Source organism: Rhipicephalus sanguineus, chromosome 8, assembly GCF_013339695.2.
Source record: "Rhipicephalus sanguineus isolate Rsan-2018 chromosome 8, BIME_Rsan_1.4, whole genome shotgun sequence".
NCBI classification, from domain to species: Eukaryota; Metazoa; Arthropoda; class Arachnida; order Ixodida; family Ixodidae; genus Rhipicephalus; species Rhipicephalus sanguineus.
This window is the reverse complement of record NC_051183.1, coordinates 1,415,341-1,478,426: the sequence shown is the minus strand read 5'-3', so window position 1 is coordinate 1,478,426 and position 63,086 is coordinate 1,415,341. Positions and strand designations below refer to the sequence as shown.

The 63,086-nt window shown below is 47.3% G+C and overlaps 1 protein-coding gene, 1 long non-coding RNA gene and 1 other non-coding gene across 3 annotated transcripts; all 3 read right to left on the bottom strand.

Moving 5' to 3' along the window:
• Window positions 1–13,949: 13,949 nt before the first annotated feature.
• On the bottom strand, window positions 13,950–15,172 carry LOC119402570 (uncharacterized). Its single transcript, XR_005185824.2, has 2 exons — window positions 15,130–15,172; window positions 13,950–14,209 (listed from the first exon to the last, which is right to left on the bottom strand). It is a non-coding gene; the product is annotated as an uncharacterized LOC119402570 (long non-coding RNA).
• Window positions 15,173–16,436: 1,264 nt separating this feature from the next.
• LOC119402489 (uncharacterized) lies at window positions 16,437–54,937 on the bottom strand. Its single transcript, XM_037669638.1, has 4 exons — window positions 54,733–54,937; window positions 53,247–53,419; window positions 20,134–20,210; window positions 16,437–16,513 (listed from the first exon to the last, which is right to left on the bottom strand). The coding sequence occupies exons 1-4, from the start codon at window positions 54,763–54,765 to the stop codon at window positions 16,437–16,439; spliced, it is 360 nt and encodes a 119-aa protein (XP_037525566.1). The 5' UTR covers window positions 54,766–54,937.
• Window positions 54,938–59,227: 4,290 nt separating this feature from the next.
• Trnat-cgu (transfer RNA threonine (anticodon CGU)) lies at window positions 59,228–59,299 on the bottom strand. The gene has a single exon. It is a non-coding gene; the product is annotated as a tRNA-Thr (tRNA).
• Between the last annotated feature and the right edge of the window lie 3,787 nt (window positions 59,300–63,086).

Below are 63,086 nucleotides of genomic sequence, written 5' to 3'. Positions count from 1 at the left end.
TGTGCATTTCTCCACGTTCCGCGTGGTTGTAGCGGTTGCCGTGCATTAATAGACAGTTTCAGTTCAGCGCCAACTACATATGTGTGGACGCAGCCCTGTCATTGGGAATGGCTGCGTCCGCAGAGCTGCTGCGGATGCCCAAATAAAACTGTGTAACGCGTTAACAGACAACGTGTATGCCGTTCGCTTCGACTAACTTCCAATGAATATCGTACCGGCTGTTTCAGGAGGTTTGAACCAACCTTACACACGTAATTGTACCCGCGATGAGAATAATTTCATTCTAATTTTAAGTAACTTGCATGCGGCGAGTGCGTGAGATCGAACAGTGGACCATACGCTGGGGATGGTAATTTTCGTCCTTATTATTTGCAGGTGAACACATTAGAAGAAAGGAAAATTAAAGCGCTTTCGGGTGAGGACGTACAACTGCGGTGTCTAAGCGGCGTCTGTAGTGAACTGGAATCGTTATAATTTATTATCATACTCTTATGTTTTTCTTTATATTTCACTACAGCTGCTTCGACTAAGGCGCAGCTACCATATTGCAGACGCCAGTGATACACCAGCTCACGGCGTCTCACCGTTCTTCACCGGCGGCGCTAAGCAGTGCTGTCAGCACTAGACCCTTGCAAAAAAAACTAATAATAACTGCCGAGTGGCAACAAAAAGAGCAACGCATAGTGAGTCCACTATAGGCGAACGCATCGGAGCGCTAGAAAAAAGTGCAGCAGCGATCCTTGCGGCGAGGAGACGCGTTCGGTTTCAGCCGCTGCATTGCCAGGCTCCTCCGTAGAAAACATTCGCAACCTCAGCGTCTGCCACTTGCGAACCGTCGTCGGACTCGTTAGACGATGAGTAGGGCCACGAATCTGCGCCTGACAGCGATGACATCGTCTACCACGTGCTCGACGAGCAGACGAACTTCTCCAACTGGCAGCTCAACAAGCGCGCGGCTGACGTCACCCAATACTGAGCGTACGTCATCACGCGTGCACCGAGGCGCGACTGCCGCAGCGCGGCGCTAGTTTCTTATCCTCTTTCGGCGCGCGTTTTGAACCTACACTAAAAATGACCATAATTAACGCTGCTAGGTTTAATTAGACATCACGTAGGAGAATTTGCGGTGTCATTCCGTGATAACAAGACATAGACCTACTTATTTCAACATAAATGTCACAAACCAAAAATCGGCTGTCAGGGGCCCTTTAATTATCAAAAAGCGACTTCGTGAACAGCACTTCGTGCACTAATATATAAGCGAGATGAAGAGGGTAAACGCGGTGATACTCGTCAGTTCCTAATATCTCCAGAACTCTTCCTCTGCTACTGAAAACAAACTGGGAAGAATTAAGATAAAGGAAGCAAGACAAGTAACGAAAATATTGCAGAAAATACAAATGTACCATTATATGGATGATAGTGACAAAGAGCAACAGTATACTAATACAAAGAAAGTTTCCTAAACCACACATGTCAAAAATAAACAAAAAAAAAGTCCACACGCACTACAGCAAGGCTCAAAGACACAAACAATCGCACCGCCGCGCAGCACTATAACCCATATGCCACGGAGATATGCTGCGTGGGTTGATCGAGCACCGCTGATAGTTTTTCAAGTGTAATCTATGCGCTCGACGTGTCTTCATTTCCCTAGGATGTGCCCACAACTGTCTCGACGACACGCCTGCGACTGCGTCTCGAGCTGCAAATCGCATGTCTTTGTTTAGGCATTCCAACTTACTTAGAGACTTAAAGTGGTTTTCACTGCGCTAAAAGCACGGCAAAAGAAAGATGAGAAGACAACACGGGCGCGGAATCACAACTAAACTTTATTGAGGGAAAGATGGCACATGAACGGTGAACATAAAAGACAAGATGCGCTCATTGGTCACACAAGGTCACATGACCTCTTCAATGGCAATTAACTGCATAGATGTCACCTTTCACTGAATAAAATTGACTCGCGAGTCTGCAGACGTGTTGTCTCCTCATATTCTGTTGTCCGTGTTTCTAGCACAATTACAATTAAAACTATTTCAAGACGTACTTACACCAAATAGCCCAATTCGGTGCTTTGCTTAGCGACCACCAAGTATAAGCATTACACACTCAAACTCCACATCATTACTGATAAACACATTTAGCAAAACAAGACAGAACTTTAGTTTTGCCTGACGATCACGTTTGTTTCATCCTTTATAATAATGTTGAAAACGGCAACGCCAAAATCAGTGATCGATGTCTAAAATCTATTTTTCCGTCAAGCGTTTGTTATTGCCGCAATATTATACGTATTATTGAATAAAAGCTTTCCTGTACTTAAATAGAAATTCTTGTCTGATGAATTTCATGAAATTAATTTGTATTATATGGCTTGATTACATGGTTACTGTATGAATACCGTGCCGTATACCAAGAGAAATAAATAGAAATGTGCCACAGAACTGAAACTAAAAAGCACATGCAAATGAACGCGTAAGTGTACTATAATTCCTGAAATAGAGACTTCGATAAAATATAAAACAAAACTTACGGTATTACATTGAAGTAAAACAAGAAAAGGATAGTCTGAAATACGAGATTATTTTCTGAGTTTCAGATATCTACAGCACGTCGGCATCGTTGCTCAATCTCATCAGGGCGTGGCGCTCACTCGCTATGAGTGTTCAAAACAATAAATGTGAAGACCTCACCAGTGACATCTTCTGGTTGTGTGAATGGAACCGTAGCTGAAAGTTTCAAGACCATAACTATTAAAGACATGTTGGCCACCATCTACAGAACGCTATGGCAGCAGCCGCTCCAGTGCGTTTACTGGAGAGTTCTCAGATGACTAGATGTCAACCAGCTTGCGTAGTGACTCCATCTAAAGTCGATGCGCATGTTTCGTTAGCTAAGACCTACTGCTTTCCTTTGTAGCTTAGGGTTTATTAAATGAAAACACCATCAATAAGCGTTGAGGATTTCACTACCGTAAAATAAAAGTTGCTAGTACATAATGCTAAACTACAGAGACGAAAGGGAAAATGTGGTCACGTGTACGATGACGATCCAGGAATATTAGCTGGGCGGACTTTGCTTGTGTCATTTCCGTCTGAAACTGAAGTGTGTATGGTTAATAAATGCAAAACAAATAAATCCAAAACTGTATGTTTTCTTGTTAAGTGTCTGTGATTCTTAGAATATGAACACATAGGCCCTAAACGAAAGATGAAAAAAGAAACACCCGCGGAGTAATCTTGCATATTAGTGCTTGCAGAAACGTATTTGACGATGGCGTGAACGTCATTCGTGTGATAAAAACGACGTCGCAAGTAATGTCTATTGCAGAGAAGACATCGTACTGTATTCAGCTCGCACTCGCGATTCCTCTTCGAAAGAGAAGAGCTCTTATCTCACCACCTAATTATCTTTGTAGCTCCCGAAAAGGCCCTCAAGAGCAAGTTTTTTAAAAACAGCATCTCGTATATACGTGGAGCCTTCGAGTACCGAAAGCGATGGCATTAGGTAATTAGCATTTACCAGTTAGAACTGAACCCTTATTGGCCAGGCAGGTGTCGTGCTAGACTGCGTGAGTTGCCACATAATTACGGTTGCGCCGTAATTGCGCTGTTTAATAGCTAACAAGAAAAGTTGAATCACGCGATGAGTAGCATATAGGCGGGTGGCAGAACAGCACGGTGCAGACTTTTGTGAATTAATATTGATCTCCTCAATTAAACTTTGAAGCTGGTTAGGTGGCACTGTTAGTGTTTTTACATCGATTACAGAGCTTTGTATCCATTCGCGCGTGTGGTTGCGAGGCACTACGGGTTGTCGCTTTTCATGGTCACTTCATACAGGGGTTTTTTTTTAGACAGTACAGATTTTTAATAAAAATAGTGACAGTGAGGCTCCTGTCGTTTGCCCTCACAATGTCAACGTCCAGGCGTAGATGCTTTGCCGCAGCTAAAATATCGGCGCGACTAATTAACAAAAACTCGTTAATCAGCTTTCTAATTATTTACTTGGGGGCAGTTGTTTACATTTGAAAGTTGCCCTTAATTTGAGAGATTCATAATCGAATTTCAACGGGGATATCGAAAGTGATCGCTCCCGGCGCGCAGGGAACGCGGCGTCTCTGTTACGTCATACAGCAACTACTCGCTATAAGGAAGCGACGACGCTTAAATCAAGGCGTTCTGAAGCATCATCACGTCATGAAAATCGGCAAGCATTCTGAAATACAGAAGAGACAGCTCATTGCTTGTGTGCGATGTGTGGTGCTCATAGAGTTTCTTACTATAATACCTAGAGGGGAATCTGGCGCTAGTGTCTATGCGTGCTCAAGGAACGGCGCATCAACCACCATGGGAATGATTGGAAGTACAGGCTTCGGATCTGTTTCGGATGGATTACATTCTTGAGATTCGCGGCGCTTCTTTGCCGAGTGTAAAACAAAGTAATACGAAGTTATTTCCAATTAAAACTTGCTTCAGTCTTTTGTGCGTAAAGTTTGGTGAGATAAAAGTGAAACCTGGGCAATTTCAACCACCATGGTATGCACTGCTCTGCAATCGTATTGCATATTTGGCATCACGATATTATGAATTGTTTTTTACAACCCTTAAAAAAAACATGATTTTTTTCCCCTCAAAAGTACGCATTGTCTATTTGTGCAAATAATAGTACTGTACTGAGTGAGAAACGCTTACCGTGTCATCCCCTGCGTTACCAGGCGCGTCTGTCCAAGTGGTCTGCCCCCAACGCATCTCTCCTTTTTTTGTAAAGTCGAGTCAGAGGAGCGTGACGGTGCGTCTCCATAGCTTCGCCGTCGTTTTGCCGCCGATGTGAACCAGTTTTGAGAAGACGCGCTTCTAAAAAAACGTGAACTCTATGCGATTTCCTACACTGGCATGGGACACTATACATCTATGCGCAGCTGTGAGTGAACGACGCTTTGCTAAACCTGTCAAATGCAAGCTGCAAAGCTGCAACGTCGCAGCAAAACAAGAGACCTTGCAGTCTGCAACCTCTTTGAACAACATAGGCATTGCTTGAGTGTTTTTCAAAACACCGCACTACCCATGCTCCGCGAAGAACGAAACTGAAACTATAGAAAAAGATTCGTAGAAGTTGGCTAGCTAACGCTATCTAATTTGAAGCCTGTACCACCCGTGATTTCCATGATGGTTCAACGATCGCAGCGCCAGTTTCCTCTCTAGGTTATTTTATGAAAGTCTATGGTGGTGCTTATCTGCCTCGTTCAGAAACCATTAGCAGGAGCGAAAAACTATTTCGTTTGTATGCAAGAGGAAGCGCCGCAGTGGCTGCCCCTGAATATTATGCTTCGCAGAGAAAGAAAAGGTTGATATTGCGGTTTTCGCGCCTACAGCTCGAAAGAAACAGATAAGCGCCGAACGCCACACGCAAAGGTAATGAAAGCGATACGTAGGCGCAAGCGAGATGAATGGCCGCTTATCACGAAAAGATACGGCAGCGACGCGCCTTCGTTCAAATTTCGTCCCTTTCGTCACAGGCAGTTCCGGTTGGACGTAACAGAGTGGTCGCGTTTCCTGCGCACAGGGAGAGATGAGTTTCGATATCTCCCTTAAAATTCGATGATGAATACCTTGGATTACGTGCAACTTTAGCGATCTCTAAGAAAATGGCTGTGCCATCAGTTTCTATGCACTACAACTTTCTAATATAAAGCACTGCCCTCAAGTAAATAATTAAGAAGTCAATTAAGGAGTTCTTGTTAATTATTCGCGTCAATGTCAATTTCGCTGCCGCAAAACAATTCCGCCTGGATGAAGAGTTCGTGTAAGAAAACGACAGGAGCCTTGCTGTCATGGAATTATATAAAAATTTGAATTGTCTAAAAAAATGGCGAAGCTTACTGTCAGTCGCGCCAGGCTTCAAATAGCGATGTGGACGATTCTAATCTGGTGGCGTCTAGATCGTTGCCAGGCTTTAGATAGGTGACGCTGGGTTGTTTCTAGGTCGCTTCTCAGCGCAGAGAGGATCGAGGTAAACCGCAGACACTTACAGAGAAGACGAGGATGCCCAAATTCCAGAGAAAGAAACTGGCGCTGAAACCGGGCGTTCGAACCTGCCATAGATCTAAGGGAACGTCGTCGTTCACGTAGGCTTTCCATCGCTTCGGAGTCTTCTCGCAACCACCGTTGGCTTTCCTGTTCTCTAGTAATCTCTCGTTATACGTACCCCTGAAGCACTCTGCACAAATGCTTCAGCGAAGCTTGAAACGTGCGGCCACGGTGTTCATCGTTGGGTTAATTCCGACGGTTTAGTAAAGCTTTTTTTAATTGCTGGTTACGTCTGTCTGGAAATCTTGATTTGTGTTTGTTTGGCCCCGTCTCTTTCCTTCTTCATATTTAGTGGACCAGTGATGAGTAGTGGGATTTGCCCAGTTTATGTGGCACACACCCGTTCATGATGATGATAGCTTTTTGTACACACCGAAGTTTTCACGGCCAGCTTAAACAGCGTCAACATACCATTAACAGTAATCGTCTTGATGCTTTCACCTACAGTTCCAGTCACACAATCGGAAGACCTCATTAGTAAGGTATTCACAGCTATCGTTTTGCTAAAACTCCCCCACCGAGTAAGGGCGACACCCTGATGAGATTGAAAAATGGTGCCGACGTGCTGTAGGTATCTTAAATTCAGAAAATAATGGCATCTTTCATGCTATCTTTTTCCTTTTAAACGTTGTAGCGTGAGGTTTGCTCCATATTGCGTCTAAGTTTCTATTTTACGAATTAATGGATGCTCAGGCGTGTCCTTGCACGAGCGTTTAAATTTTAGTTCTGTGGGACACTTATATTGATTTCTTTTGATATACGGCATTGCATTAAAACAACAATCGTGTAATCAGGTCATATATTAAAAACATTGTTTACCAAATCCACCGAGAAGGTTTTTGTAGTGTAGTAAAGCTTTTCTTTTATAACAGGCAGAATAATTGTCGCCGTAACAGTGGCTTGACGGAAAAAAATCAATTTTCAACATGGATCACTGAATTTTGCGTGGCCGTTTTGAACGATAATGTCATCGATGCGCTAAAGTTCATCTCAGGTAGAACCAAACTTGTACACGTTACAGGAAATAACTAACCGATTACAATTTCGATTGCTTCCTTTAATATGCAATTGATTACAGTGGTCAATTACGGCCCCAGTAAGGTAACTGAGCAATTACAGAAATGTAATCGATTACTCTTGCGTTGCTTTCTCCCACAGTTTTATTGCCGTAACACAGTAGCACAAGGTTGCTCAAACTACAACGAACTAAGGACATAATTTGGCCGCGAATTAGAACACACACAAACGGAGGAGCACGATCACAGGACGAGCGGTTCGAGTTCTTCCCTTTGTGCGTGTGTTCTCATTCGGGGCCAAATTATGTACTTAAGTAAGTACCAACTAGGCCAACAAAGAGTCTTGTTACAACGAACCACAGTGGCTTGCATGGTAAAGAGAAGGCTGGGTGACTTGCTGTGGCTTCTGTTACCTTACATTTATTACTAAAAACATCCCCTATACTTTCCTTGGCATTATTGTCTGTTAGTTCTCATTAATATTGTGTATAACAAAGAAAAACGAGCCCTTGAAATTAACACTTCTTTCCTTCATTCATAGCGAGGGTCTCGTTCTGGCAGACTTGATGCCTTCAGGTAGTATGCGAGGGATTATTGGTCAGCTGCCAGCTCGTAATAAGTTCACGTGCTACGTGACGCCAACAGGCAGAAAAAGAGTGTTCCACAGTCGCCGTCATGGCTACTGGCGGCGCTGACTGACGCTCCCACGTTTAAATGCACACACATACCCTATAAAGTGGACGGGGGGATGGCCGCCGCGGTAGCTCAGTTGGTAGAGCATCGGACGCGTTATTCGAAGGTCGCAGGTTCGGTCCCTGCCCGCGGCAAGCTATCTTTTCGTCCACTTTTCTTTCTTCACAATTACCTTACATTTATTACTAAAAACATCCCCTATACTTTCCTTGGCATTATTGTATGTTAGTTCTCATTAATATTGTGTATAACAAAGAAAAACGAGCCCTTGAAATTAACACTTCTTTCCTTCTGTGACAAAGTATTACACGTGGTTAAGTACCAACAGGAGTTTTTTTTTAAAGTTTTGGTCGCCGATTCTTTCGCGTTTCGTCTTTAAGAGGCCAGCTACTGCACTGAACACTCTCTCAATGCATGTGCTGGAGGGAAGGGCGGTATTATGACGTAACGCACCAACTCGCAGTTGCGCAGTGTTTAGATGCTAGTGTGCATGTCCTCTATGAAGCGTCGCGCATCGCTGTTGCTGGCACTAGGGCAAGGCGTTGGAGGTGGCAAAGGAAAAGGTAAATAATAGTCAGTATGTGATTCCTTCAGAACATCAAATGCGTCCTCTGGTATAGAACCATAGCAGGGGCGGTTAAATTCGTTGATCAACAGCTGGTCATGCTCCTCGCATCGGCCTTTACTAGTCAATTTACGTAATTGACGGATATCGACTCTCCGGTCTCTCTACTCCCGCCCCCATCTGAAAGTGCGGGGGTGCCTTCAGAACGGTTGCATAATTTTCGGGAAGAGGACTGCCGTAGAAGACGGGCTACAACTTGATTTCTGAAAAACAAAGTAATTATTTACCGGTAGCCAATAACACAAAATGTAGTTTAATTGCTCAGAACGTTACAGTTTCCAAAATGCAACCGATTGTGTTACAAAATTACAAAAAATGTAATTGATTACAAGTAATCGATTACTTGTAAAGCGTTACATAAAAATTTGGGTAGAACTAACGCGCTGGGCTGTGTTGTGCTATTCGATATGTTTATCAGCAAAGGATGAGGAGTTTGAGTGAGTAATGCTTACGTGGCTGACGCAAAGTAAAGCACCGCATTGGGCTAGTTTGTGTCAGTTAATCTTAAAACAGGTTTGAATGCGCTAGACACACGGAAAACACAAGGCGAGAAGACAACACATGTGCAGACTCACTACCAAATATTATTGAGTGAAAGAGAGCATATATACTGTGGACTGTTATTGAAGCTTTCGTGTGACCTTGTTTGACCAATGAACCAAAGTTGCCTTTTATGAACAGCGAAGTTGTTTAAGCTCGCCCCATTGTGTCTGTCAGAAACAGAAATAATAATCATCATGAGCCGGCACGCGCATTCTTTTCTTCCCCTTCTTCCAGATGGCTTCGTTCCAAGAACACGCGCGCCGATTTCTCCATCGTGGACTGTAAAAATCTTGATGTCTGAGAGAACGAGCATAGAGAGACAGAAAGAGAAAGGAAGAGATATAAAGAAATAGAGGAGTTCTTGTCGAACAAAAATTATTCAAGAAGGGGGACTCGAACACTCGTACCCTCGATCTGAAGTTCAGCGTCCTAACTACTCGGCTATCCAGGCATACAGCAGATCGTAGCACAGCCTTGTAAAGTACAGTAGCAAGGGGGTGGTAAAAGGAAGTTAACTTGAGGAGGAGGGAAAGGAGGAAGGGAGAGAGTAAAGCATAGCGTAGCATCAAAAGAATGAGAGAAATCGAGAGAAAGAAATAGAGCGAGAGCTAGAGAGAGAGAAAAGGATTGAAAGAAGGAGGAAGCAAATGAGAAATAGAATAAGAGAAATAAATAAATAGAAATAAACAGAGAAGGAAGGACATAGAACAGAGAGAAGAGCGAAGAAGAAAGAGAAAATTTGCAAAACTTAGAAAACATCAAAAGCCATGACTACCTAAGTGCGCATTAGCTGCGCTGTCTCTCTAGCATTGCGCCTTCAGTGCAAGCTACGTTATTTTTTTCCTTTTTCCTTGTATATATGGCATATCTTACTCCTTCCGAACGCGGGATCCAAGCTGTACAACGAGCCTTGGCGAATTCCGTCAATTCCACTGTGCAAGTGTGATCTCACACACTGGCACATACTGAGAAATTCTCAACGGATTTCTCAGAAAGTAAAGCTGCTTATTGACGAAAAATTCGTCCTTCTCCGGTGATCGAACCTGCGAGGGCGCCTTAATAATTGAATAATTGTTGGGGGTTTACGTCTTAAAACCGCGATATGATGATGAGGAACGCCGTAGTGGACCTCAATCTAAGTACACGGGCCTCTAGCATTTTGCCGCCCTTGAAATGCGGCCGTCATGACCGGGATTCGATGCCGGTTCCTCTGGGTGAGCAGTCGGGGACCGTAACCACAACACCACACTGAGGGCGAACTTATGAACAACTCGCGCCACATGTGTTATGATTCTCGCAAATGAATTCTGCATAACCAGGCAAGGTGCGGAAGGGCTATGAGAGTGAAAATTGGCGTCTACCTGTTTGTAGCACAAAGGTACAAGCATTCCTCGTGACTTCGTGCTAAAAAAAGGTTGGACGCCAAGGCAAGCTTTGAGAACAAAGCTACAACGTTTCATTGTAGCCTCGAGCTACAATATGGCGGATACCAGTTTCCGCGAATTAGCGGTTGGAGCGCAGCGCGTACAAAGGTAGTAGCCGTCTACCGACCTCTGTTAATATAGTGCGCGCGACAGGGCCCTTTTGATCAACGTTCGCAGTAGCTGCCCGACCGACCCCCACTTACCTCCTCCCCACCCCAACCCTAAAGGCGCCCCTTCATGTTCCTTCGCCTCACGAAAGACGGGCAAGGCGTTTCCTCTCTGCTTGAGGAATCATCGACGGCAGGCCTCGCGCGCGGGCCGAGCTTATCGCATGCGCCCTTCGTGCGACGGAGATGGCCGGCTCGTTTCATACCTGCTTTAGGTGCCTCCGTCTGCAGCGCTAGCGCGATTTCGCGCTTTTACTCCTACGTCGAACGTACGAGGCGCAGGGCGATATTATCGATTTGCACTTTTTGCGGAACATGACAGCGACGAGGAAAACCAGTAATGTCCAAATAATTGCTGTCGCCATAAAAAAAGACGCAGGTTCGCTAACCCAAGGTGGAAGAATGGGAAATAGAAGACGGGAGAGAGGGTTCAAGAAATGTGCAGCTTATTCGCGCAAGCGTGTGGGACTGCACCACTTAGTCACTGGCATTTGAACAGGCTAGTCACCCTCAATAGTTCACAAAGAACTCGCTATTTTATGGGTCGACAAGCGATGGAAGTGGTATTCTAGCAGCACTACGAGAGAAAGCGGCCGTACCTGCAGTCGCCTCAGTGTGTTACAAAGTGTACTTGTCTTTTTGCAGCCTATCGACAGCAGTGGCAGAGTGAATAGTCGATGGCTTCTTCGGTGCCGCAGGCCCCGCACTGCGCCTGGCATTACAATGAGTGCCGCTGCGGGCGTCAGAGACCTCTATAGGACTACCAGTATGAGTTGTTGTGAAGGTTTGCACTTGGCAATTAAGCAAATCATATCACAAAAAAACTGTGGTATGAACCTTTGGCAGGCTTCTCTGCGTTCTCGCTAACCGCGTTCGCGCGCCCTTTCGGCATTTGCTTTTGACACTGAAAAAGAAACGATCACTTAGTGCTCTCGAAAGCCGTCGCGTGCTCCATTCATTTATCGAACGATCTTGAGACACAACGCCGCTCTCTTTTTTAGCAATATACTAATGATTGTCACAGAAAAGCTTTCTTGGTGGTAGAATGATATATACTTGGTACAGAAACCCGGCAGACGCAAAGTGGTGCTCTAGAGCTTTGCGCAAATTTTCTTGGGCTAATGCGAAAACTAGAGTAGTGGAAACGCCGATATTGCCTTAGTAGCCCCTGCTCCTGCATTCCCCCCTGTACTCTCCTTGAAACTGTGGCGGCTACACGTGACAAGTATTTGCGCATAGCCAATCCACGGAGTCCCTTCGTTGTCCATTTGCTGCGGCTTGCAACGATGCCATCATTCGAAGCTGTCAGGCGGAAACTGCGTCCATCCTGCCATTTCGTGCTACTCTGTTGTCCGCGTGTATTTCTTTCAAGGGCCCTTGCGTCTTCCGTAGTGATTCACAGCTTCTGAAAGTTGTGCATGTGTACACGTAAATATTATTTACATGTATTTGATTGTGTCTGAGTCAGTCTATCATGCGTGTGGTGCTTGAAAAATGGAAGAGTACACAGAGTTGACTGTGCACTATGGTTCCTCATGGATACATGTGCTCATCAGGTATCTTCGCTGTGGTGTCATGGGTCCCGAACCCACAAAAGAGAAGGGGACGGTCATTGGTGCGACTCGCTACCAAAACACTATTCAGATGTCATAAATAAATAGGTCAAAACAGCTATCATACATTCTGAAAAACACGGACAAAAAGAGACCCATCTGTGTGCGGTACAAAGCAACTAATGAAAAGCTGATAACTTTTAAGGGCTCGTTTCTCGATTAGACACAATAATAATTAGAACTAACTGACAATAATGCCAAAGAAAGCTTAGGGGATGTTATTCGTTGTAATTAGGATAAAGTGTGAAGAATGTAACGTGTATAAAAAGATAACTTTCCGCCGGCAGGGACCAAACCTGCGACCTTCGAATAACGCGTCCGATGCTCTACCACTGAGCTACGGCGGCAGTCATCCTCTCCTCCACATTATGGGGCATATATGTGCATTTAAACCTAGGAGTGTTAGTCAGCGCCAGTCGCAGCCATGGCGGCGAGTGTGGGACACTCTTCTTCTGCCTGTTGGCGTCAAGTGCCACGTTATGTTTTTACGATCTTCCAGCTGACCAATAATCGCTTGCATACTATGTGAAGGCATCAAGACTGCAGAACGAGACCCTCGCTATGAATGAAGGAAACAAGATGGCTTTTAAGGGCTTGCTTGCTTCTTTGGTGTGCTTGAGTTTGGCGGCGACGCCTACATTCTCTTCTCCCCCCACGCTCCGTAGCATGGCGTGAAGAGCCGTCGGAGGGTTAATTCCGATTCTTCACAACTATGACCAGCCGAAATGAAAGTCTGCTTGATATGTGATATGATGCATGCAAAAGCAAGCAGAATCGCACGCTGTCACTAGTGCATTGCGTTCCAAAGCCAATACGCAAATAGATAATGGCGTGTGTGTAGCAGGTCGTTTGTGATGTGTGATAAGATTTGCGAGCGAACTTTTTAAGGAGCAGAACGGCAATATTTCGAAAAAAGAGCTATCGTTCCTTCATCTGGCTGTAACGCTGGGGACTAACCTTCAGTCGCAGAAACAAAGTATTGAAGTGCTTCTCACAATGAAACGGCAAACAAATAAACCTATATGTGTTATTTCGAAAATCAGATGGTCGATAATTAGATATCCAAAACTGATAATGTATTATTCCTGTAGTTTGCCAAATATTCACTAACAAAGTTAAAAATTGTTGCGTGCAGGCGGTAAAAGAGCACGCTGAAGTAAAATGATTTTCAGGTTTTTCAAAAATGAATTACCACGAAGTACGGCAGACACCCGCTATATTTTAGTGTAAAGCTGAAGAAAAGATGAAGTGGTATTGATGCAGGAGGACATATTCCTGCGCTTGGCTATCCGGATGCATAGCAAATGGACAGTGGAGCGGAAAGAGCCAGTTAGGAAGGCTATCGTGCTCTGGCGTATATCCCAGGAGTTTGCTGTATCTATGAGAGACTCTGATGGCGGCTGTTTACGCAGCATTTTACGGGGAAACGAAATCATGCTCTACGTAAGATGTTCCATGTCATATCGCTACATTACCACCAATGGAAAATAGTTTAAAACAGCGTCTTTGGACTTGACGACGCCTTAAATTAGGTTTTAATTATCTATTTTTTATACTCACGTTATGGAGGGGCCGCCGCTGGGAGGCGGCACTCACTAGCGACGAGATGGCCCACCAGGTATGGGCGGTCCGGCAAGCCAAAGATGCTGCGTCGGACCAAAATCTTCGAGCCGTCACCTAATGCACCTCCGCCGTCATCATCATCGACGGAGAGCGGGTTGGGACAGGACTTAATTCCCTTTTACTCCCTTTCGCCCCAAGGTAACACTACCCGACCGGTTTTCAATAAAGTTTATTGTCCTCTCTGCTATATTCGTGCACGAGTCATTACAGCTCTGAATCTTCATCATATGTGGGCACCGGGCATTTTTTTAGAGAGTATTCATATGCTTTATTTTTCGGCTTGCAGTTTTCTCTGAAAAATCGCTCGCAGCAGGTTTGTGTTGCATCCGTGTTTCCATCTTTTTCCCACATCATGCAGTGAGGACTTTTATCACTTGCTTCATCTGTAGTGCGCTCCTGAACCGCAATTTCTTCTGGAAGGCATTATGACAGAACAGTGAGACGCGTGGTTAATACATGCAACCTTACCTGGATTGGGCCGTTGATCATGTTAATAAATAATGCTGGCGTGCAATATAGGAACGCAATTGAATGTCCGGTATTACTGTCCCGCTTGTCCCGCTTTCTTGTTTGTGTTTAATGTCATGTTGTGTGAAGTGTTTGAAAAAATGAAGGTAGCCACTGCTGCGAAATTGGACAAAGTTATGAAAAGGCAAATCGAGGTTTGCAGCTCAATGACTGTATTGGTCATCTGCTCAGCATAGTTGTTTGGATAATGACAGTTTCAACTTCTTCCTGACACCGCCAAATATATGGCACTTTCACATACAGATCTGCACTGGAAGCCACTGATTCTTTTAGAGAGGCAAATATTACTGGTACAATTCAGTCGCGTAGCCAGGGGGTGGCACTAGTGGTGCAGAACTATCGGTAAATTGACGATCGATAGCATCGATAGTTTCTTTGAAACTATCGATAGTGTAAACAAACTATTAATAGTTCTACCATCGATAAACTGTCGGAAGTCTTTCGATAAACTATCGCAAATCTATCCCCACCCCCCTCCCCGCGCCGCCGCTGATCCGATGAACCCTGCGCCGTTCACGCACCGCCGACGGCGATTCAGGGACCGGCGCGCAGGTCTAGTTAGAAGTATCTGTCCGTTGTCTCGTGAAGCTGCTAAACAAATGTATACGCAATACATAATGCTCTTTGGAAGCGGTACTTCCTCACACTAAATAATACAAGAATGTGTACCTGAGCTTAACTGCGTACGTCTCCTGGTTCACGCCTCCAATCCTAAATATTTAGAAAACCCCACTGCCGTAATTTCAATTCCTGGGGAAGCCTCTGTGGCCAACATAATTACCTTAATAAATGCTGTGGAACTTACCGGATTGCACGTCCTCGCGCAGTGTGTAGTTTTAACACGAAAGTGTTTTATGCCGGGGTCCACCAAGTACATCCGTCACGGATATGACGTTGATAAAATGTACGCCAACGGATGAGAAAGAAAAAAACCATACCCCGCTGGGAATCGAACCCACGACGTTGCGGCCGCGACGGCAAGCGCCCGACGCTCTACCGACTAAGCCAACTCGGGAGATGCCAAGCACGGCGCGAACGCGCCTTATATCTTTCACACCTTCTCTTTCGCGGCGGGCGGAGCGGGGCGGTGCCGCCGTCTGTGAGAGGTGAAAAGAAGTAATGCTTCACGATCGACACTTACTAGCGCTTACTCCGAGATTGCACGTGATATCGGAGGTCATGGTTAAAGCGTCTCGATACCAGAGAGGTAGACTGGCCGCGCTGGCGTCGCCGAGGCACCCTTGACGCAGTTACGTTCTTTGCCTTTGGATTCGTGTTAGCGTGCGTCGGCTCATCGGAGTAGTGCAGTTTCCACGTGCACGAACGGGATTTCTCTGCCGCCGACTGCTTCAATTGCGAGAGCACCGACTAAAAAAACTGCTGCAATATGCGTTGCAGAAAGGACGCGATTTCGACGGGCGAATGTCGTGCCTTGGTGGAGCGAGAGCAGCGCCTGCGAGACAGAGGCCAGCGGGACGCACGCGTTTGCGGCTCAGACTACGAACCTCTACCTCCCGCGTTGCTGAAGTGCAGTGTGTGTTATGTATGCATGAGCACAGGCGTCGGCTACCCATTACTAGAAAGCGCAGACCGTGCCGTTTCTCTCCTTAATTGACGACGCTTTGAAGAAGTGCATACCGGGTACCAATGTTGATTATGAGCTTGTTGATATCATCCTTACGCGGGATTCACGATTCGCTGTGTCCAAATATATGTTCGCACCGTCAGGTACCACAATGGTTTAATCATGATCATGGGCGTTAGTCAGGGGCGTAGCCAGAAATTTTTTTCGGGGGGGGTTCAACCATACTTTATGTATGTTCGTGCGTGCGTTTGTATGTGTGCGTGCCTATATACGCAAGCCAAATTGAAAAATTTCGGGGAGGGGGGGGGTTTGAACCCCCCCAACCCCCCCCCCCCCCCCCCTTGGCTACGCCCCTGGCGTTAGTCGTCGCAATAGAGACATGCTTTCAACATAGGTGCATCCACGTCAAACGGTGCTATAGCTGCCAAACACGAATAGACATTGTACATGCTCTCATATATCATAAGCACTACTTCCGTGAAGACACGTTTCACTTTCGTGTTATACCGATTCCTATGACGGAGGGATCAGCCATGTTTTTTCACCTCCACAACGGCGCACCCGACTGTGGTCAGCAAGAATTTGTAAATTCCTTCAGGTCCTCCTAATTAGAGCGAAAAAAACATGGCTGATCCCTCCGTCATAGGAATCGGTATAACACGAAAGTGAAACGTGTCTTCACGGAAGTAGTGCTTATGATATATGAGAGCATGTACAATGTCTATTCGTGTTTGGCAGCTATAGCACCGTTTGACGTGGATGCACCTATGTTGAAAGCATGTCTCTATTGCGACGACTAACGCCAGGGGCGTAGCCAAGGGGGGGGGGGGGGGTTGGGGGGGTTCAAACCCCCCCTCCCCGAAATTTTTCAATTTGGCTTGCGTATATAGGCACGCACACATACAAACGCACGCACGAACATACATAAAGTATGGTTGAACCCCCCCGAAAAAAAATTTCTGGCTACGCCCCTGACTAACGCCCATGATCATGATTAAACCATTGTGGAACCTGACGGTGCGAACATATATTTGGACACAGCGAATCGTGAATCCCGCGTAAGGATGATATCAACAAGCTCATAATCAACATTGGTACCCGGTATGCACTTCTTCAAAGCGTCGTCAATTAAGGAGAGAAACGGCACGGTCTGCGCTTTCTAGTAATGGGTAGCCGACGCCTGTGCTCATGCGTACATAACACACACTGCACTTCAGCAACGCGGGAGGTAGAGGTTCGTAGTCTGAGCCGCAAACGCGTGCGTCCCGCTGGCCTCTGTCTCGCAGGCGCTGCTCTCGCTCCACCAAGGCACGACATTCGCCCGTCGAAATCGCGTCCTTTCTGCAACGCATATTGCAGCAGTTTTTTTAGTCGGTGCTCTCGCAATTGAAGCAGTCGGCGGCAGAGAAATCCCGTTCGTGCACGTGGAAACTGCACTACTCCGATGAGCCGACGCACGCTAACACGAATCCAAAGGCAAAGAACGTAACTGCGTCAAGGGTGCCTCGGCGACGCCAGCGCGGCCAGTCTACCTCTCTGGTATCGAGACGCTTTAACCATGACCTCCGATATCACGTGCATCTCGGAGTAAGCGCTAGTAAGTGTCGATCGTGAAGCATTACTTCTTTTCACCTCTCACAGACGGCGGCACCGCCCCGCTCCGCCCGCCGCGAAAGAGAAGGTGTGAAAGATATAAGGCGCGTTCGCGCCGTGCTTGGCATCTCCCGAGTTGGCTTAGTCGGTAGAGCGTCGGGCGCTTGCCGTCGCGGCCGCAACGTCGTGGGTTCGATTCCCAGCGGGGTATGGTTTTTTTCTTTCTCATCCGTTGGCGTACATTTTATCAACGTCATATCCGTGACGGATGTACTTGGTGGACCCCGGCATAAAACACTTTCGTGTTAAAAAACGTGGTTGATTCCTCCGTCATAGGAATCGATATAACACGAAAGTAAAACGTGTCCTTACAGAAGTAATTGAATGTTTACTGCACATTGACATAAGAAAGCTTGCACACTGTCTATTGGTGTTTGGCAGCTATAGGAGCGTTTAACGTGGATGCGCCCACGTTGACGCTCGGTGGTACATCTCCATCCCGAGGACTGACGTCCATGACCAATGAATAAACCAACACTAGTGGTAGCTGTAGTAGTTAAAGGTGAGAGCGTAATCAGAGAAAGCGGTGTGACAGCCAGAAGAGCGTCGCTAATTGGACCTTTAACTAATTACCTTTCTGTTCACACAGTGCTTTAATTTATTTGGGACTTTGACATCCGAATTGGTCGAATTGTTATGGCGGCCTCGCGTAGTGACTACTTAAAGAATTTTAGGAGGGGGAGCCACATGCGCTTAAGCCGCCGGAGGGTAAACTATAGGAACGCGTCCAGCTACCGCTCTGAGAATAACCTATCAAGAATTAAGAACATATTCAATCCATTACATCTGCCTGTTGAAAGAGAAGAGAGCGAAGAGGCCACCTATTTATGCAAGGTCTACAAATTCGCTCACGGTAGCAAACAGATGCTCTCAGGGAATGATTTTCTATAAATAAGGGGGTTGTTTACGTCGATGTTGGTGAACACAGTGCCGGCCCTTTTTTAGCACGTAGCCTTAAATGTCTCGGTACGTAGAAATTCCGCTGTCGACGTCGTTGCTTCTGAGCGAAAAATCAGCGTTGACCGTCAGCGAGAATTCGACAGAGATGCAAATAAATAAATAATAAGATCTCCGGCTTGATTGGGAATCGAACCCAGGACTTCGGCGTGGCAGGCAGGTGTTCTATCACAATGCCACGCTCGCTCTCAAAAGTGCTTTAAAAAACAGTGTGTGAATGCTATGTAGTGCAAGGAGTGTCATTAACACGTGTAATATTTCGTGGCACAAGCGTAGAATCAGGCCAGACGTCAATAATAATAATAATAATATCTGGGGTTTAACGTCCCAAAACCACGCTATGATTATGAGAGACGCCGTAGTGGAGGGCTCCGGAAATTTCGACCACCTGGGGTTCTTTAACGTGCACCTAAATCTAAGTACACGGGCCTCAAACATTTTCGCCTCCATCGAAAATGCAGCCGCCGCGGCCGGGATTCGATCCCGCGACCTTCGGGAGGCCAGACGTCAAAAAATGTGAAGAGCGCATTTAGTGGCTGGTTTAAGGCTTACCAAAGCATGCAGGCATAATTAATTATCATTATCAACAAGAGCTAGTGGCAAGCAGGTGTTCTATAACAATGCCACGCTCGCTCTCAAAAGTGCTTTAAAAAACAGTATGTGAATGCTATGTAGTGCAAGGAGTGTCATTAGCACGTGTAATATTTCGTGGCACAAGCGTAGAATCAGGCCAGACGTCAAAAATGTGAAGAGCGCATTTAGTGGCTGGTTTAAGGCTTACCAAAGCACGCAGGCATAATTAATTATCAACAAGAGCATGAACAACAGATGCCCGGGGGGTTACCTCACGGATCGGTAGTGGGTGCTTCGCCAACTCGCAAAACGAACAATTATGTCGTAGTGGGCACTTCACAACTGCACTTGCAGTAGGCATTCCGGGATAGTTTGAAAGGGTCGCTTTACAGCCGCACAGACGTTCCTTTCCTTGCGGAGCGGTTTAGGTGTCGAGCAAGAAGCGAAGCCAGCCTAGCGATTGAGAAGGCGATGCGAACACGGTCCGATTACGCTATTGCGTTCCACACTTGAAGGCGAAGCTCAAGCGTCCTGCCAAGTTTTTTTTTTTTTTTTTTTTTACCGCCTCGGTTTCAATCCCTCAAAGCCGAATAGCCAGTGGTGCCTGCAGCTTTCTTCTTATTCTAGGGAGGCAGAGGAAGCGGCAATAGCTATGCTCTGGCCGTTATCCTATCAAGCTATTAGGTCCCAGTCGGCGGATCTAATTCTATGATATACGATGGAGCCAGTAGTGAGTCCACACGAACACTCTCCCTCTTTTCGCTCCCAGCCCGACAACACGACCGAGAACTAGTATGGACACCCGTGCACGGGGGCCTTGCTGGCAACACAGGGACTCGTGCCAGCACACCAGCATTTATGGTTCATAGGCAGGCATTACGTGAGGCAAACTTTTATAAGGGAACACCCGCAGAGCATTTGGAAATATTGCCGCATCCTCCCCCGCTCTCACTGCGGCCATTGCTTCACAAAGAAAATTATATAGCATTCACCACCATCACCACCACTAGTTGGAGTATGTATATTAATCTTACCGCTTACCGTTAGGTTCTCTGATTTTCACATGGTTATACTCTCCTTCTTGAGATTCGAAATCGTAGCGCTGCTTGAACCAACCCCTGTAAGCGAGACATATTGCATTGATGAAAAATTCGTGTGAAGCTATATGACACTGGCACAGTGATATATATATATATATTGCCGCGTCATCTTAGCCGCATTCAAATAACGCGCCCATCCATTCAAGTTCGCCACTCTCTCGAAGAGGTCCAACCAGTCCTCCACGTCTTCGAACGAGTCGCCATGGAATACTGGCGGCTTGTGAGGTTGATTGACGACCACTTGTGACGGTGTTGCCTGACTTGTCATAGCGGTGGCGTCCGTCGTCTGAGTTCCCCTTAGCGTGAAGTGTAGAGGACTGAACTCAGGCGATTCACCTCGAAGACGACGGCTGGCCCTCTGGTGCACAGGTGTCAGCTCCACGCGATCGACTCGTTGTTGGTCGGGGCTAAGCTCTCTTGCGTTCGTGGGGCTTCGATTCATACCCCGCACCTCCACCAGAAATGTAGCGGTTCTGAAGCACAGAGACTAGTCAAACAAAGTATTTATTAAGGGCGAACCTGTGCCCACAACTCTAAGTGGCTGCGGTCGTCAAAACTGCGACTCAGTCGAACACCAGAGAGAACATCCCACTGTCTTCCTCTTTCTCTTCATCCGAAGTCCCGCGCGCGTGGCGCATGCGAGCCGGGTCCGACCAGGTGCGCGTGCCACGATGGTCTTTGCGTGGCAACGACAATAGGCCTCCAACGCTCAAGTTTGCGCAGCGCCGTCCGCCGCCCCAGCGGAGAGAGGGGAAAACTCCGGTAGCTGGGACGGGTCGCTCTGGCTTGGTTTTCTCATCGCGCGCGCGGAGAACGTGCTCCCCGGGGCTTTTATCTCGCATTTTTCACGCTATTGGTGCCGTTCCTTCGTCGTACTCGAAAGCAGGCACGCAGTCCTGCTGCATTGTGGACTGTCACAAAAGTTTAAAAATGTCGAAGAGCCGAAAACTTCCTGTCATGTTCTACCGTTTCCAATGCAAGCAGTCCGAGGAGCAGAGGCGTCAAGAGTGGATTATGGCAGTTCGCCGCGATGCTTTCGCGGTCTTGTCACCTTGAAGCAGTTTTTGTCGTACACAGTATTACGAACTATTAACGGGGAGAAACGCGATGATCGTGCTCATTTGAAAGGGAAGTGCGTTTGTGAACCGAAGTTACAACAAATAGACAGCCGCTGTACGTTTCGAGATTGCGCGCTGGCTTTCCGAGTCAACCATTTGTAATGTTACAGCAGCGGAGCATTTGGGCTTATTACACCACAGTTTAAATAACGTACCGTGAGTACTAAGTGTTTAATTCAGCTGATTGCGGTACATTTCCCGTCGCGGCTCCCTGTAAACAGAATTAAGCTGTATGTTTGCACTGAGCGTTTATATTGGCCTTGCATGCGACACTCCGTGATTGCTAGAAGGCTGAAGTCTTGCGCTGCTAAAATCGTGGTCATGGGTTCGATTCACGCATACAGCAGCTGCATTTCGATGGGAGCGAGATGCACTAACACCGGCGTACTTAGATTTACGTACACGTTAAAGAAACCCAGGTGGCCGAAATTAATTCGAATTAATCCACCACGGCGTGCCTCGTATTAATGTCATGCGTTCGGCACGTAATAAAAAGCCTTGCATGCCGCTTTGGAAACGAGCTGAAAAAAGAACCAAGGTGGCAATTAAATTTTCGATGGCTTCGCGAATTCAGATGCGCTTATTATTGGGCACAAATCTCGGCATAATCATAAACATGCGCGATCCCAGTGGGATATTGTATAGTATCAGGGGCGTAGCCAGAAATTTTTCGGGGGGCTGGGGGGGGTCCAACCATACTTTATGTATGTTTGTGCGTGCGTTTGTATGTGTGCGTGTACATATACGCAAGCAAAATTGAAAATTTTCGGGGAGGGTTTGAACCACGCCCCCCCCCCCCCCCCCCCTTGGCTACGCCCCTGTATAGTATGATGCTGACCAAGCGAGCTGTCGAAACAACCAAAGCGACATTCGAATAAGCGAACACGGTGCGTGATCAGGCGTCGATATTATTCGAAATGAAACACGCCTCTGCAAGAAACATGCATCATCGAAGTGGGCATGAAATATTTATTTTTTGTTTGCGTATATCATTATGCTGTCAAAGGGAGCTCTAAAAAAATCCAAGGCGACATTAAACTAGCGATCCGACGTTGTTATCATTCGATGCAAACCTCGGCAAAAGTGAAACTCCCACGAAACTGAACACTGCGCATTGCGATGCAGCCAGTGACTCAACAGGGCAGATGTAAATTTATGCTCTTCACACTGAGCTCATAATAAATTTAAAGCCGCACGACAAACTTGGCATCCAAGCAATTGAAAAGTTATCAATAGGAAGCGCACGCGAAAGCGTGCTGGATTATTGCTGACAGCTCCGAGTATACACGACTGCCGCAACGAATGTGCGTTTTACCGGTAACATAATTACAGAATTCGCGCAGTCACCTCCCTACTCATGTTAAAGAAATGTGCCCGTTCAGCATCTGCACACACGTAGCGCTCGCACAAACAGCATCGCCCTCGACGACCTGCTTGGTCCCGAAAAGGTGGTCGATCAACCGTCCTCCTCTGGTAAGATTGCCACCGTTAAAACGTTTTTTTTCCATCTCTGGGATCTTTCTAAACCTTCAGAGCAAGCGACACGTGAAGCTGCACGTGCACGGCGAGCAGAGAACAGCGCGTGCAGTGTGCCTGAACGTGCGGAGACAGCGCAGTCAAAAGCTGGTGTGGGGACAGGAGCGACCGGTTTTCGCAAGAAAGGCGGCGAAACGCGTGCGACGCAGCGCCTCCTGGCCGAGCTTGGGAGGCCTATACGGCGCGCTATATATAATGCCTTGCCATTTTTGGATATACTTCTCCACAGGGCTTGTAATGGCGGGGTGGAAACAACAGTGTACCGGAAACAATGCGATACCGGAGGCTTTTTGTCCTTCCACTCACATCGCCCGGCCGAGCACAAACGGTCCGTCGTGAGGACGTTCTTGTCCCGTTGCGATACTGTGTGTTCTGATCAGCACTTGCGGCGACATGAGATGGGAAATGTGGTCGGTGCTTTGGAGCAAAGGCATTATCCGAGGACGTTTATCAACGACACCATGAGACGTATGCGAGGGGGAACAAGAAGTGCGGCACGAGAAAACACAACATCCATTGTTTCCATTCCTTACGTTCAGGGCGTGTCAGACTCTGTTCGGAGAGCACTACGTCCGCTGGGCATTAAAACCGTTTTCAGACCTCATTGTACCTTGGGAAACGTGTTCACCAAGCCTAAAGACCGCACCCCTGCGAACGATCAAAGCGGGGTTGTCTACAAGGTACCGTGCGGGGACTGCGACGCGACATACATCGGCGAAACAGGCAGGAAGCTGTCAACGAGGTTCAAAGAGCACAAAGGGGACGTCGCCAAAGCCACCCATGCCACGCATTCCAAGAGCGAACTCGTCGAACACTGCTGGACGACGGGGCATGCCTTTGACTTCAGTAATGCGACGACGCTGGCTCGGGAACAAAGGTGGGGCAAGAGAAAGCTTCTCGAGTCGTGGTTCATCCGCCGTGACAGGTCGGCGTGCAACAGCAACCGTGGCCCCCTACCGGATGTGTACAGAGACATACGAGACTAGAAATAGACTGGGTTACCTTCGCTCATTCGGTGCCAGTTCATACTGAAGATGCCACCCGCATAGGTGACGAAACGTCTGTGTAGTTTTTTGTTATATTTTGTTGTGTTAAGTCGGAGTATCTGTTTTAATCATGAACTCTCCCGGCTTTTGGAACATTTTTGCGACCGTAACTGGCAGCAAACTGTATATAAAATTCATGGGAATCGGAGTACTTGTTTTCGGGCTGTGCTCTGCTCCTTCGGTTTTTGAAATATGGACGGATACAGTATTTTCCAATTTTAAGGAGCAATCCTGTTTTATTTCCTTAGATGACGTCATCGTAGTTTGAGAGACATTTGAAGAGCATCTTCGGTTTCTTCGTGCAGTACTTGATGCGCTGGAAAGGTTAGCCTCTAACTGAAGCTAAAACAGGGTTCCACTGCATCTACGGGAAGCTAAAATTCCTTGGCCATTCCCAACCCAGGACGGAATTTGCCAGGTTTCTGGAAAAGCGCGAGCAGTTGCTGTCTTCCCTATTTCTACAAACGAGCGTGGGGTTCGTTGCTTTTTGGGATATTGTGTATACCTACGTCGCTTCGTACGTAAATTTTCAAAGAGGACTGATCAATTACACAATCAAAGAAGAGATTGCGTACTTGTCGTTTTGGACATAGAGCAACACTGAGCTTTTTGTCAACTACAGCTATGCCTCCAGAACACGCCAGTGCTGGGTCACTTTGAAGCAGACACCGACACTGGAGCGCAAACAGATGTAATCGCTGCCGTCGTCAGAGCAGTCCACCTGTAGAGGCAAGAATGGATTGCGCGAGTGATCGCCTGCGGTTTTCGCACCTTACCGTCGCCCGAGTCGAATTGTTTGACCGCCGAAAAAGAATAACACACTGTCGCGTGGGCTGTAGGTACATTTCAAGTCGTCCGGACGACAATTCAGAGCAGTCACCGACCATGACTACTGGTGTTGCCTTGCACATATTAAGGACTCATCAGATCACCTATTTCAACTGTAATTGCCTTGAAGAGTTCAACTGTACAGTTGTGTCTAAGTCGGGACACGAGTATACCGATACTGACTGTCTCTTACGCTCCCCAACACCAACTCTTACTGACATTGGCGCTGCTTTCTTTGTTCTGTTCTCATGGGTTGTTTGCGTGCACACCCTCGTTCGTGATGGCGACGACAGTTTCTTCTGCGCCGTCATAGCGTGTTGCGTACTCAGCAACAGCGTGATGACGTAGTGCGTCGTCGACTCATCGATTATCACGAGGGCAAGCTTACGTAGCCACAAGGGAAATTCAGGCATACGATTTCAACAATTTTTCTCCGCCAGAACTTCTTTAAGTAATGCTTTGAGCCTCAAGCCGGTTTTATGTGGTGTCACCTGCGATGCGAGAAGAGTACCTGAATGCGTGCCACCACGAAACATATTTTTTATTTCGAAAGCCTCCGTTAGGCTTAGTAATTCGTGTTATAAAACATGAACATGCCAACCTGCTTCGTGTATAAAGTGCAACAGTGAACGGCGGAAGGGCCCGTGGATCCAGCGGTCGAGGTGCCAGTCACCGACCGCTGGATCGGTGACTGGCACCGAACAGGTCGGCCAGGCCCGAGGCCTGTTGCACGAATGTGGCGAAGACGGTTTAAATAAAGGCCCGGACAATCCACAGCAAGGCTTGGGGCGTCACAAAGGGGGTACCATGCACTATACGGGACGTGATTAAGTGGCGCCCAGAGAGTGGTCACAAATGGGATAAGCGCAGCCTCGACACGAAGCCTCCGCAACAAAACCTCCTCGCCGGTAAACCACCAGGGAGGTATCACCCACGCGTAGGTATGACAGCTCTTGTGGTACGTCGGAGGCTTTCTTTTACTTATACCATCTGTGCGTGAGCATGTTCAGAACATTGCGGATGGAGGTGTGGTGTGACTAGTCGGATAGTTGCTAAGTGTGCTTTTACAAGGTCGATCAAAGCGGTCCGAGGCACTGACTGAATACGTATCTGTACAGTTCTCGTTGACATTTGCCATTCACGCACACTCTCGCACGAATACAGAATCAGCACACCATAAACGATTTACACCATCAGACACTACGTTAAGACCTGCTCAGACTGCTAGCGGCGCAATACTCTACCCTTGAAACAGAGAGAGAGAGAAAGAGAAAGACAGAGATGTTAACCAGAGAAAGTCCCCGGTTTGGTAACTTGTGCTGGGGAAGGTGAACGGGGATGTAAAAGAGTGACAGAGATGAAGGGTCAGTGACGAAGTTGTAGTGTGATGACTCTGGCACCGTCCAAACACGACGCACCAATATTGCATGTGTATCATAATTTGTCATTTAGTCCAGTTTCTCGAAGAAACCACAGCGACGACCTCAGAGCCGCTCGCCTTGTAGACCGGATATGACAGGACCCTAGAATTTTGCCGTCTGCAAGGGGCCGGTTGTCTATCTGAACGTTAATAGATTAGCCTCACTTTGCGAGCTCTGCCCGAGTCGCGAGCGATAATGTGTCCTCATTCCGTCTCCTCTCGCGGAGTGGCACTTCCAGAGCTGTCATCTGTACAACCTCGCCCTCTTGGCTCTGCGGCCGCCTGCTCCTAACGCATTTCGAGTGCATTTGTTTTACAACCTGGCAATTACTATTTTTTACGGAGTAAGACAGAAGTATTGTTCTGAGGTATGACCAATAAATGCACCTGAACCAAATAGCCGCTGTAATACGAAGGGTTAAATGAGGGCATGAGGAATGACTTGCTATTGGCCTTGCGCGTTGGACACGCCGTGAAACTGCTCAACGCAAAAATAACAGATCTCGTTTAATATTCCCGTGTCTGCTTGTGAAGTTTATTTCTTTCAATGCATGTCTAATAAAATTTGCTGCGAAGATTACCCGGGACGTTAGGCTTTCACAGTCAGCGATGTTTCTCATGGCTGCATATTCTACAAAATTTCTTGTTCTATTCGCCGATTCGTTGCTTGCTCTTAAGTTGGCCTTCCCACTCCAGCGGCACACGTTCCGCATTTTAGTCATTGTTTACTGACGCATTGTGCTTGCTGCGCTAGTTCAATGCATGTTAATTGTGTCGCATGAGAAAGCGTACGCTTTCAGCTTTCCAATGATAGCTAATATCATTATTCCAACAAACACGTGTTTCCTAACTTGAAGAAACACTTGAAGGGACGCAATTCTGTCGACATTGTTCACGTCAAATATGCTGCTGAGAGTTATTTTGGCTACCTCTAGAATGCTTCTTTTTTAAAGAACTAGGGAAAATGATACAACAATGTCAAAAGGGCACTTGTAAGAGGAAGTATTACTATTTAAAGACTGCGTACTTTCAAAGCTGTGACTATACACTGTCAGTGCAAAGCCGGGAAGTTTTCAACATCTTCTCATCTACATATTCTAGCGAAGAGGAAAGAATGCTCTAGTGCATTCCTCTCCTGTGACATCTAGTGCGTATGCCTCTACCGCGCATTGCTTGCGAACGCCTCTCGACTTGGCGTTCATTAGAAGGCCAAGGGAGGCCAGATGGGAAAGCGATGGGAAACGCTTTGAAGCGACCACTGCATTTTAGCATCCATATACAAAGGCTCTCAATCAAGAAAAGGCATGGTCAGGCTAGACTCACAGACTGGCAAGCCTTTAGAAAAACTAGGGCGGAGTCCAAAGACACAGACGTGGCGGACATTAAGAGCTGGGTCGCAGGAATCAAGGCGACCTGGCACATGCTAACCAGAGAGGTCGCCCTCATCACAAACACGCCCGAGGTGGATAAGCATCTCCTACACTTCTGGGACGTCCACCGGGGTCTACTGAGAAGACGGAAGCGGCAGAATCACAATAGAAAATTCAGACTTAAGATCGCCACGGTCATCAAAGACGCCGAAGGGTATGCGACGGAGCTCTCAAGGTGCAACTGGGACCAAAATGCAACGACCTACAGGGTACACTAGGTTGGAAAAGTACATGGGCCTTGCTAAAGGCTTTCATAGACCCAACGAAGGCCAAGACCAAAAATCGTAAGACGACCCAAACGATAAAGCACCAATTCTAAGGCACATATAGGAAAATGCTAGAAAACTCCAAGCTGCGCTATATTGGCGTTGCCACGGATACTGACTCCAGCTTGGCATACATGGGCGAAGTAAATCGCGCTCTAGAGGAGCCCATTACCATAGAAGTCAGACACGCTATGATGTCTCAGACAAAGAACACCACGCCATGGAAGGATGGCATCACTCACGCCATGATAAAGAACCTGGACAAAAACTCTCTTAAAACGGAAATCGTCAACCAGCACTGGGAACGGGGTATCATCCCGGACCTTTGGAAGCATGCTGAAATAGTAATGAGTCCAACGTCCGGAAAGACTCCCATGTTGGCAAATCTGAGACTCATTTCACTGAGCTCATACTTGGGGAAAGTGTACTAGAGAATTTGCTTCATAGGTTGCAGACCCGCCTGGAACATAATGCACTCGTGTCGTGCACCATGTTTGGATTACTAAAATGCCACTCAACGCAGTACGTTCTCCTACAAATCAACGAAGAGGTGCTTACTGCCGTCCCAAAATACGGCGAAAACATATTTCTCGCGTTTGATCTTCAGGCGGCCTTCGACAATATCAGTCACAAGGCTGTGCTAGAGGGGCTCAGCAACCTATGTTGCTGAAGGAGAATACACAACTACGTCGAAGCTTTCCTCAGTAACGGAACCGCAAGAACCGGAATGGGAGGCATCCGGAGTGACACGTTCAACACGCCCAAAAAAGCCACTACCTGTGTCGTTTGGGTCAGGCCTAATGCCACCTTTGTTCACGAGGTGTCCAATCCCCGAGGTCTGTCGCTCGCGGAGCACCGATACTCCTTCGCAATAAAAAAACAAGACAGCGTGTCAAATGCATTCCAGAAGAAAGACCACTCGTTCGTTATGTTCAACAAACGTGCGCCCAAAGATCACAACGTCATCAACATAACCCACACATATGTATCACTTTAGGTCACGCACAATATTATCCATGAACCTTTCCAGTTCATGCAGTCCCACATCGTACGTCGAATACATACAGTCCGTCCGGGGTTATGAAAGACGTCTTTTCCTTGTCCATTGGATGCATAGGAATTTGCCAGTAGCCTGAGCGTAAATCTATAGACGAAAAGTCGCATGCCGAATTGAGACAGTCAAGGCGTCATCAATTCGTGGGAGAAGGTAAAAAAACATCCTTCATGACGGAGTTCGGACGGCGATAGTCGACACAGAATCTCCAGGTGCCGTCTTTCTTTTTGACAAGAATCACTGCAGCTGCCCAGGGGCTCGGTGATTCTTGGATGACGCCGTTCTGTAGCATTTCAGGCACTTTAGCATCTATTATCTTACGCTCGCACGGCGATACTCGCAGGGTTTTCGTCGGATTGGCTGTGCTGTTCCTGTAGTTTTCCTGTTGCACGTATGAGACGCGGGGATCGAAGGAGCATGTTTACTGTATGAAAAATAGAAAACCGGCAAATATTTTACCAGAACGTCTAGACGCATACGGCGCTTGTCTAGAGTGAGTGACTTGTCGACCACAGGTAAAATTTTCAAATCGACTGAGCAAGCGCTCACTTGGTCGCCACCTCGAACGTTAGTAAGGACAGCTAATGTCATCGGCGAGTATTTTTTGAATGAGGTGAGCTTAAGTCCTCCTGGTAGTAGCACCGAATCATTCGAACAATTCATCATCCAAAGTCTCCTACGCCTTTTCCTCACTGAGACTATGCAATGGAGCACCAACGTGTTCTTCTTAATACAACTTTAATGGAAAGGTTACACCATTGCGTCAAACCTGGTCTCCTTGTAAATATGCGAAGAAACTACGGGAACGCATACAGCACACAATGTCGGGACAACGGTATCTTCTTAGACTCGGAACGCACCGTGTTCCCGTTCTCCCGAATTCTCCATCAGTGCATCAGGGACAGCGTCACTTACGTACACCTCTCCATTTCTACAGTCAACAGTGGCCCCACACATTCATAGGAAATCAATGCCCAGAATTACGTTAGACGTGCTCCGTGGAAAAATCCGAGAATTCTATCAAAAAAACAAAACACGCCATATCCACGAAGTCAATGATGATTCAGGAGCTGGCTCGGAGATAATTGGGTAAACCGTGAAGGCTCCGTAAAATTCCTCTACTGTGATATAAAGACGTGACACGTTGTTATAGTAGCTATTGTGGTCAGGTTGTTGTCGAACCACAAGCGGTCGCAGACGTTGCAGCTGTGGCCGAACGTGTGGTCGAGGAAATCGCGCTTGAAGCGCGCGTCGGCGCCACCGACTTCAGCTAGCGACCGCTTTCGGCGCTTGCCGCTGCATCCCGCGCCCGTATTTCTTCGAGGTTCTCTTCCCGCCACTTCCGCGCTGCTTCGGCTTCGCGGGCTTGTATCTCGGGGTCCGCACGACGCTGACGTTTTTCTGCGGCCTCGTGAGCTCTCACTGCAGGGTCTTGGCGGCGAGCCCGCGCTGCTGCTGCGTTGCGAGCCCTCCGCTCCGCCGCCTTGCCTTCTACGTTCATGTTATCAGTATCGAAGCGCATTGACTGCTGACTGTCGAAAGAGAGAGCAAGCGCGCACTTGTGGCCCTCTAGCGGTCTCGTATCAAATGAGAACACGCGCCGGCGTGGAGCAAGCGCCGCATGCTACACTTGGTTAAGCTATATGTGCTTTCGCCTGCGTTATTATCATCATCAAGGCGCTCGAAGAACAAGAGGAAGAAGACTTCTCTTTCGCGCGAGCTGTGCGCGAGCGTGCGCATGCTACAGTTGGCTATGCTATAGACGGTTTCAAGATTGCGATAGCAGGAGCACGTGGTGTACCCCAAGAAACTTCCGGTCACCTCATTTATTATTCTGCAACACCGCAGCGTAAGCGTTTTTTTAAAGGGGTCATGAAGCACCCCTTGGGCTGATTGAAAAAACACATCCTGCGGAAAGCTGACACGGCTATGAACTGCTCTGCCAAATATTACAGTCGTGCGCGCCGCGTAATGGCCACAAGCGGAGCGCGAAGTTGCCGTTTCCCCAGGCACCCTCTTTTCAAACAGAGGCCGGTTCTCACTCTCGTCGGTGGGCGGGGCGTCTGTCCGCTGTACGTCGCAAGAGACATAGCATGCTTATTGGCCGATAGCCGACGTAAATCGAGAGCGGCGTTCGGATCAGATGCGCTTCTTGCCGCGGGGTGCCGCCACTTGCCGGCGCCGCACTCCTCAGTACACGGTAGCCGCACTCGCGCAAGCGAATCACAGCGGGAGAGCGATCGCGTTTCATGACGCGCGCTGGCGTAACTTCTTTCCCCCATGCCATCTCTCCCTGTCTAGCTTCCAGTGCGCTCGCCGGCACGAGAAAAGAGAGAAAGCGCTGGGAGCGTGCGCCAAACCCCCGTAACTCCGCTGATTCTTGACGGATTCGAGAAATTTTTGCGGCAATCGATTCGGGAGGCAGTACACTCCGATACTGAGGCCATTAGATCATTACTTGGAAAAGTGGTTCATGACCCCTTTAAGATTTGTCAGAGTAAGGGAATACTCGTTTTCCAAGTTTCACATAAAAGAAAGGTGCTTATAGTTAAAGACTAACTATTTTAGTGTTGTGTGTAGCTTAGAAGAATATTTAATTCAAATATTTTGCTAGACACAGAGAGAAAAGTGTTGAAACTCTACGGACTACTCGTCAAGGCTTTTGTTCCCCGCCAATCCTGCTAGCCTACGCCAGCGCAGGACACCGGAAGCGGTCCAGGGCCTGTGTTAGTAAACAGTGAAACCCTCTATATGTGGTTTTACCTGCGTTAATATCATCATCAACGCTCTCGTAGAACAATAGAGGAAAAGAAAAATCACGTCATATCCACGAATTGAATGATGATTGAGGAGCTGGCTCGGAGATAATCGGGTAAACCATGAAATCCCCATACAATTCCTCTATTGTCATATAAAAACGGCACACGTTTTTTATAGTAGCGATTATGGTCAGGTTGTTGTCGAACCACAAGTGGTCGCAGACCTTGCAGCTGTGGCTGAACGTGTGGTCGAGGCAGTCGAGGAAATGTGGTTTTTGCAGCGTTAATGTCATCATCAAGGCGCTCGAAGAACAAGAGGAAGAAGGCTTTTCTTTCGCGCGAGCGTGCGCATTCTACAGTTGGCTATGCTATATGTGGTTTCGCCTGCGTTAATATCATCCTGAAGGCGCTCGAAGAAGAAGAGGAAGAAGAATTATCTTTCCCGCGAGCTGCACCTGTATCGGTCGCCCATGGAACTAAGGTTACGCGTACGGCGCGGATCTTCGCCCCAGCTTAAGAACCTGGCGAGCGAGCTCCTACAACTTGATCACTCAACGACACTTCCGCGGTACAAACACTAATGGGACACAGCGAGTTGCCACCAACGCCACAGAATGTTTTCGCCTTCTCCGACAAAAGCGCAACTTTACATCCTAAAAGATCCTTGAAAGCAGCATTCATGACCGAAACAGTCGCACCACTGTCCACCTAGGCGATTTTATTTAGACCATAAAGAAAAACTTGCACTTTGCCGTTACACATAAACACCGGTGGACGTATCTCTTCCCGCAGCCAGTCACCAGCGACCTCACCCCCATCGTCCACGCTGTCTAGTTTTCCTGATGCAGTGACGGGGCGATGTGGCGACGGAGACCGACGCAGTCGAGATGCTGTAGGTGGTGTCACACTTAGGTCGGAAGCAGGATAATGGTTGTGCAAGTGTCCCCGCCAGAAGCTTCAGTTGGGTCTTGATTATGTGGGCCAGTGTTCTTGAATAGGTGGGATACCAGGCTGCTGCGTCCAGGGTGGCGTACGTTTATAGCGTGGTATTCGCGAGCGAAAAGTGGCCGGTCACACCAGGGGCATAGCCAAGGGGGTGGGGGGGTTCAAACCCTCCCTCCCCCGACATTTTTCAATTTTGCTTGCGAATATATACACGCACACATACAAACGCACGCACGAACATACATAAAGTATGGTTGAACCCCCCCGTGAAAAAAATTTCTGGCTACGCCCCTGGGTCACACCGCAACTGTGACACACGAGAACTGGGCGAAGTCGTCCCTGCCCTCCGACGTGTTGCGGCACGTTGGCACGATCATTTGCATAAGTGCGACGCTCAACATAGTCGCTCGTTGGCCGGTGGTATGGGCGTTCGGTACGGAAGCGCTCAGGGTACTGTGACCTCAAGTAATAAGTCCGCCTTGAGGGATGGATTTGCCGGGATTCCGCAATCGTCGCTGCGTTGACGGATGAATTGTCGAAATCTAGTTGCGGGATAGCCACGACTTGCGGGAAACAGCAACCAGAGGTGCCGGCCACTAAACGCTGCACGTCTTCATGTCTGCGCAACTCTTCCTGAACAACCTGACGGATGGTTGCTGCAAAGTCAAGAGTTGGTGCAGTTTCTAAACTGGCCACCATAGTGACATTGGCGAGACGACGCAATTTCGGCGTTACTATGCGCTGCTGCAAGGTCTGAAACGTCCGACAGTGCCGAATGACATCTGACACTGAAGTTAGGTTTTCTCTGCTTATTATAAGCTGTAGACATCCTCTGCAATGTCTTTCAGTAAGTGCCCCACCTTGTCCTCTTGGAATATGCTGGCGGCTGCTTGCCTAGCGAGCCTCCAAATCTCTTCTGTATGAATTGCGCAGGTCTCGCCCGGTAACTGAGCCCTTTGTGCAAGAGTCTCCAAGGCAAGCTTCTTTATCGTAGCTGTGCTACTGAAACATTTCGTTATCTCATCAACAAAGCGTTCCCATGCCGTCAATATTTATTCTTAAACTAACTGCAGCCTGACTCCGTGGCTGTAGTTGAACTGCAGCCTGACTCCGTGGGTAGCTGCTCAATGCATTGCCAAGAACGCGTGGATCGTTCGAAGCTGAAATGTGTAACGTTATTGAGGCACTTGATAATATGTGGCGTTTCAAATACGAAGCATTTCTTAGCGAACCTCAGGCACGTTGGCCCTTTCTGTCTGCGTATCTATATATCTATCTAGCCGCCTACGTCTGGGTACTCTCATGGTCGTCTCCATAATGTGTAATATACCGAAATTAGCATAGCAGGGGATCAGTCTATGACGAACACCATTCACTAATTATGACGTAATTAACACAAAACGCCTGTCGCGTACGTCATGAAAGCCTTTCCATCAGTCAAGTGTGGCACATACCTGCATACCACAGTTCATGTTTTGCGGGTGCCACAGGTGATTCACAGTGTCCATCAACACATTATGCGCGAAAATACACACTGAAACACAACGCGAGTGAGGGATCTGAAGGCTGAACTGCCCTGGAAGTCGTTCGATTGCTAACCACTCGTCCACGTGGTCCGCCAGAATGACGTATTGTTCTCTGCATTTTTTAGAGGCTAGGCGATGGCCTCATGCTGACCGAGTATGACGTCAGATTGATTGAGAACCGTTTTGTGACACAGGAAGCGACCGCTAAGTGCCCTGACGACATACTGCTATACTACAGCAATGCAGGCATCGACCTCTATAACGCAAATTGCCTCGATGCTGCAGACAACGTATTATATCATCCCACATGCGATAACACATAAGAACGAGCAGATACACAGGGATACCCTGACCGACGTGGCCAAGATGAACGCAAGCGACATGGGTGGCCTGCCGGCCTAATTTTGCCTGAGAATCGGTAAGCCGTGCATGATCACGGCGAAAATCGACGTATGCGATGGACTTGTTCATGCAAACATGCGCATCTTGGGGTGCTTCGAGCGGGACGAACACGGCAACCTCGTGGGAGTGTGGCTTGAATTTCCAACTTCTACGGTAGGCATTGTCGTCCCAGCCAGGATGAAGCACATCGCTACCGCACACCCCTCAAGAGAATTGAAATGGGTGCCCCTGGAAATGCAAACCACCACAACCACGACATACACCAGAAAAATATCTCGTGTAAGAGGACACAGTTTCCCATTGCGCAAGCAAACGCGATAACTGTATATAAGTCACAAAGGGCCATATACGCCCAGGTAGTCTACGGATGCAATAAGCGCCAACCACTGAAGTTGGTCTATGTAGCACTTTCCAGGGCTACCAGCCTCGACGACCTACAGGGCTGACGCGCTGGAGTTTTGAGTACTGTGGCGGAGCCTGGTGGCGTGCGCCGAAGTTGCTTGGGTAGTCAAAAATGGACGCCGACCGGCGAGTTACGCAGTTCTCAGTTGCTTTAAGCGTTTTACTTAATTTTGCGCCTAGTTTTCAGGCTCAAAAAGTGCTTAAAACGTACGCAGGAACTTGTCCGCTATGCCTGCAGAGTCTGACATGTTTGACGAGCGATCCCTGCTTCAACAAACCGTGCCGAAAGCAGGTGGTCTGGGCGACAGCTCTGAGCAGCGCGCGGTCCCGAAGCGCGATCGCCGCCGTTATTGTTGCGTGGTTAATTGCCTCGAACATGGGGGTAAGGATCCTATTGTGCTGTTTTACTGGTTCCCCTGAAAGCCGTACGAAGTGGAGCGACGGAACCGCTGGATACGTGCCGTCCGACGCGTGAAGTGAGTACGCGAGCAAAACGTGGTTTGCAACGTAACGTGCTGATTACTTTTCGTACGCGCGTGCACGCGTTTATATATGTATATATTCCCTGTGTGCAGTCCAGACGGCACGCCGTGGCTGCCGACGGCGATCACGAGGATATGCAGCCGGCATTTTGTGGGAAACGAGAAAAACGATGCCATGAGTCACCCTGCGTATGTGCCTACGATTTTTCCGGCAGCTTACAGCCGGCTGCTTCCAGCGGCCGGCTGTAAACATTGCGTGCCGTCGCTTCTCGACCGCCACCGCAGGCTGACAGAATTTGACGAATTCCCTAGAAGCAAATGTTCAAAATTACGAGCGTGCATGGGGAAAAAGTGTGTTTGCGACAGAATGCGGCAGAAAACGGCACACGACGCGAATGCGCTCATTCGGGCCGCCGACGGCTAGCCTTCGTCACTGGACCTTTCTTGATTCCGTTTCGTCGTGTAATGCAAATCATTTCGGCTTTCTTAACAGCAATCTTTTCGTTTATGCACTGTCGTTAATCGCGCGAGCATGCCTCGTAGAACTTGCCTCGAGTTCAACGTCGTATGAGATTCGCTGCACTTGCGAGTTGCAGCGCGCCGAAATGGATCCTTCAATCTCCTGCACGTCGTAAACATGCTTGACGTTAACGAGCTTCTTGCGTTTACGCAGATTGCTTGGCCTGGAGAACTCAGCCACGCCAGAAACTGGCCGAGATCCAAAGCGCAGCACAACCGACAGCGGCGTCTCCATTGCGCATCTGAGCTTAGTGCTGCATGCGGCCGCCAGTCTGACTACTCGAAACCAAAGAACTTGTCGTAGGGGGCGCTTTTTAGCACCGTTTTCGCAGCGCCGCCTGGGCAGCCAGTCAGGCCTATACATCACCAATGCAAAAGGTGCCTTGAGGTTCCAACATGTCGTCGGCTATATCGACAGGCAGTCTGTAGACGACATGACCCGGCTAGCAAACAGGCTTCAAGACATTGTCTTGGATCGGGCTAACACCTTCATTCGATGCCACAACCACATCAATCACCTCAGGCTAGCCGCTCTCAAGGTACACTCCGTGTACGACCTTGAAAAAGGTGCTATGCTCACAGAACCTGGCTTGTTAGCACTATAAAAACACGGCGATGGGTATCTTCAACGCAGGCCGAATCCCAATTTGCCGGCCAATAGAGAAAGAACACGCACAGACAAGCAGTGAAATCGGTGAGGTCTGCGTTGCGCACATCAATTAAAATAACAAGGAGATTCCGCTCACTGCCATCTACCTGAGCACTCTCAAGAACACCTTCCAGACATGCACACGGGTTCGGGAAATGTGCGTGCGTTCCCCATCATAACGGACAACTATAAGCACTAAATATCAGCTTCCGCGTCTGGTGTTGTTAATACCCATGTTGCTTTTGGCATCGCTACGCTACTGTAAACGGCAGGTTACATAACATACGTGCGACTCTCCAACATATGTGTGTGCGTATACCATTTGCACATATATTTAGCGTCATTTCGTAACGTATCGCTCAATGTAAAAAATACGCCACATTCACTTTCCCGATGCATGCTTCGTATAACATTGATTCCCATGTTATATGTGAGGTTTGCCGAACATTTCATTTACTGAAACAACCATGTTTACTTTAATTAAAACTGAGAAAAAAGCAGATTTTTACTACTGACAATGTGGTTGAGCCCACTGCAACAATCTTTTGCCAGTGTGTTCGTGTCACCCAAAAATTAGGCATATCCCATGCCTTGTGGGAATCGGTTTCATGCGCTGCAGTCAGCGAGTAACGCGATGCTGCATTTATTTGGCATTACGCGACGCGTGACGAAGTGGATCAACGCGTTTTGGTAAGTGCAGTGGTTGTGTGCACATCGTTTGCTTATCAGGCATGTCGACAACACTGGGGTTTAAGGAGGAGTGAGACTTTAAAGTGAGTTTCAAAATTTGGCTCTACAGGAGTGGTATTAAAACCAATAGCTCTAAAATTTGCAAGGTATTTTAAAGGTAGACGCAGGTTCCCATTGGAGCTGAAAACGAGTTTCAGATTGTGTTTACTATGTTTTATTTTAGGTTTTTTTAGAAGTAGAACTAAAATTGTGAACGCACAGCAAAAACTAGATTTATTATGTTTTTTTTTACTTTTGTCAATGACTGGAAATGGCCACTTATGACTGGTTCTTTAAAATAAAAATACGAAATCACCTGCGCAACTGATTCTAGTTCCAATTATGTAAACCCCACTAATTAACACATCTAAAATGTTTTGTTTGGGTGTGCCAGATAGTTCCCCAGAGAAAGATAAATTCACTTGAAAAATGTCGTTTTGAGAAAAACACAGAAATTACGTAGGGGTACACATGCATTTCAATGTCAACGTGTCAAAAAAAAGGACCAAAAATTATTTTTGGAACCACGAGTGCCTAAGTGTGATATATATTATGAAATATCAAGAAATTCTCTATCGGGTGATTGGAAAATGCCAAAAATGAATTTTTTGACCATATGAAGCCTCACTGACCTTCAAGCGCCAGTAAACAGGCTCCGATTTTTTTTTACACCCCCCAAAACAAACTCGCCAATTCGTGCCGTAGACAGCGGCGATCACATTTTCCAAATATTACAGCGCTGCGAGCCGCGCAGACCCTCTATTGCGAAAAACAATTCCCGCGCTTCTTTCCTTCGCCGGACCAATCCCTCTCGTACGCGCAGTGACGCGAACTTGCCCATGGGCAACTTGACGTACCACTGAGCTCGTCGATTGCTCTAAACCACGTCTGAACAAGTTAGCGTCAGTTCCTATTCCCACCCACCCCTACGAAAGGCCGCCTTGTTTCTTGGCGGTGCGCTGATGCGGTTTCGGAGACGCAGTTGTCGGGTTGTCGCGTGTATATTCCTCGCACCGCGTAGCAGCTGCATGCACTTCGCCTTCGACGTGAGCAACACGTGGAGGAACAGGGAACAAGCGTTGTCGGGTGCAAATAAAGCGGAGAGAGGGGGAATCTCCGGTAGCTAGGATGGCTCGCGCTTGCTTGGTTTTTCCATTGTACGCGCGGCAAGTGGGGTTCTTTTCTCTCGCGCCGCCTCGTCGTCTTGGAAAGCAAGCGCGTATTCCTGCTGCATTGTGAACTGTCACAAAGGTTTAAAAATATCGAAGAGCCGAAAACTGCCCGTCAAGTTGCGGAGCACGTGCGACAATGTAAACAATAAACAACCAGGAGCCGCAGCAAGCGGAAGTGCATTGCGAGTGATCGAGCTCGCCGATGACGTCCATTGCTGACGTCGTGTCACGTTGCCGAAGTGGGCGGAGTCACGACGACGGGCTACGCCTTCCCCTCCCTGTGGCGGAGAAGGGTGGCGAGGCCGCGCGATAATTTGAAACCAGCTGAAACGGATGATCGAACCCCTGTAACTTCCTTATTATAGCACGTATACGCAAAATTTTTGCGCCAGCATGTTCACAAAGCAAAAGTGCGCATATTTCTCTTCATTAAAATTTTTGGACGTCGGGGTTGTTTACTGGCCCTTTCAAGGGTAACTTACGGTTTTATGTAAGGTCACCACTCACATCAGAGCGCATACGTCACTATTATGGAAATTAAGTGCGCTTTACGGTGCGATGATGTGAATATCATACGTAACTTTCGTTAGCCTAGTCCACCGGGTTCGAGTACTGGTAATATATAGCTTGCTGAAACATAGGAACACAAATGTAATGTTTGTTAGACTGCTCTAAACGCGGAGGCAACACTGGAACCACAATTGACTTTAACCTAACATGACGTCTGTATCGTATATAGGAATATATATATGTAGTGTTTATTGCTCGCTTGTAAAACAAAATAGCCAGCACTACAACCACAACTGATGTTGCACCGATATTACGCTTTCATAAGGCGTCTTTCCAAACCATTTTATAGACATGGCGTGGCTCTGTGGTAGAATACCTGACTGCCACGCAGAATTCTTGGGTCCGATTCCTGCTGCCATCCTCATTTTCATTCTTTGCATTCGTCGGGTCAACGCTGCCGATGTCGATTTTTCTTAACGCTGTCGCATTTAAAATACCATTGTCTGTGCTCGCCTTTCCTGGGTATATATATAAACTGTCAACCACCTGTGGCGCATACCCGTATGCCGTGGTCTGTGGTAAACGGATATGTGCCCACTATAGGTCTGCACGGGCTCTGGCTAGCCCGAAAGCCCGAGCCCGACCCGGCCCGCGGGCCGGGCTCGGGCGGGCCGACGTATTTTCACCTCGGGCCCGGGCCGGGCTCGGGCTACCTGGAGTTTTATCGGGCCGGGCTCGGGCCCTGCGCAAAGCCCGACTCAAGCCCGAAATATAGAGAATGAGCGGGAATTGTTTTCCAGCACGCATACAGAGCCTTTTCCGCGACCGCCCTTTATCGCTTTTCCTTTCCATTCGCCACTTTAAACAAAAGGAGAGCAGGTAAAGCACTGCCTCTGTTGCACTCCGACAAACAAAGAAGTAACACCACCTGAGCTAGTGACGGCGTCACTCAACTGTTCGCGTTAGATTTAGGGCCAAATCCCATATGAGTGAAAATGCACGCGACAGCGACGAGCGACCCGACGTAGATCGCCTTCGTGCAAGCTGACGCTTGCATGGGCATACCCCATACACGTGACGGCTTTGGCGAGCGAACTCCATCGTTGCTGGCATGAGGCCGTCTACTTGTAATTTGTAATCTGCGTAGTAGAGACTGTTCGTCGTGTGTTCTTTTATCACATTTGATATGCTCAATAAAAATGCCAAATTGCCGGAAAACGATGTTTTGTTTCCGCAGCGAACCTTCAAAAAGCCGGGCCGGGCCGGGCCCGGGATTGTGTTTTCGTACGTCGGGCCGGGCCGGGCGGGCTCGCAGCCCTTTGCCGTCGGGCTCGGGCGGGCCTTCGACAAAGTCAGCGGGCCCGGGCCGGGCTTGGGCTCGGAAATACGGCCCGTGCACAGCTCTAGTGCCCACACGTGTCTGGAGGAAAGGGTTTGACGACGTACGCGACAGGATTTTCATGTTATTGATGTCATGGCCAAAGAATCATATTCGTCAAGTCTCCTTACCCTCCCATGGCAATTTTAATCTGCACAAAGTTAAGGAGGCGATGACGATAGCACCCAGACGTAGGCGCCTGGATCGATCGATCCATCGATAGATAGATAGATAGATAGATAGATAGATAGATAGATAGATAGATAGATAGATAGATAGATAGATAGATAGATAGATAGATAGATAGATCGATAGATAGATAGATAGATAGATAGATAGATAGATAGATAGATAGATAGATAGATAGATAGATAGATAGATAGATAGATAGATAGATAGATAGATAGATAGATAGATAGATAGATAGATAGATAGATAGATAGATAGATAGATAGATAGAAGCGCTGAATGTGCCTTGGGTTCGCTAAGAAATGCTTCGCATTTAATACGTCAAATTCACGCCAAAAATCTATATAGCCCACAATCGTCGGTATTCAGGAATAGAATTTGGACTTCGCTCTTATAGACTGAAAGATTTCATTTGCTCTTGAATTAGCACGCAAAAGAAGTCTAAGTTGCAGCGAATGAAGAATATACCAATATTTTGCGACAAAATTAACACCATCATTGTGGTTCTGTCGGTGCCCTCCTTTGTTGCGTGAGCGTAATGGCTTTGACTAACTAGACTTCAGTCAATCAAACGATATTTTACTTTCGCTTCAGACAATATAGTGCATTGTCACTGCGAAAGTAGGGGACACGAGAAATAAGCTGCACTTGCGCAGCTTGACCAAGTTCTGGTCACCCGTACAGCAGCAGTGACAGCACGAACCATCTAAGCAAGTCTATATAGCCAGAGTATATACAATGTTATTACCAAAAGTACTTATATAAACTACGACGTTTTACTGCAAAAAAATTATGAACGTATGATTTAACTTACAATCACTTAATATATACGGCTACTGTAAGTGTACAAAGATGAGTAGTTCCAATACATTTACGCAAACAGATCTGGTAAGGTTTTGTTAGCAACGTTAAGAACGTCAACATTTATTTGGTCTAGTTAATTTAGTGTGGTTGCGAGTACATAATGAAGTTTTTCTTTCTTAAAATGGGTACGCGAGAAAGGAACGAGCTATGCTGGGTGATACCTGAAAGGATAGGAAATTGTATTTGCTCGAAGACTTGCTATTGCTTCGAATAGCTGTGTTTTTCCTGTATGTTTGTGTATGGCGTGAATCTTCACGAATTTATTTTTGTGGAATAGAAGTTCTGTGTGTTCTAAAAACGAGACGTTTTCTATTAAACAAAGTGCTTTTTGTAGACAAAGAATATTTGCTGTAAGTTTGATAATGTTGTGTTTCCCCATATTAGTATGTGTTGAGGCGTTTATTGGACGGTAGTCGGCGACGATAAGCAATGGCGACAGTCAAGGCACAAACACGGATTCAGAGCGCGAGCGCAAAGAGCCAAAGGCGACGACCCGCTAGAAGGCTATAGAGAGCGCAACCCATCACTCATTAAAGGCTTCGCTACAATTTCCCCGGGTACGAAAAGGGAGCCGTCCGGCGACCTAACAGCTCGTCACTATGAGTGGGTCATAGTAGGCTTTGAGACGCTCCACGTTGACGATGTCGCGCCCTCGACGGCGCATGTCCGAAGATGGTTCGATGGGTTCGATCACGTAGTTGACCGGGGATGTGCGCTCGACGACCCGGTAGGGGCCTTCGTATTTCGGCAGTAGTTTTGTAGAGAGGCCAGTTGCTGTGGTAGGGACCGAGAGCCATACGAGCGCTCCAGGGAGGAATGTGGACTCAGAAGTGGTGGTTCCACCGCGAATGCTCTTTTGCCGCTCTTGTTTCTGCGTTGTAAACGTCTTGGCCAGCTCGCGACACTCTTCCGCAAGCCTGGCTGTGTCAGATATCGGCGCACACTCAGTTGAATCCGGCTTGTATGGGAGTATCGTGTCGATGGTGTGCGACGGGTGCCTTCCGCACAATAGGAATAAGGGTGAAAAAGCAGTTGTGCTTTGAGGGGCGGTATTATAGGCGTAGATGACGAAGGGCAGAATGGCATCCCAATTTGTGTGATCGGCGGCGACGTACATTGAGAGCATGTCGCCAAGCGTGCGGTTAAAGCGTTCGGTGAGCCCATTCGTCTGCGGGTGGTAAGCAGTAGTTTTGCGGTGAACAGCACGGCACTCTTTTAGAATGGCTTGGACGACTTCCGACAAGAAGACACGGCCTCGATCGCTGAGAAGCTCCTGGGGTGGACCGTGACGCAGTATGAATCGGTGTAGCAGGAAGGAGGCAACATCGCGCGCTGTAGCCGCTGGGAGAGCGGCGGTTTCGGCGTATCGCGTAAGGTGGTGAACAGCGACGATGGCCCAGCGGTTACCAGCCGATGTCAGAGGAAGTGGTCCGTACAAGTCGATGCACGCGCCCGAACGGACGGTTCGGGCAAGGTAATGGTTGTAGACCGGCGGGTGACACGTGCGTTGAAGGTTTTCGGCGTTGGCAATCGAGGCAGGAGCGAACGAACTTCTGCACGTAGCGGTACATCCCTCGCCAGAAGTATCGTTGTCGAATGCGGTGGTAAGTTTTGGATACCCCAGAGTGCGCGCATTGTGGATCAGAGCGGAAAGACTCGCATATTTCAGAACGCAGACTGCGGGGTATCACAAGTAGCCACTGGCGGCCGTCGGCGTTGTAATTGCGTCGGTGCAGTAGGTCGTCACGAATGGTGAAATGGTGGGCTTGACGACGCAACGCACGAGTGGTTGGTGTTGCCGACGGATCAGTGAGCAAGTCTATCAGCGATGCGATCCATTTATCCTTGCGTTGTTCGGTAGCGATGGTGTGAACGTCGATGGAAGAAACAACATTGCTAGGTACCGAGCAGGGGGCATCGTCGTCAGGCAAGGGGGAGCGCGAGAGGGCGTCGGCGTCAGCATGCTGGCGTCCGTTGCGGTAGAGCACGCGAATATCGTAGTCCTGTAGGCGAAGTGCCCAGCGGGCGAGGCGGCCTGAGGGATCCTTCAATGACGACAACCAGCATAGTGCATGATGGTCGGTGATGACATCAAATGGGCGGCCATATAAATAGGGTCGGAACTTTGTAAGGGCCCATATGATCGCCAGGCATTCCTTTTCGGTGACGGTGTAATTGGTCTCGGCTTTAGTAAGCGTACGACTTGCATATGCCACGACATATTCAGGAAATCCTGGTTTGCGCTGCGCAAGGACAGCGCCAAGGCCAACACCGCTGGCGTCTGTGTGTACCTCTGTAGGGGCCGTAGGGTCGTAGTGGCGTAGTATGGGAGGCGACGTCAACAAACGACGGAGCTTTGCGAAAGCGTCGTCGCACTCCGACGTCCACGAATGGAGGGGCCCGTTACTTCCGAGGAGCTTCGTCAGCGGTGATATCATAGTCGCAAAGTTTCGAATGAAGCGCCGAAAGTAGGAACACAGTCCTACGAAACTGCGCAGTTCTTTGACGGACGTAGGTTTCGGGAACTCGGTCACGGCCCGAAGTTTGGCTGGATCGGGGAGAATTCCGTCCTTGGACACGACGTAGCCGAGTATTGTCAGCTGCCGTGCTGCAAATCGGCACTTCTTTAAATTCAGTTGGAGACCAGCGTCGCTCAAACGCGTCAACACATGCCGGAGGCGTTGAAGATGCGTGGAGAAGTCTGGAGCGAAAACGACGACGTCGTCGAGGTAGCACAAGCACGTGTGCCATTTCAGGTTGCGCAGACCAGTATCCATCATGCGCTCGAAGGTGGCGGGCGCATTACACAGCCCAAACGGCATGACGTTGAATTCGTACAAGCCGTCGGGCGTGACAAAGGCGGTCTTCGGCCGAGCGTCATCAGCCATAGGTACCTGCCAGTACCCTGAGCGCAAATCGATAGACGAAAAGAATTCGGCTCCTTGTAGGCTGTCAATCGCGTCGTCTATTCGCGGTAGTGGATACACGTCCTTACGAGTGATCTTATTGAGTCGTCGGTATCCCACACAGAACCGCACAGAACCGTCCTTCTTCGCAACAAGTACGACAGGAGACGCCCAGGGGCTGTTAGATGATCGAATAACATCGCGTCGAAGCATGTCGTCGACTTGCTCGTTGATTACGCGGCGTTCTGTGGGAGATACGCGATATGGACGTTGCCGCAGTGGTGGTTGGGCGCCAGTGTCGATGCGATGCGTAACGGTGGACGTGCGGCCGAGAGAAGTTTGTGCAATATCGAAAGAAGCGCGAAATTCTTCCAAGAGGTCTAGAAGCTGGGAACGCTGGACCGGCGTAAGGTTGTCAGCCATGGAAGAAGCAAATACATCAGCGGGCGATGAACCAGACGTGGTAACAGAACTGAGCGTGCCGGAACTGGGGCAGTGCGTGCCATCTGGTTCGTCCATAACTTGTGCGTCTTCGAGGGGTTCCACGCTGCCGAGACATTCCCCTCGCACCAACGTAACACTGTACGGAGATGGGTTGATAACAAAAATTGACGTGCTGCCCTGAGTGACTTGCACGGTCGCGAAGGGCACCAGCAAGCTTTTCCTCGTGCAAACACGGTCGGATGGCGAGAGGAGGGCAATGGTGTCGGAGAGACTGGCGCAGTAGACGGGCACAGCCGTTGGCGAGTATGCAGGCAGTTTGGTGCCGTCTTTGACGAGTACCTTGCTCACAGACGATGGACTGTCAGCCGGCGTCAGATCAGAGAATGGTGAGAGCTCTATTTCGGCGGGTGCGCAATGAATCACGGCGTCGTGGTGGGAGAGAAAATCCCATCCTAGGATGACGTCGTGAGAGCATGCTGGAATTATTATCAATTCGACGGCGTACAGAGCATCCTTAATCATGACGCGGGCTGTGCACACCGCTGTAGGGTGAATACTTTGGGCGCTTGCTGTACGGAGGGAGAGCCCGGGAAGTGGCGTCGTCACTTTTCGCAGTAGTCGGCTAAGTTTGGCGTCAATAACGGATACGGCGGCTCCAGTGTCAATAAGGGCAGATGCGCGCACACCGTCCACAAACACGTCTAACACGTTTGATGGGCTTCGCTGAGGGCTTTCGCAGTTCGATAGCGTCGCAGCCCTTGCCTCGTGGACTGCGACGACTAGTTTTCCTGGTCACGTGTGACCGGCCGTGGCCGCATCGGTGACAGTGATCGGCGTCGTGGTGACGGCGAACGGTGGGTAGATGGAGCTGGGCGAGACGACGGTGACATAGGCGGCGGTGAATCGTAATACGGGCGGCTTGACTGGCTGCGGATGGCTGAGGCAGCTGCACACGAGGCGGCTGCACGCGATTGCAATAGCGGGCGACATGACCGGTGCAACCACACGCGAAGCAGATCGGGCGGTTGTCAGAAGTGCGCCATCTGTTCGCCGGGGTAGGTCCCATCCATGGAGCAGGACGCGGTGGACGAGGCGTCTGCTGATACGACTGCATGATGGGCTGCATCGGTGGCCTAGGTATGGCGTCGGCAAACGCAGCCGGCCCACTCGCTTCGAAGGCGTGAGGTCTGGCGACGGCTTCGGCGTAAGTAAGTGGGGCAGCCACAGGAATCGCTTGCGGTGACCTGGCTACAACCTGCGCGTAACTGAGCGGCGCAGGTGCCGGAGGGGGCTGGTGGTATTCCGGCATGACCTCCGCGATTTCCTGCTGAATAGCGTGGCGTAAGGGAGCCAGCAGCGTGGTCGACGGCTGTTCAACATGCTGTGGGTGAGGGAAGGCCAGTAGGGAGAACTGGCGGGCAATTTCCTCGCGCACGAATGACTTGATCTCGGCGAGCAAGGCGGACTGATCAGAAATGGCCGACAAGCCTGCGAGATCGGCGTCGCGTGATGGAGGTCGACGCGTCAGCAGTCACTGCCGGCGCAGCTCCTCGTAGCTTTGGCAGAGCGTGATCACCTCGGCCACAGTACGAGGGTTCATGGCGAGCAGCATAGTGAAGGCATCGTCGTCGATGCCTTTCAGAACGTGGCGGATCTTGTCAGACTCAGGCATGGCCGCGTCAGCCTTCTTGCACAAGTCCAGGACGTCTTATATGTAGATCGTAAAGGACTCACCGGTCTGCTGAGCTCGTTCACGTAAACGTTGTTCGGCTTGCAGTTTACGAACGGCAGGGCGGCCAAACACATCGATGATGGCGGTCTTGAAAGCAGACCACGTGGGGAACTCGGTGGTGTGGTTGTTGTACCACAGGCCCGCCACACCCGCGAGGTAGAAAACCAGGTTGCTGAGTTTGCCTGCCTCGTCCCATTTGTTTGGTACGCTCACACGCTCGTACATCGCAAGCCAGTCCTCAACATCGGTCCCATCCGCGCCGGTGAAGATATGAGGGTCGCGGATGCGGGGGACACCGGGGCATGCGGTCGTTGTGGAAGGAGACGTTTGCTGAGGAGCGTCTTGAGGCATGGTAGTTGGTAGGGTACGGGATCTCAGCTCCAGGGGCATCGAATAGGAGCACAGCACTCTCCACCAATTTGTTGATGCGTTTATTGGACGGTAGTCGGCGACGATAAGCAATGGCGACAGTCAAGGCACAAACACGGACTCAGAGCGCGAGCGCGAAGAGCCAAAGGCGACGACCCGCTAGAAGGCTATAGAGAGCGCAACCCATCACTCATTAAAGGCTTCGCTACAGTATGTAATAATATGAGTGAGAGTTTAGGAACGCGAAATATAACATTCTTTTAATGCCAACAGGAAAAGTGTGACGGTGCCGGCTTAATACACCGGCTGCTCTGCTTAATTTTGACAATAAGGTTTTTACATGTTCATACCAGGAGATATATTCGGAAGAAAATACACCGAGAATCTTAAATGTTTCTCTATTTTGATTTAAAATGGGCCGAGAGTTATATAGCCGTCGCTCTTTCCTAAAATGCCTGGGGCACGGAACAACCCACATTTAGTTTTCTGGTTTAAAGTGAGCCTATCGAACTTGCACCAGATCTGTAAATAAAACACATTGGATGCAGCCATCTGGGTTTTTTTGGTCATGATTGTTCACGCAGCGCTGGTTTTTAATGGTGCTGGTTTGGTTTGATTCAAGCAGATGCAGGATTTGGCTCATTTTTTATTCGAAACTGACTTTATGAGTTCACGTTACAATGAGCAATGGTCCCATTCTAATTACAATTATTTTAACAGTGAAAGATACTCAGGTGCGCTTTTCACTTTTAGCCCAGTTCTTGTTTCAACATGTGGCTCTTATAGAAAACAAAAACACCACATACTCCGGTGGCTTCTGGCCGCACTTTGGGCGCGTCTTCTACTGAACGCGCTTCTCGGTTTTCGTTCTGGGTCTTCTTATGTTTCACAGATATTTTTCAGATGATTTCCCGTGCTTCTCTCTTGTGATCTTAGAGTCCGCCATTGCCGCCTTCAGTACAATTGTCTAGTTTCAATACGTGGCGGATGCGCAAGAGGTTACTGGTACATGTAGAGTCCAGCCTAGTGTGGGTGTGGTCTCGACGGCTCCGAGACCGTTGTCCGCCGCTCCCCCCTCCCTGCCTACGCCAGTGACGTCTGGCACGCATGGCATGGAATAACCCATCTCTCTCTCTCTCTCTCTCTCTGTATATATATATATATATATATATATATATATATATATATATATATATATATATATATATATATATATATATATATATATATATATATATATATATATATATATATATATATATATTGTACCGGTGCGCATCGGCGCCCGCTCTGTGCCAGCGAGAGTGAAGACGATGACGTTCGTGTGTTGCGCGCTCGGTCTGTTTTCTGTGCTGACGCTGTCTCGCATTTGTGACCCTTGTGCCAGGCGCCGTGCCGAACCTCTTTAGAAGAACCCGCCTGTTGCACTTGGTGGAGGTGCGGTTTCTGACCTTCTATTACAGAGCGGGCGCCGATGCGCACCGGTACAATAGATATATATATATATATATATATAGTTCAAAAAATTCAAGCACGTAAGAAAAATTGTTCAGTAAATGGACTGACGCTTCGGCCGCGGGACCACACTCCGACGAAGGCCGGTCCCGCGGCCGAAACGTCAGTCCTTTACTGAACAATTTTTCCTACGTGCTTGATTTTTGTGAACTTTTACTTCCGGGTCCTTTGTTAGCAATATATACATATATATATATATATATATATATATAGTACATACATACATACATACACACTACTTGTGCGCCCACCTCTTTCCTTGAGCGCTTGTCCCCCCTCAATGTTCCTGACCAAGTATGAAGGTTCCTATGGAATCATAGAACGTGCATCACCCGTTAACTATACCTGATTGAACCTGTTGAATCGTCTTCGGAGATGCGCCGTCGCGGAGGCGACATTGTCATTATCGATCGTCTCATGCCGTACTACGATCCATTTACAATGACGAGCTGCTAGGTCACCGGACGGCTCCCTTTTCTTTCCCGGGGGTGATTGTAGCGCCGGCATCTAGTGATATGTAGCGAAATATTGTGGCTCTGTTTCTACCGCGCATTGCTCGTTACCGCCGCTTGCTCTCGGGGTCCGTGAATTCAGCCGTTGATCAAACTATAGTATATATATATATATATATATATATATATATATATATATATATATATATATATATATATATATATATATATCCTTGGCACTATTGTCTGTTAGTTCTCATTAATGTTGCGCCTAAGAACGAAAAACAAGCCCCTTAAAAGTCACCTTCTTTCCTTTATATATATATATATATATATATATATATAAAATATAAAAATCTACACACTCTCGACTGCCGTTAGGCAAGATCGTAATAAAGTTGAACAAGAGGCAATGTGTCATCGAGCGTGCGCTGTTAGTAGGTCATCTGCTGCCCTGGGCTATAACTTCGCCTCTGTTGCTGAATTTCCCAATTCGCTGTCGAAAGCGGCCGCTTTCGACGATTACGGCTGGTTGTGAAGCCCCCAACCGAACTTTTATTAGTGAGACAGGCATCCCCTGTAGCCCCTCTACAGACGCCTTTGCTTGGGTCCTTTTGTAATCTAGAACGACAGAGCACTCAATGTTGGACAAATGAGACTTTTTCTCAAAGCGGTGGAATAATGTTCGCAAATCGCTTCAGGGAAGTGGAGCAGGCGCATGGCTCCACATTTCAGAAATAACTTCGTTAGCCAATCGGGGTTCACTTGAACTATCATTGTTCATTGTACTGTATAACGTACAGAAGGTTTCATGAGGATATGACGGCTGCTGTGACACCCGTGTTAATTGTGCACGGGGCATACCGTCCGCTGATTTGACTGCGGTTGTCTTCGTCCAATTATTCGGCGCAAGATTTCGGATAGTGCAAGGTCGCTCAGAAGGTGTAACACGTGTTTGACGATCTATTAGTAGGAATATGAGTGCAAATCAGCGCAGCCGACAGGAGGGAACAGAAGAGGACACATAGCGCTGAACTTACACCAGTTTATTTCTTTTGAATGCCTTCGCTTTTATACAGTTACAAACTGTTACACCAGCCTTGCGCGGAACACAATGATGTTACAATTGATCACGTGGACAAACCTAAGTAGATCTTTTCCCTATAAGTGAGAGCGACAGAGGGGGTACTTACACAATCATACTTTAAAGAAAAAAAATCTTACCAGCCTCGATGATTTCGCGTGTGATGCGATCTTTGCTTTTAGCGACAACGCTACAATCTCAATATGTCGGTCGACACCCACACGTGCTTCAGTGAGCGGACAGCCACCCATGCTTTGACCGATCAACATTGTAGAGATGCTCTTTCAACCTTTCATTTAAACACCAACCCGTCTGACCAACGTAATATTTTCCACATGACAACGGCAGCTGATAAACTACGTTACATGGACAATCTCTAAATTTATTTGCGTGGTTTGTAGTAGACGCCCGATTGGGTCAGGGCGCTGCGACAGACATTTTGCACAAACTGCTCAATTTTTGTGAGGCCGAAAAAAGCACTTTAACATTCACTCGCTGCGCTACTTTTTTCAGATTGTGCACTATATTATACATATATGAAATTACAACGAAATCCTGTCTCTCTCTGCCAGGTTCGCCTACGTTGGTGTGGCCACTTGACTTAAAATCACGCAACAACCTTTCGGTGACAGAGACTTGCACATGGTCAGGGTAACCGGCGATGGCCAGGCTTACAGATTGCTCCAGAAAACTTTCTAACATCTTGTCTTCACAAGACTTGCGCAAAGCATTGGTAAAGCAGGATTTTATAATGGCTTGCTTAACTATAGTATAGAGTGCGCAGAATGAAACGGCATAATTGGCTTATTCCCACGTGGTTGATATATCCAGCAAGAACAGCCATCATTCAAGAATAACTTGACGCCAAGGAACCTAATTTCGCAATTATCAGACAATTCATGGCTTAGCTCAAAAGGTTCAAAACTATTCCGCATCACATCTAAAACACCAAAGTGCGTCATTTCTGTACGATGCAACATCGCTATCCATGAAAATAAAAAAAAATCGTCTACGTATCTGAAAACGTGTGTCACATTAGTGTTAGCGAAAGCTTCTGAAACAAACCTGTCAAGTTAAGCTAAAAACAAATCACTGATGATGGGACCAATGCAAGAACCGATACAAATGCCGGCTTTCTAAAGGTGAGGTTTTCCATCCCAAAGAATGTACGTTGACCGTAGGTAAAAACTCAGTAGTTCTAAAAACCCGCTCGACGGCTCGTACGCACAGTTCTACATCCACGAATTGTATACCAGGCGCAATTTCAACGTTTAACTTTGGCACAGCTGGCACAGTTGGAGACAACAGTGATGCCATGCGCACAATAACAGCGTTACCCCGCATCACCCCGATACCAACTTCACAGGAGCACGCCCAGCTTAACACAATTGCAGAGCTAATTTCGCAAAGGGAAAAACCGCGTGAAATAAATAAGCAACTTGTTCCGGTTGTTGCTGCGTTGCATGCCCACTTTCAACGCGGGTCTCCCATTGACCACCAGTCGGATACAATGCCTCCCCGGGAATTCACCACCATCACATCTAATAAGACAACCAAGTTACGGCGCAGCGATACATCAGGTATTATTGACGAACGCTGTCATCGAAGCACCATGCGCTAACGTCTGCAAAGTCTATATAGAAGCTGCCATCCTACAAGACGGCGGAAGGACATCATTCCTAAGTACCACGCATAATTTCATCAGTGGTCACCAGCATTATCTATTTACGGACGCCAGTCCACTTGTAATGGAATTTCAAGCCATCTATGACGCAGTGCGGGATGTCACCTCTAAGCTGTCTACAATTAAGCAACTTGATGTATTCACCGATTCTTTTGCGGCTGTCCAGGAACTCAAGAATGTTCACAAGGTGATGGAAATCTGCGAGGAGATACATAAGATGAACCGTAATACAGCCACTTGCATAAGGGTACACTGGATTCAAGGCCATGCTGCGAACCCACACAATATTGCTGCTGACCAACAGGCACACTGCCCTCGTAATACAGACCTCCCATCTAATCCCCTTCCACTTCAACCCCTAAATACACCCCGTGGCCGTAAAAATGTTCTCCGGCAGGATACACGCGCTCTTATCCCACCGTGTGTGTGCTCTCTCCCCGTTCACCTTACTAGGGCGGAGGAAGTCGTGCTTAGGAGGTTTCGGGCAGGGGTGGCCCTTACAGCAGCTGTTATCTCAACATGGAATTGGTCGCATATACCAGTTGGTGCTACATGCCCGTACTGTTCTGTTCCGGTGATGCAAGCAGATGCATACCACCTTACATGGACATGCCAAGGATTACAGTCGGAACGTTCCCGTCATCTCCTGCAAACTGGTCTTCGCTACAGTGACACCAACAGATATGACCGATGGATACATGACAACACATTCCACAAGACACTTCTTCACTTCATACACAACACCAGCCTAACGGCGCACATTTAACGCAAATATACACAACAAATATTATGCATTAAGGGCAAGTCTATGTTGTAAAACAAAACAAAAAAAACCGCTACCGCTAATGCCAGACTAAGTCTGAAACTTCGAGACCCCAAGCTCATCATTACATTCTTCAATGCAGTGTAATAAGGGATTCTGTCCCCTCCTGTCGGCTGCGCTGATTTGCACTCATAATCATGTTGTACCAACACGCCCAATGCTACAGTCTTCTCAATTTCATTATCAGTAGGACATCCGCAGTAATCGTGTATCACGCTAGTACGGTGCACAGTCCCGAGTTGATCGTGGGTAAACGCGATGAATGATGTCATCCTGAGGGAGAGTCACACTCTGAGAGCTTAAGACGGGCGAGACATCTGCATGTCTGAAAACGTGAAATGGAGACTTGGGGAATAATGTCAAAGCTGGACAGTTTTTGCAGTAATAAGTAGTGCGAAACGGTGTCGAACGCTTTCTGAAAGTCGAGGAAAATACAATCAACCGAACTACAAATTTCTCTTTCTGTTATAGTGGCAAACACTTTCTCTTTTTTTTTCTGCATTCGTAGACCGATGCATAATGACACCATGACCACCACAGCTGGGGTCTCACCGCTACGTGTTCAGTATAACGGTGCAAGAAAGCACGGGACAGAGTTGTAGCTTTTGTGGGACCAAGAAACGAGAAGCAGGACAGAGAAGATAAAAAGAAAGAAAGAAAGAAAGAAAGAAAGAAAGAAAGAAAGAAAGAAAGAAAGAAAGAAAGAAAGAAAGAAAGAAAGAAAGAAAGAAAGAAAGAAAGAAAGAAAGAAAAGTCTGAAAACGTGAAATGGAGTTGGAAAGATGAAGGCAACAACTTTGTACTATTTCTACATGCATTACCATTGATTTGATGTGGCATCCTTGTAGTTTACTGTCTTCAGTACTCTGTGATTCGTGTCGTTCTTTTCTTCAGCCACAGCACTAATACATTGAATGTCTGTGCCGTCTGAAAGTTTGAAGACGGATTCCAGGCTTGTCGCCACGAGGAAATACCTGGTACCAGCCTGCAAAAACTGTATTAACAATAGAAGGTTAGTTGTATGTCGGTGTGTAAAAATCGGTACTGAGCGCCCCGCAACCAAACATTTTGCTTTCGTTGTCCTGTTCTCTTTAGTGGTATTTGCTGCATCGCTTGGGACGCAAAACTTTGATTTCCATGCTTTTCTTAACGCGGATTGTGAACGTTTCGAAAAGAGCACTAGTCATATGGAAGCGTATCCACGAAAGATTTGTATAGCTGAATATACATTTCTTCGGAGCTGCCCTGACGTAGGCAATTCGTCATTGTGAAACGTTGGCTGCCGCGACATTTCCTGTTCTCTAATATTTCGTCAAATGAGAAGCAGCATTTTAAAGGGCATGCCCAATATTATGGTAATGTATTTTTTTCTAATTTAAATGTGCGGTAGTACGAGGAGTACGATAGTTTCTATATGAAACATTAAAAAAGAAGCAAATGAAAAAAATAACGGCGCACTTCGCGCAGCACTCTCCTTAATCTTGGTGAACAGACGTAAAATAATGGATAATCCTTATGTCGTCAAAAGAAGTGCTACGCCATGAGATATACTCCTAATTCGTGTGCCTGGGTGATTCATACGGTGGCTTCTTTCTTTGCAACACAGAATAACACCGGAGTTAGTTGAGATATGTTACGCCATGCAGTATAGTCTATAGACGCACGTTTAGAAAGATGAAGAGTGATATGTGTAGAAATGACTTGAAGGAGAATAGGTGCACATCAAGTGAAACATCTGGTTTGGTACGCTACACTATGGTGCAGGCGACGAGGAAAGACGGGAAAAGCGGAGACAAAAAGCAGACGTGCAAGAAAAGTTTGAGGGAAGTCGACATTATAGCCTCTCTAATTCGTCATTGCCGCGCTTTAGGTTCTTCGAAGTGCAGATAGAATGTCTTTATGGCTCAAAGCTCGGACGGCGGCCACGACCCTATCGATTTCACTTACTAAATAAAATGTTAAGTAGATTTTAGCTGGATTGTCAAAACTTTATATAATGGCTGGAAATGTATTTTTTCTACACATGCGCTGCTAATTAATATGTATCAAACACCGTTTCAAACAAACTTCTCTCATGAAAAAACGCCATGTTTACCAGAACGTATTGCTAAAATTCAGAAATGCGTCGTGGTATCGTATTTTTCTATATACACGCTCAAGAGAAGTGATGAGCGCGAGCGCTTTCGTATCATGTGTGCTGCGCGCACGAAAACAGCTCTCCCAGAAAGGTGACGACACTTCGCAACCTCAGGATAATATTCTAAGAGGAAAGGAGGGCCGAAGAAACATGAGTATGCACGAACTTACGTCGTAGCCGTCCATTCTAGATTTATCGCCCATATTCTTGTTACAACTGGGGGATCACTCGTAGCCGCACAATGTACAAACGTGCAGAGAGCCAGAGCAAAGGAAGCAATCATTGTAATTTCCTGACGCCGTGGAGGCCGAATGTAGCAGAATTACTACTGGAACAGTAGAGGCTCTTTATACATGCACCAACCTAGGAGCAGAGGCAATACAGGGGAACACAGATCCGTTTATGTAGGTATCGTAACAAAAGATCCATAATGTTCTTTCGCTTTCGTTATTCATTGTTTACAGCAGACTCGACAACGACATCTGCCCAGCTCTGAAGAAAAAAAAAATGTACTTTGATTGCTCAAAATCTTTATGATGGTGCATGTGTCAATGTCGTGTTAATGTCGCATTCCAGCAAAATGATAAATTATCGCACTCTTAAAACAACTGACAGCGGAACAAGATCGTAGGCATTTATGTTAACAGTGGCAAGCACCAAGTGATACTATTGTTTCTATTCCAGGCACTTCCATTGGACGAGGTGTTTCTGGTCTTCCGAATATTCAAGAAGAAGTCGCAGTTTCGCCGAAAGGGCGATGCAACGGGTTCGACAGCAACAAACTTGAATGCCATATGAATAAAACATGTAGGACGCTTGAGCTCCGCCTTCAAGAGTAGAACGCGTTAGCGTAATTAGACCCTGTTCGTATCGCATTCTCAATCGCTAGCCGTGATTCGCTTCTCTTTGCACAGCTAAACCGTGCTGCAAGGAAAGGAACGTCGGTGCGCCTGTAAACTGGGCCTTTCAAAATATCCTAGAATGGCTACTGTATATAAAGTTCCGAAGTGCCCGCAACGAAATAATTCTTCCTTTTGCGAGTTTGCGAGGTACCATAGGCGTGCGAAGGGCTCCCCTTCAGGGGGCGAGGATTCATCGCAGCCCCCCCTCCCCTTTTTAAGTCAATATATAGGGCAGACTTTGCCCCTCCCGCTCTTAGGTGACTAGGGGGGCGGCGGCCGCCCTCCCTGCCTCCCCCCGGTTCACACACCTATGCGAGGTCCCCATTATGCGTACGTAAGGCAACACACGCACCTGGGCATCTGCACACGTTGTTGATGCTGTTGTTGATAATGATAATTATGTGTGTGTGCTTAGATAATCGGGCGCATGTTTTCGCTTAATTTTGGCGAAACACGCTCTTTAACGCAATCGAGTTAAAAGGCTAGCAGCTGACTTCTTTACCAAACAAAGCCACTTCAGCGACAGATGTCACCTTCGTGCGGTCTATGCCTTCAACGGCAACTTTCTATGGAAGCACAACACGTACGAAGCCATGGGGTGTCTGTTGAACCCCCTCAAGAGCACCACGCAGTATAGGTAGAAGTATAGGGCCGCGCAGGCGCGCAGACCAACTCCGGTGTTGTTGAGGTATCAATAGCGCAAAAGCTACCTTTCTTGCTGTTAAAAAAAGTGTCCCCATCAATTCCCTGGATTTCGCATCTCTGCTTCTGGCTAGAATCTGTGGATCCGAAAAGCATGGCCCACAAGAACGCGAGGGGCAATTTCTAATATGGTTAGTTAAATTTGGGCCACGTTTTATTTATATGAAACCTACAGTAAAATAATGAAGACCGCATTGCTTGAACAGCTTCATGCTGAACTAGCAACCATTATTGCTTTCCAGTTCAGGTTTCATTCATGTTCATACACGTTTCGTAAATGCTCCTTCCGTTCCAGGTTCAGTTTCGGCTGAAATTTATGCTGGAGTACGGTTTTCTTTACCGCTTCCGTTCGACACGCTGATATGTGTTATAAGCATGTCGGTAACTGCCAGCATGCAAAAATATATTTGCACACCGTCACCATGCAGATAAGATATCAAACTATTGTTTCCCGAATGCATAAAACCTCTTACTCTAGAATTCCCCCTTATTAAGTCCGAAATATCAGCCAATCCTAACGTTGGTCACGTCATTAGTGGATGTGGCCAGCGAGAAGAAGCGATCACCCACAAAATAAGGGCTCTGGAGTTCAACACCTCAATAACATGCACGTTTATTCTGAAGAATACGTGAAGAATTCCTGTTTGTTGCATGGCGTGCCATACACCAATACAAAAAAAATTGTAGTGGCGTAGCTCGGCTGTGTCAGGATATGCGTAGCATGAGCTAATGTTCACCGTATTATTCTTAGCTCTTCTGGTTGTCTAGGATTAGATTGATTACCATGCTTGATGCTGCTTCAATGCCGCACACACACGGTATACGCATTATGTGATACATGTATATTTATTTTTTGCTCCACGCCATTTCTCTATTGCCACCAGTGTTGCGGAATGGGCGCCTCCATTCCATTCCATTCCAATTCTATTCCGGGGAATTAGAACTTGCCGCAATTCCATTCCTTTCAATTCCTCGGAATGAAAAAACTTAGCCCATTCCCACTCTGGGAATGGCCGGTCACTTAAATTCCATTCCTGCAATTCCTCAACGTAGGAAAGGCATCTTGATAGTTTCATCAAGTTAAGAATAAATGCCCCATAAAGCTGGTGTCATCACATGCATTAAGAACGAAAAAAATACGCAAAACACGTCACCGATGTCGAGGAATAGTAGCTTGGTGACATACCCCGTGCAGTACAACCACCGTACTAATTCCCATAGGGGCGGTTCTCCCTCTACCTATAGTACTTGCATGGTCAGCATATTTCAACGAATGGTGATGTTTTATTATTTCTTAAGCTTAAATGTGTTAAGGCTAAAATGACGACATGGCGTATTTTTATGTTGACAAAAGTAGTGTTCAAGAAGACTAAGGAATATTGCCGCGTGGCGGCAAAATTCCTTAGTCTTCTTGTCTTCCTTGTCGCAAAGGTTATTTATGTGTGTCAAGTACCAAACTGCTCGTGAGATAAATATGAGGCTGTGATAGAGTATTCGCTACTTTCGTGTGGGGCGTATCAATTGGAACCTACGCAGAGGGATAATTTGGTTCTCGCTTCAGTATCTGCTGGAATAATACATTTGTTTGCACACACTAACTTATGCCTCGGTTTGTAGTATGTGCGTTGCTTATAAATGTACCGTGCTTTAATCTGCCAAGCCGTATTAAAAATGCTGCTTTATAGTTAAATTCGAGGCTCTGACTTACTGATGTTTGAACTTTAAAAAACAGCACGTAGACGAAAACGTGCTCTATTTTCGGAAAAAGACATAATTCCATTCCCATTCCATTCCGTGCAAAAGGCGCTTAATTGCATTCCTAGTCCATTTCGGGGTCGCGAAAATGTGGAATGATTCCGGAGTCATTCAAATTCCGAAGTGGCAACTCCGCAACACTGATTGCTCTAGTAACGCGCTGCCGTCTGTATGGTCCCAACGCCCTGCGCAGTGTCAGACGGCCACTGCGCAACGGAGGCACACAGCCGGGCGCACGCCGGCGCCATTATGTCCGCCGCGGCTATGACGTCACTCCTCTGGAATGCGCAGATCGGTGAGTCGCGCGCGGCGGCGGCTACTCCGGTGCACCAGTGTCGCGCCGTGTGGCGTCACTGCTCCTCGCGCATGCGCAGCACAGCTCTCGGACTCCCACGCGAAATTTCTCCAGCTCGGCCAGTGTAGCTAACGCTGCGAAAATTCTGCAGATACAACGCGTTGTGAGAAGTGGTTTCATGCGAAGCAGCCATCGAGTACTTCTATGCGGTATTTTATGGCTTTGATCCAAGCGTTACGAGGTGGATCGACGTGTTTTTGTAAGTGTAGTAACTGTGTGCACATCGTGGCCTTACCAGGCACGTCGACAACATTGGTGCAAAGGCTAACTTATGATGTGACGTAATGTCAGCCCTCACGTTAGAGTACATACGTCATTCTTATGGAAGCTAAGTGTACTTTATGGCGCAATCATGTGAATATGCTACGTTGCTTTCGTTAATACATTGGTGCAGGGCCGAGCAATGCTTCAATATAGCTTGCTCAATCATAGGAATGCAAATGTAACGTTTATTAAACTTCTAGAAAAGCGGAGCCAACACTGGAACCACAGACGTTAATCTGATATGACGCTTGTATCGTAGGATCATATACGTAATGTTTATTGCTTTCTGGTAAAATTAGATAGCCAGCATCAACACTACAGTTGACGTTGCACCGCATTACGCCTGCACAGGCTGTTTTTTTTTCAAACGAGCTTATACACCTGGCGTGGCTCTATGGTAGAGTACCCGATTGCCACGCAGAATGCTTGGGTTTGATTCTTGCTGGGATCCTAATTTTTATTATTTCCATTCGTCGGGTCAATGCTGCTAATGTCGGTTTTTCTTAACGCTCTAGCATTTAAATTACAATGCTGTTCTCAGATGATTTTTCAAGGGCTCGTTTATCTTTGTTAGACACAATATTAACGAGAGCTAACAGACAATAACGCCAAGGAAAGTACAGGGGGTGTTATCTGTAGTATTTAGAATATAAATGTGAAGAAAGTAAAGTAGATGAAAAGATGACTTGCCGCCGGCAGGGACCGAACCTGCGACCTTCGAATAACGCGTCCGACGCTCTACCACTGAGCTACGGCGGCGGTCATCCTCCCGTCCACTTTCTGGGGTATATATGTTGATTTAAACCTAGGAGTGTTAGTCAGCGCCAATCGCAGCCATGGCGGCGAGTGTGGAACACTCTTTTTTTGCCTGTTGGCGTCACGTAGCACGTGATCTTTTTTTACGAGCTGGCAGCTGACCAATAATCCCTCGCATACTACCTGAAGGCATTAAGTCTGCCAGGACGAGACCCTCGCTATGATTGAAGGAAGGCAGATGATTTTTCAAGGGCTCGTTTATCTTTGTTAGACACAATATTAATGAGAGCTAACAGACAATAACGCCAATAAATAAACAGTTTACGCACATAGCTTAACTTGGTTTGTAAATGATCCTTAGGACTTGCTCTACCGGCCCAATCTGTTCGTACAAAATTGTCAAGACCGTTTTAGGGTCCCTTAAAGGATGAGCACCTCATCAAGATGGGGTGCCACTCTGGTGTGATGTTAATTTCTTCATAACTGTCCTTGTGATGAATAGCCATACGAATGAAAGGCATTCTCGGAGCAATGGTTGGTTCTGCATTACGGTCTTAGATACGCGTTTTCAACATACTGTGCATTCCCTCAAGGAAAAACATATCGAAGGGCACTTCTTCAAGAGACGTTCGGATAAGGTAAGGTATGGTATGTGAATTAATCGTAAAATCTTTTTTTTAGAGTTCGCTGAGACTATCCCAAAAGAGAATGGCATCTTTGGAGCTGCTAGCAGAGCATAGCATGGCCTTGTATACTATGGCCCAGCAAGGGTGCGAGGAGGAAAATGAGTGTGAGGAGGAGAGATGTGATGGTGACGGGGAGGGAACAGAGAGCGTGAGAGAGTAAAGCATAGCATAGAAAGAATGAGAAAGGGAGAAAGTGAAAGTAATGCAGCAAGATAAACGGAGGGGGAAAGAGAGAGAATCAACGAAATAGAGAAAGAGAGCGAGAGAAACAGAAGGAAAAGGATGGAAAGAAGATGGAAGGAAACAAGAAATAGAGAAGAAAAGACCGAAAGAAAGGGATGAACGAGGAAGAAAGATACTAAGAGAAATAAATAGAGAGAAATGAATAAATCAATAGAAATAAAGAGAGAAAAAAGACATAGGAAGAACACACAGAAGAAAGAACAAGAAAGAAATGGAACGTGAAAGAACATATTTGCAAAACGTAGCAAAACAGCAAAAGCCAGGACTCTTTAGCTGCCCACTACCTCCCTATCTCTTTAGCATGGTGCCTCCAATGCAAGCTACGCTAAATTTATTATTTTGCGTCTTCGACGCATGTTCGGCCAATGGTTATTGCTCATTGGGAAGGTGCGTGTTATGTAATTAAAAAAAGCATTCCGGATTGCGCTTTGCTGGGCAGACTCTAACCCGCATAATTTATACTCGGGCAATAGCGTGCGATTACACCTTCAGGCCGGCGACATGCAAGGATAACGCGGTGGTGCTGCTAGAAGACGCCACGTGTGAGATCGATGGATGCGCGAGGTTGTTCTTGTCGGTGTTTTTCTCAAGAGTTCTCGGTACCTATTACGAAAGCGCAAGATTAGTTTCAAACACAGTTCGCATGTCTTTGACTCAGAAGCAAGAATTTCTAAAGGTTTCTTGAACTCTTCTGTGCACGTAGGTTTCCGAGTAATACGCTCTTTGCTTGAAACCTGAACGGGGCCATGATAGATGAGGCAGGAGTAAGCGATATCAATAGGCTAGAACTTTGCAACGAGCTCGCAGCACTTCCCTGATTCGTACGGGTCACGTCGATGACAGTAGTGCTTGTGTAGCTCTTGAAAAATACTATGCCAATTCTCCCCTGAGTATTCAATCTCGTACTTTCGACGACCACTCTGTGGCGTCTGCGTCAAAATATTTATGAAGCTTCACAACGTACAAATCTCTAGCAATGCTTCATGGTGTCAAAATATGCATTAGCAGGCTGTGCGATACTAACATACAAGAATACCTTGTGGTGTAAATATATACGTTTTTTGTTACCTGAAAGAATACTGCAACGAAGATCCTAAAGTTCTCTCTGTGAAGCGTTTTTTAGTTATCAGTTTCAGTGGAATGAGTGCCTTCAAAATTACGCTAAACTTAAATTCGTCCTGTTCGTCTTTGTCACGTGACGCTTGGTAGTTCGTCAAATTCGATTATATGTTCGCTTATGTGTTTAAGCCTATGTTACGTCATATAAAAACAATTTCTCTTCAATACAAGGTGTTGTTTTTTCTGTGACGTTAAAGTTCTCCGTTCATAGTCTTGTGAAGAAAATCTTCATTTATGACTCATGCTTTTTAGTATTCATGAAATTGCTTACCAATTGCCCGAGCATTCCATTGACTGTTCAGTCTTGTGCTAAAACTTGGAGGTCACGTACCTGCCACGTTACACGTGCGAAGAACACTTTGGGTAATGTAGATAACAGAAATGGCAAGAATATTCCGATTTGGCCGTCTGAGCAAAATGTAGGAAACTTTTCGGTGAGTAACGCGTGTTTATTGTGGCTCTTTTGCTACTCAAATTGGCAAGCAGTATACGAGCACTGCCGCAAATCGTGGTTAAGCGATGCTACGGCAAAGATAACTCTTGTGCGATATTATGTCAAATTCTTCCATACTGCGGATTCACTTGTATTTAACTAGTTCAGGCGCTTGTGAAATAAACTGGTAATGACCCCCGTAAAGCGTAAGCAGTATTCATTTTAAAATGAACATCTCGGGGTTTCACGTTCCAAAACTATATATTAGTGGGGACTGCGAATTAATTTTGACCAGCTGGGGTCTTTTAACGTGCGCATGAGACGGGCGTTTTCAATTTCTTTCCCATGAATATGCGGCCATTGTAGCAGTGGAAAATATGAGCGGTGGACCTACCGCAGCGGGTAACTACTGTTTTTATCTACTTTCACGTCATTTGGAAATCCATGATTCAAAATAAGGGAAACAATGTACTACGATGTCATATTTATACCACCCTACAACATAAAGTTCCGGTACGTTAGAGGTATATCTCACTATTTTGGTAATCGTCTTATGTAATTACACTATTCGTAACCTTGAAATATCATACAAGTTATTTGAAGTGGAAGATCGATGTGGCAGCCTCGACCAGCATTACACTGCAAGCAAAAGTTGGCCGAGATTGGGGTTTTTGCGGCTCATTGCTTCTGAAAAAGTTCCTGGCTCCTAAAATTACGACCTCATGTTGGAGTAAAAGTGATACATGACGTAGTTTTATCACCACCTCTGAGGAACGTAGTAAAAGGATGTCAAAATCCAATTTCACTATTTGGGGAGTTTTCTGTCTCGTGATTTTTAACCACCATTTGAGAGTTTATTACCATGTGCTGAGATTCTACTGCTCGACCGGACGCGGACAGAGAGGAACACGCAAACACACGCGCCTCTCCGTCCGCGTCCAGTCGCACTGTAGAATCTCAGCATGAACAACCAACTAGCCCGCCAACGCCCTTTGGCTTATTACCATGTGACCTGGAGTTCCTCCCGCTCCCCCTGCTTCGGCGGCTTTTGTCCGCCGATGAGTACCGCTTGCAGTTCCAGTGAAGGTATACGAACACCACGAACGTTTTTTTTTTTTTTTTTCAAAGCCGGTATGGCATTCTCGCGCCTCATGGTTGACCGTCAGCTTACGCACTTTCACTGGAACTGCAGGTGCAGAAGCTCAACGAGCGAGAAGAGCTGTCTGTGAACGAAAGGGCTTACTCGAAGAAAAAAACCTGCTGGAAAGCAGTATTGCAGATTTTCGCATATCGTTGGCGTATGTCGTCT

Bases quoted from the DNA above. Each gene is read 5' to 3' on its own strand.
- LOC119402489 (XM_037669638.1), bottom strand. From the start codon at position 54,765: ATGGGCGATAAATCTAGAATGGACGGCTACGAC. The intron at 53,420-54,732 runs GTAAGTTCGTGC...TTGTTAATACAG, and splicing joins CTAGAATGGACGGCTACGAC to TTTTTGCAGGCTGGTACCAG. The intron at 16,514-20,133 runs GTAAGCGGTAAG...CGCTCTAATTAG, and splicing joins GAAAATCAGAGAACCTAACG to GAGGACCTGAAGGAATTTAC.